Source organism: Crinia signifera, unplaced genomic scaffold (genome assembly GCF_055691185.1).
Source record: "Crinia signifera unplaced genomic scaffold, ASM5569118v1 HAP2_SCAFFOLD_427, whole genome shotgun sequence".
NCBI lineage: Eukaryota > Metazoa > Chordata > Amphibia > Anura > Myobatrachidae > Crinia > Crinia signifera.
This window is the reverse complement of record NW_028142320.1, coordinates 3783-75871: the sequence shown is the minus strand read 5'-3', so window position 1 is coordinate 75871 and position 72089 is coordinate 3783. Positions and strand designations below refer to the sequence as shown.

The 72089-nt window shown below is 49.1% G+C and overlaps 1 long non-coding RNA gene across 1 annotated transcript; it reads left to right on the top strand.

Annotated features, from left to right (window-relative positions):
* Window positions 1-22947: 22947 nt before the first annotated feature.
* LOC146055256 (uncharacterized) lies at window positions 22948-43002 on the top strand. The gene is made up of 3 exons (XR_014468558.1): window positions 22948-23044; window positions 34937-35110; window positions 42795-43002. It is a non-coding gene; the product is annotated as an uncharacterized LOC146055256 (long non-coding RNA).
* Window positions 43003-72089: the final 29087 nt, after the last annotated feature.

The following is a 72089-nucleotide window of genomic DNA, read 5'->3' as shown; positions in this document are numbered from 1 at the left end:
CAAGACATAGTTAAAAGCCTACCATCTCATCTCAAAGACACTACTGACATCATTAACACCCTCCAAACAATAGAATGGCATGACGATTACTGGCTGGCAACCAGTGACGTAACCTCTCTCTACACTATCATCAGACATAACGACGGCCTTCAAAGCACCCAACACTTTCTTGAACAGTCACAACGATTAGACAAAGACCAGATACAATTCATCATTGATTCCATAGACTTCATACTGCACCACAATTATACTTGGTTTAACGGCACTTTCTATCTCCAGACCACCGGGACCGCCATGGGATCAAAAGTGGCGCCCAGCTACGCTAATTTATTCATGGGAAAGTGGGAGGAGGACTACATTTGGGGTGATCGGAGCTGGGCGTCAAATTTGATCCTATGGCGGCGTTACATTGACGACTGCATATTCATCTGGAAAGGCACTCATGACTCACTCACGACATTTATGGACTATCTCAATCACAATGACAGAAACATACAATTCACAACACAAGCCAGTAAACAATCAGTACAATTCCTTGACCTTGAAATTTTTATTGAATCCAACACCATACATACCAAAACATATCGCAAAAATGTAGACGTTAACAGTTACATTCTGTACACAAGTGGACACCACAGACCCTGGCTGGATGGGATACCCAAGGGGCAGTTCCGCCGTATCAAGCGTAACTGCTCCAAGACACATGATTTTGAAACACAAGCACTGCAACTCAGGGAACAATTCATAGAGAAAAAATACAATCAGGACATAGTTGACAATGCCTACAGTGAAATAACAAATCTGGACAGAAGGGAGACACTCACAACCAAATCATCCAAAATACAAACAGAACCACAAGAGGTCACATTCATCACACAATATAATCAATCTTCAAGACAATTAAAAAACATACTACAAAAACACTGGCACGTATTGAGACAGGACCAACAATTACAAACACATCTGACAGATAAACCCAGACTTATCTTTAGGAAAGCCCCCGACCTAAGGCAAAAATTAGTAAAAAACCATATCAAACCTAAGGAACTCACACAGACCAGACTGACTGACAGAAAAGGATTCTTTTTCTGTGGGAAATGTGCAGGATGTAAAAACCTCACCAAGACTACTACCAAAGGGATTGACAGCTGGACATCAAGCACCACAAATGACACATACAAACTCACTCAACATCTTTCATGTGAAACCAAGGGGGTGATCTATTTATTAAGATGCCCCTGTGGGTTAGAATATGTAGGGAGGACCATCAGACCCCTCAAAAATAGAATCTATGAGCATATCAGAAACATCAAAATTGGCTATAGGAAACACAGTGTCTCCATTCACTTTCTGGAATCACACGGTTCCAACCCTAAAGGTCTGACATTCCAAGCTATCGAGTCACCCAATGTCAACTGGAGGGGCGGGGATCATGTGGATGTCCTGAATAGGAGGGAGCTATATTGGATTTTTACCCTGAAAACACTACAACCTAATGGCCTTAACATTGATTTTCACAATGGACATTTAGGATGAAAACTGCCTGTATATTTTATTATTTTACCCAAATCATCCCCAGTGTGTAGCATGAAATACACTGCTTAAATGGCCCATTACTCCACGGAGTGCACAACAGACACGCCTACTGCTGACGCAACCTGCCTATCTAATAGACTTTCACCAATCAGACCAAAGGAGGCGGGACTGAACGCCCTATTTAGCCCACTCCAAAGTCACAGACATGTATCCTTGAAAAAGGCCGAAGGCGGCCGAAACGCGTTGGAGACAGCTTCACCACTACCCACACACCCCGATCCAAGTCTCCTCCAATCTAGGAGTTGAGCACGCACAGCTCCGGCTGTCACCTTAACTCCGGGCGCACGCTCCCCAGCCGAACCCGGAAGTGAAGGCAGACGCTGTTGAGCAGTGCGCTTCTGCTGCCGGTTAATACCACACGCTCCGGCTGACTTCTGACAGAACTGCGGCGAGGGACTACAACATCGTCAACTACAGGTATCGGGTAGGAGCTGGGTGTATCACCGGGTGGTCAGGGACGCCAGCACCCGGCGACACTCACCCTCTTACTTTGACCCCTCCCCATAGACTGCGTTATTCTATCGGACATACTCTGCGAATATACACAGAAACTTCAGTACTGTGATACTTTCTCTGCCAGCCCGCACTCTCCACTGTGGTCATTCCATCTCCCAGAACTCTGTGTGTAACACGGCTGGCATCCTGCATTTACCCTCCCCTTATCATTCACTCTGTGACATTATAACAGAGGAATTGACCCCATACTACCCACCATCTAACTGCTATATCATAGCCCATCTGCCCTCCAGGGTGCATATCTTACCATCGTGCAGCATCCATTGGTGTGGCCAGACGGACTCGGAATATATTGCAGCTCACTGTATTTTTTCATTCATTTTTTACCTTATTTTATATTTGTTCTGATACATATATAGTTTGTACAGCAAATAAATCCTTAAAGGAAATTCACGTGTCATTTTCTCATTATACCCACATATATTGATACATAAGAGGTTGAGCGCTAGGTAACTACCTACTATACAACTCACGTTTAGGAGCCTGGACAACTCCAGCCCAGCAGCCCCCTCGATACAAAAGGTATTCAGCGCGAGCACTCCCCCCATCTCTACCACCACTGATGCTGTCAGGGATATACTGGGGCTAAACTTAAGCCCTGGCATTCCTTCTGTCTGTGTATGCACACAAACAGGGGGTGTGGTCACATGCCACGGCCCAATATGCGCATACCAGTCTGGCGGAACTGCTGGGAAAAGGCCTCAAGACTGTCTGAACGGTGCATCAGGCCATTGGTCCTTATGACATTTGTCAGATTGCTAGTCCTGCCTTGGTGTCAGCTAATGAGGAGGGGTCCGGTGTGTGCATCCTGGGCATAAGATGCCCATAAGATGCCATACTATGCTGACCATCAGAGCACAAGTTAATGAAATGTATAAACTATATTCTTATATTCACTATTGTGTGATATTGCCTTTGGCGTTTCCCCTGGTAAGTGAATCCATAATAAATCTGGCAGGAACCTATTTTCTACAGCAAAACGAAAATGCCCATAAAAATAAATTATAGATTTGATTGTAAATATCATAAACGTTAAGTGATTTTATTGTGGAGTAATTGTTTTTTGCACCTTTTTAAAAACACCGACCTACATACAAGCGATTTTTATAAGAAATAAACAATAGAAAGGTTGGATGAATTGACGTTATGGGTCCGATTCAATCCTGTTGTATTGTTGCAGCCTAGCCGCCCGGAGTCCGCTAAGGCATAGACGTTAGCAGGGGAGCGGTTTTATGGGCACGTTCCCCTGCTGCTGTCCGCCGGTTCCCGCCTCTCCTGGAGCCAACGGGCCGGCGAATGTGAAATTTGCCTAGGCTACTTGCTCCCTGGGTTTGCGGATGCGCATATTCACACATGTGCAAACCCCGAACATCGGGGACGAATTTGTACCTTAACGAATGGGTCTGAATCGGCTCCTACAGATAGAGCCATCCTCATCTAGCCCTTTAATAGGATTAAGTGAGTAATAGCATTACTCGGTACTTGTGTAAAATCTGGACGCCCAATGTTTTCATTGTATTGCATCGCATCGCATGCAATATAGTGGCATACAATTCATGCAATGCGATTTTTCATTGTAAAGACCAGATTTTTAATTGTATAGTCACCCATGGGTGATTCCATACCCCCACTATCCAACTACGCATGGAGTTGATTATATATAGTGTGGCGAGCGCAGCGAGCCCGAAGCGTGGCGAGCAGACGCAGAATACATGTAAAGTATTCCACGTTCACTCGCCACGCTTCGGGCTCTGTGGCTCGCTGCGTTCGCCACACTATATAAAATCATCTCCATGCGTAGTTGGATAGTGGGGGTATGGAATCACCCATGGGTGACTATACAATTAAAAATCTGGTCTTTACAATGAAAAATCGCATCGCATGCCTTAAGTAGTGGCATGCAATGAAAAATTCGGGCGCCCAGATAATACACAAGTACCCATTACTCTGCTAATCCCGTACTGTATTGTTGTATGTATTGTATTGCTGCTGAGAACAATAGGCCTTGGCTCACCATGGCTCTCCAGAGAAGGCTGGCTGGGGAGGGCTCCATCTGTGTATATGCATTAATGTGACGATGGAGAATGCCTGCAATAACTGGGGGACTGCACGGCACAGCATGTGACAAATCATAGTCCTGTTATATGGACAAGTGTTACTATAAAACATGAGAAAAGTACCAAGGCCTCCCCATTTCCAGGTGCTCGTTACATGCATCAGCTCCACTGAAAACTGGAAGGTGAAAATGTGCTCATCAAAAGTTAAAGGATCAATGTGCAGGATGATGAAGATGTGTAACAAAGAGGTGCCAACGTCAGGAGCCTATTGCACGCAGGGTAGTACAGAGCCTCGCTGGGCCCCGGTACGTTTCAGGGGGCGTGGCCATGCACCCTTAAGAGCTGCTGCTGGCAGGTAATGGGGCCCCATTGGGCCCCTCCATCAGACTGGTAATTAGTACCCCCTTTATCAGCACCACTGACTGCATGCAATAGCTATTGACCTGGTAATTGCCCACAGCATTGGAATTCCACCACTGGCAGCAGTGGCAAATGCAGGATTTTTAGAGGGGGGTTTCCAAATGTAGTCCAAAATCTCCCACTCTGCAAGGCATCGGAGTAAGTACAGGAGTCTGGGGGAGCGGTAACAGCCCTGAAAATTGGTCTTTTCGGTACTTGTTTCCTAGCACGGCGCCAACGATTTTAATTGTATCCATCTGGTCCGCAAAAATCGCGTCGCATGCAACCAAATCACATGCAATGAGATCTACCCGATTTTTACATTGGAACCAATGTAAAATGGTCCCTGAAACCTGATTTTACATTGGGCCCAAAGTAAAATGCCCCCCATAGACCCCAATTTTCATTGTATACCTACCCTGATGGGTCAAATGCCCCCCCATTGTTAACATGCTCCTGCGACCAGCTGATTTCCACTGCCGGGCTCCCCCCGGCAGTTTCTTTTACATCAGCGACCATCTCTGGTCGCTGATGTAAAGGAGAAACTGAGCAATATATTGCTCAGCCATATATTGCTCAGCCATATATGGCTGAGCAATATATGTCCCCCGTGTGTACACAGCATCAGATGGACAAAACCATGTGCACTGCAGGTGAGGCAGGTGTAAAACCCCACCCAAATCTAATTATCTCTGCACAAGTAACACCTGCCTCACCTGCAGTGCACATGGTTTTGTCCATCTAAGAAATATTTTGTCTGAAAGAGTGAACTAGAATAAGGGCCTCAGTTCCTGCTGGAGCCTGCACAAAAATAGCCCTGATTACAATGCAGTCAATGTTAAATTGCGTCGGTCGCATCGCATGCCATTATAATGGCATGCAATGGACCCGATTTTGTAATTGTCGGGAAAATGCTAAAAATAGCCCAAAATAGCCCAAAATAGCGTCGGTCGGGTCCCATCGCATACCTTAACTTAAGGTTTGCGATGGGTCACGATGGGCGCCGTGCTAGGAAACAAGTACCGTCTTTTCATAAACTGGATACTGTACTGATATTTAACAGTACAGATGGTCTATACTATAGGCTCTTTCAAACATTTAAATACAATAAGTAGTCAGAAAAGGTTAAACATGTAATAATAAATAAATACACAAACATAATAGAACCAGTGCTGCACTTTCACAATCTCACACTTCATGGTAAGGCTCCTGTCTCTTCCTCCTGGCAGCTGCTCTTCGGTCCAGTGCGATGTTTGAGGGCTCAGATCCATACATACAGTAAATGTGGTAGAAGAAGCTGGAACACTGCATGATGTGGTGGCTATATTGATCATATTATATACCAACTATTGTTGTCACAATTTAAGGCAGGGATGGGGAACCTTCGGCCCTCCAGCTGTTGTTGAACTACACATCACAGAATGCTTTTGCTGCAGTTTTAACATGGCCAATAGCAAAACATGTAGCAGTGCATGCTGGGATGTGTAGTTCAGCACAGATGGAGGGCCAAAGTCGTCCCCAGAGCCAGATTAAGGTCTAAATGGGCCTGGAGCTGAAAATTATCAGAAGGGCCTATTATGCGCAATAATAGGGGCAAGGCCGGTGCAAGGAGCGCCCTAGGAGGGGGGGTGGCACCCCGGCGCTCACCCGCTCCATGGGTGGGACAGAGGGGCGGGGGGTGAAGCATCTGGAGCTGCTTCACTCCACGGTGGGGGGGTGTTTGCTGGAGATGCGGCGCTGGCCGCAGCGTCACTCACTTCCCTGCAGGGGGGCAGGTTGGTGGGGGAGAGAGAACACTGGAGTGCGTGCGGCGGCGGGAGTTACATAGCTCCACGGGGGGGAGCTGGGTAGAGAGAGGGAGCCACTCACCTGATCCGAGGGGTAGGGGCTGCTCCAATTGGCCGCCCTCCAGTGGCAAATGCCTAGAGCTGCCTAGTGGTGGCACCGGCCCTGAATAGGGGTTGTGGCCAGCACCTAATAATGTGGGTGGCGGGACCAGTGTTCTGTTCGGGTGGTCTGCTCATGGGTGTGTCTGTATTTGTGTAACTACTTACAACTAATTATATATGCCTGGAAAAGGCAGGGGGCGGGCATAAGAAAAATGCAGGGAGATATATTGGCGGGTGCCCTCCAAAGGTGCACCCGCAGGATGCCAATGTCCTAGGATACTTGCGGGTTGAGGCAGCACTCCAGTCATAAAAAAATACTGAAAGCCGAATCTGGATAGACAACATTTCAGCACCTTTTATGTGGTCACCTAAGTTTACCACACCATGGGCCTTATTCTGATCGTAGCGGCCAAATGTGCGTACGTTCGCTATTAACGTACGCTATCCGTACGCGGCCGTTGGGGTTAAGTCCACCCACAACTCAGCCGCATTCGTACGGCCAGAAACATCGGCAAAGGGGAGTGGCGTACAATTGAGCGTACGCCAACGTACACGGACGGGCCAGCCCTTACACTCCGACAACTGGCGTACAATTGAGCGTACACCACCGTTTACGGACGTCTCTCGGCCGTCTTCCCACCGACTTCTTGCGGCTATCTGAGCGTACGCCAGCTTGCACGGACGGGTCCCTATTGTTTTCAATAGAAAATTCAGCTTATGTCACCGCTCGTGAGAGTGAGCGTACGTCCGTGTACGCTGACATACCCTTCACATATATGGACCTGCAAATCTTGCCTTTCAACTAGAAGTATGAAAATTAATTAATTGATTGAATTAATTAATGTGCAAAATAGTGGCCATGGGCTTAAAACATTGCTGAAACATCCGTTGTAGGTGTTAGATGTGGTTTATGTTTGTATTAGAGTGAACACATTGACACATGTCGACTTGTGTAGATTGAGTGTGCTACTGTGTAAAGTCTATGAAAGCACGTAGTGAATGTGTCTAACTGTTTAACAAATACCTACCTTAGCATATATAAGCAGGTCTTAAGGTGCCCATACACGTACCAATTACCCGGTACTTTTTGTGCTAAAATAGCATCGCATCCCATGCACAACACATGCACAACGATGCTATTTTAGCACAAAAAGTACCGGGTAATTGGTACGTGTATGGGCACCTTTACAAAGATTCTTACCTTAAATTAAACAAACCTTTAAATGTCGAGAAGTATAGAAAGATAAGCTTCCAATGTGTTTGAGTGATGTGTGTGGCTTGCAGGTAGTGAAATCATGGTTTGGACTTAATAGACGGCAGCATTGGTTATTACATTCAGGTGTATGTGTTTGGTAGTAATCAGCGTAAATTAGCTAACCCAGGCGCACGCTGGCATGCGGTATCTGTAGGGGTGGTTTGAGATGGCGGTTGGCGGCCGCCTGTTTTGTGTCCGAAATGAACGGTGACTTAGTCGATCGTGCGGTAGTAGCACCGCTCATTTTTGGTGCACACCCCCGTGTACGCCCATATTTACGCCCATTTTCCCTCATTATTTCGGCCGCTCCCCTCATCACGCCCCTATGCCGCCCCCCAATGCCCGTACACTCGCGTATAGGTTTTTTCGCACGTAGAGACCCGTCCGTAAGCGTTGTGGAGTGTTCGCGCCTGCGCATTAGCGAATGTACGAATGCGCAGATCATAAAAAACCCCGGGACGTACGCGTACGGCCCGGCCGCACCAACCAGAATAAGGCCCCATATACCCCTTATACAAATCATGCAACACAATAGTAACCCCCTTATACTGTACTTGCTTCTTACACATTATGCCACATGGAATGAGCCAAAATTCACACCGATTGAGCCAAAATTCACACTATGACACACAGATTAAGGCAAAATTCACATTTTGCCACATGGATTGAGCCAAAACACACACTATACCAAGCATGTCCAAACAGTGGCCATCCAGCTATTGTGAAACTACATTGTCCCAGCATTCCTTGACATAGGTTTAGCATTCCCTAATAGCAAAACTGTGGCAATGCATGATGGGACTTGTAGTTTCACAACAGCTGGAGGGCCATAGTTTGGACATGCCTGCACTATACCAAACAGATTGTGCAGTAATACACAATATGCTTCATAAATAGGGGCATTGTGCGCCAAAGGCACACATTAAAAATTTACACCATAATGCCCATTACATGTTAAGCCTCACACCATAAGAATACAAGCTTGCGGTAACTGGGGGACAGCCACCGGGCAGAAATGACAGCCATTGGCAGCCGGGCAGAGAGCAGGGGGCTGCCCGGCTTTATTCAGAGCACTGCATGTCCTGGCTATTTGAAATAATACCCCTTTCATACCAGAAAATGCAGGGATTTACCCAGGAATATGGTCCCAGGATCATGCAGGGACATTCCCGGACTGGCCTCTTTTACGCCAGCCCAGTCCCTGCATTTTCTGATGTGAGGGGAGAGAAAACCAGCCCGTCCCCCTTTAAACAACCATCTATATCTTCGGAACCAACCGACCCATTTACATGTAGGCTTCGAATGATTTTGGCCCCGTGAAACTGGGCCGTTTGGTTCCAGAGAAATCCGTCCTCAAACAACATGAACAGCCATTACATTTCAGAAATGAAAAAAAAAGGGTTTTCCATATGGGTTCATTATATCTCTAGAACCAATGAACCCATATGGACCAGGTATCAGATTGAAGGCCCAGCGATTTGGGTTTGACTGAGATCAACCTCGAGCTTCTGTGATGCCGGAGGGGGAACTGGCCGCCGTTGGAACCAGGTGGAGATCGGAATTAGCGGGTCCCATGTTATCCTATGGGGAAAACGTTCCAGGTTTGCCTGGCGGTATCTCCGGTTCCCGGGGGGCTAGCGACGCAGGGCTTGGCTCGTTGGAAAGCCCTGGTCCTCAGCTACAAAATGGGCCTATTTGGAGAGTGGGCCTGGAGCTGTAGCTCCATCAGGCCCATTGTTAATCCGGCTCTGGTCGTCCCCCCCCCCCCCTGCGTTTGCATAATCATTCATGAACACCTCCTTCATTAAAAAATGTACTAAGCTTTAAAAAGTGATAAAGTAGAGAGGTATAAACCTCCAACCAACCAGCTCCTAGCTTTCATTTTTCAAACACAGTCTGTAACATTGCATTTAAAAACTGATTGGCCGTTACATTATCACTCTTCACGTTATCAAGCTTAGTACATCTGGCAAGGTGAGGATGTCGGCTACTGTATATGACAAAAGAAACAAGCAAATGATTGATACATTTGTCTCGCAGGATTTGTTGCTAATAGAGATCTCAGTGCATTTGTGCATTCACTGTAGAGTATGGTATAAGTAAAACACCATTAACATTACAATGATGGCACCTATACAAATGTGTCAGTAACAAAATAAAATAAAAGCTAAGTTTGCATTGCTAATATATTTCACATCAGAATACCTATTACACCTATATATTATACACAGACATCATTGTCTATCATACCGTGTTTCCCCGATAATTAGACCTACCCCGATAATAAGCCCTACCCCAGATTTTGGACGCTGGTCCAAAATAAGCCCTCCCCCGAAATTAAGCCCTATCAATTTCCCCATGTAATTTTATGTACCGGTATTTGATAAGTGTAGCCCCCACTCAGCCCCCGCTGACCCCCGCTGCCCTCCTCTCGCTCACCTGCAACACCGCAGCTCCCGTTCCCAGGGATGCATTGCGGTAGGCGCGGCGTGACGTCACGCCGCGCACATCGCGCCGCTCACATCACGCAGCTGCTGCTCACCACACAGCGCCGGCACAATACCGTTACAGTACGGTTATAATGCATTTAGAGAGATCCCCTTACACAACAGGTTCGGTATGTACGTTACATTATGGATGACTGGGATGGCATTTTTTTAAAGGCGCAGTGGGGCATTTTTTTAAAGGCGTAGTGGGGCATGTAACATGTAACATGTAAAATAAGCCCTCCCCCGAAAATAAGACCTATGGTCTTTTTTGAGGAAAAAAAATAAATAAGACAGTGTCTTATTATCGGGGAAACACGGTACATAGCACACAGACATAAACCTCATTGACCGCCATATATTGAACAGAAATCAGAACCCCCCCCACCACCACTATTGTCGTCAAACATTGTCATTCACCACATTCTCCAGAGCCAGAAGATTCTTAAGCACAGAATTGTTGGTAATTCCTCATCTTTGCGGCCACAGCTTACGCCAGTTACATTAGCCGCCTTCAGAATAGCATCATTGTCCCCTTGCAGGCTCTCTTCGCTCGCCACAACTTTACTAAAGGTAATGGATGGTGGCGTGGACACGGGAGGGTGGTGTGGACCCAGGGTGGTGCGGGCTATGATACGGAAGTTCCGTAGCATAAGCTGTGGCTGTAAAGATGTATGTATTTGTGTGTGTGTGTATATATATATATATATATATATATATTGGTAGAATAAGAACAGGCGCTCCATAGTACGGGTAAAAGTTGACAATTTTATTGGTGAACAATAAAAGCACACAGAGTGGGGATAAGATCACGTACCAAGGGTGGCGGTATAGGGTACCACAGACAAATCAGCATGAGAAAATGGTGCCCAGCACCTAGTGGTTTCTGGAGCCGATTCACAAGCGTACCTTCGTTCAATTGACGTTGCTAGGCCACGCCCCAACGCGTTTCGTCATCGACTTCGTCAGAGGGCTGGCCTAGCGACCTGTATTGCAGGACTGGTCCCGGTCCCTCCGCCAAACTGACAGCGTGTGGATGCTGATACCCTGTGCTGGCAAGCTGTTAACCCCTAACCTTTATGTATGTGAGCTTTTATTTTTTTTAAGTAAAAATATTGAATTTATTGCTCATTGGTGCGCTCTTTCTCCTTACTTCTTTTGTATATATATATATATATATATATATATATATATATATATATATATATATATATATATAGCAACAAATAAGTGGCACTCGGAGGCTTGTTCAAAAGGTGAAATAACAGGAATATTTATTCCAAGTGCAGGGAAAACGTTTCGAAGCACGGTGGCCCCGTCGTCAGTTCAGGTAATGCATTACCTGAACTGACGACGGGGCCACCGTGCTCCGAAACGTTTTCCCTGCACTAGGAATAAATATTTCTGTTATTTCACCTTTTGAACAAGCCTCCGAGTGCCACTTATTTGTTGCTGTATACCACTCAAGGACACCCCTTTTGAAAGAGGGCACCGGAGCAAGCTACTGGCATCCACCTCCAGACCTGAGTGCCGGCCTCATTGTTGTATATATATATATATATATATATATATATATATATATATATATATATATATATATATTAGGGATGGCCATCGCCCATCGATGATTCAAAATCATCGATGGTTCATGGCCGATGTCGAATACTTTTGCCATCGATGGGGGAGAGCCAGATGGTTTCCCTCCATCAATGGAACAGCAAAACAATGTTTTGCTGTTTTTTGTCAAAGCGCCTGGACACGATGCATAGCTCCAACACCTGCTAAGCTCCGCCCCCTATATTTTGATTCGCCCACAGGCCAATCAATCAAACATAATGGATGACCATCAATATGTAAAAATATCGATGGTCATCCATTGCATAATTTAGCACTATCGATGGCCAGTTGCAGAATTGCCATCGATGGCAATCCCTAATAAATATATATATATATATATATAGATAGATATGTGTAGAAATATACAGTAGATAGATATGTTTGCTCCTCAGGAATGGTAGCTGTCACAACAGTGGAGAGATGGCAGAGGCAATGACAGATTAAAAAAACTGGGTCCCCATGCCCAAAAACCACCCTGCCCTTGGTGTGGTGACCCCTGAGCACTAATCTGTCACTTTTCACTGATTTCCCAAATGTGTTACTGTGTAATATCAGTGGGAAGATGATGTGAAGCATGGGACAGAGAGACCAACTGCCATTTCCAACTGCCGCCCGCATGCCACATGCCAGGTGTAAAACCTCAGTGTGCTGGCCTCTCACTGGCATTTCTTGAGCAGGAGCAGAGGTGAGCACAAGAAAAAAATACCCCCCTAGAGAGATCCAGCTTTTACAGCGAGTTTCCTCCAGGTATTATCAGTGATCAGAGAGATCAGCGCACATTAACATCTGTGTTTTCTTTTCTTTTTTTCTGTGCACCTTTGGTGCAATTTACCATCAACAATGAGCCGGAGGGAACTGGCCCAGTTATTTGGAACTGGGCCATATCCGAACACCTCCTGGCTACGATCTGGACGCCGCAGACCATCTTCAGGCGTACCATCTGCAGCAGCCCAACCAGCAGCGGCACCGTCCTCAGGAGCACCAGCAGCGGCAGCACCATCCTTGGTAGCACGGAGACCAGCAGTCATCCTTGCCCGCCTTCCATCCTACAGGAGATGCACCTTTACAGGAGGCGGCGCTGTAGAGTCCTGCACCATCTGCATCTCCCAGTTTCGGATTTGTGAGGAAGTGGCGGTCACATCCTGCAGGCATGTTTTCCACGTCTCATGCCTGACACAGTGGCTGGACGTCAACAGCATCTGCCCCCTGTGCCGCGCCCGATGCTTTGACCTGAGCAGATTTCCCCAGCGTCATCTTTAGAGGAAATCAAGAACATCATTGCCCCCAAACATCCAGGGGTGCAATCCAAGGACGTAAGTACTATTCTAACTGGTCATGTCCTTGTTGTCTTGTCTCCCCCTGTCTACCCTACTCGGGGATTAGCTACTTGCTGCTGTTGTCAGCAGAAGTCTTGAGGGATTTTACCTTTTTTACCTGAACTGACGGACTTAATTTGGCACATTAAAATTTGGCTTTCAATTTCAAATTCTTCAGTCCCTCAGCAGGATTTTGGTTTCACCTCTTGCCGAGTTCTACTTGTGTTATCCTTGCTCTCCCCCAACCCCCTATTCCCTCATGTGTCTTTATGTTGCTTCTGATTGGCCCTGAAGCTTGTCATTATTCGGCTAATTGGCATTCAATTAAACATTTTTTTTTTTGGGCAGATCATCCATTTTACTAAATTTTAATGCTTTGGGAGCTATCCACGAAGCAGTGAAAAGAGGGGAGAATTGTGATTGGTTGCTATTGGTAACATCTCTACTGGCTCCTCCCTCCATTCTTCTCACTGCTTCCCCAATAGACCCCTTTGCCACCAATCTTAGTTTAACCATATTTAAATATTTTTAATGTGTTTCAAATAAATTCCACCTTTTATTCTGCCAAATATCTGTCTCTGAGTCTTTATTTATATTATGGTTACTTATGATTGTGTGATTATATGGTATATACATGGGACACCCCTCAGATGGTGGAAGGTAATGGGCACCATACATTTCCTAATTGATTTAGTTCTAATAAATAAATAAATAACCAATGAATGGCAATCACTGTGTCTGAGTCTTTCTGTTATATAATTTTATTAATGGTATTTTATGGTTATATTATTATTTTGTGGCTGGCGTGGGGGTCAGATAGAAGATGTTAATCCTATGTCGCATAATGCATGTGCAAGGGTGATTAGCGTCAGAAAATGCAAATGGATCATAAACACAAACTGTCCAGACTCTGGGCCAGATGCACTAAGCTTCAAAAGTGATAAAATGGAGAGTGTTAAACAACCAACCAATCAGCACCTGCCTGACATGTTTTAAACACTGTCTGTGACATGTCAGGTAGGAGCTGATTGGCTGGCTTTTCATCACTCTCCATTTTATCACTTTTGAAACTTAGTGCATCTGGCCATGCGACTGACAGGAAACCGGCGTTTGGGGGGGGGGGGGGGGTGGAAACCTGCCATATTCCAGGTGTTTCTGAAAAATGCAGTTGTGCCCAGGTATTTAAGAGGAGAGTCTGTGATGTCAGCAATGACCACTGTCACAGTCCTAGATTAATGGAAGGGGGGAAATTTGAGGAAGAATTTCTTCACAGAAAGCGTAGTGGTGGTAGCGGCAAATACAGTAGTACAATGTAAACATGCTTGGGATAGGCATATTGATATCCTTACAAAAAAATAAGGATCAAATATGGTTTGAGGTAACGTGGGAAATTTACTAAGAAAAATTAGTGGGAAAAAAAATCGTATTTTCATACGAAAATACGATTTTTGGGGGGCTTATTCGTATTTTTGGCATTTACTATGCCAAAACTAGAAATTTTCGTATTCGTATTGATGGGACATTCATATTTGTATTTACAAATACGAATGAATACACCATCGATAGAATACGACAGAAATCACCATTCAAAAGAATGGTGATTCCTGATTTACTAAGCGGCTGTATTGAAAATACGACCGCTAATTAGTGTAAAACGTCCGCGAATGGCCGGGCAAAAACGGCAGGAAAACACACTTTATTTTCCTGTCGTATTTGCAGCCTTCAGTGTTAATAAAATAAGAATTAAAAAAAAAAAACAGCGTGTGGTCCCCTCCACAGCTGTAACCAGCACCAGGCTGAAAGAGCCGGGGCTGGTAATGAAAAATCAGGAAACACGACAAATAGGGGTTCCCCGATTTTTTAAAACCAGACCCAGGGCTGGTTCCCAAAATACGGGGGACAAAATGAGTAGGGGTCCCCTGTATTTTAAGAACCAGCCCCAGACCAAACCAGCCAGCAGGGTAATGTAACTGCCGGGGTACACTTATTATATAAGGTCCCGCGGCCAAAACATTCATCCCTATTGACCAGTCAGCCTGGCCAGGGGCCCTGGGGGAGTGGGTACCCCCCCAATAAAGGGGTCCCCCTCCGGGACTTACCTGACCAGGCTGAAGCCTGGTGCTGTCCCAGTGGGCATCGCGCTGATTGCAGTGTAAAAAAAGAATAAACTATTGTTTAATACTGTGGAACTATGAGTCCCAGCAAGCCTCCCCCGCAAGCTGGGACTTGGAGAACCACAGGTCCCAGCATGCGGGGCATTAAAGAGCCCGCTGGTACTTGTAATTCCACAGTATGAAAAATAGTCAAATAAATACACACTGACATATGAAAAATAAAACTTTAATACAGCCAAAGCCCACACATACTGATACTTACCTATCTTGAGCCCGTTGGTAGGTCCCGGGGCTCCATGGTCCAGGGTCTGGTGCCTTGGTTCCTGGGTCCGTGGCTGCAGAGTCCGGGATCTTGGTTCCGGGGCTGGTCCGGGGTCCGGGTCTCCAGGGCTGAACAGTCCAGGGTCCAGGATCCAAAGAAATCCATTTGGGGACCTGTGGAAGGAAATCCTACTCACCAGGTCCTCTGGCGAAGATCCCGTCTTCTTCTCTCTGCCGTAGTCCAAGTCCCGCATCACCCCGCTCGGACTGAGGAGAGAAGCAGAGAACATTCATCTTCCACGCCTCTCCTCCGAATGATTCTATTGGCCGCCTAGAGGCAAATCAGGAGCCGACTTTCTTGGCTCCAACATATCTAAAAAAGGGGCAGACTAGATTCTTATTTGCCATCACATTCTAGCTTTCTAAGGGTCACAGTTACTCACATTTGCACAGACAGCAAAAACCTCTTGAGGGTTGGGGAATTGCATATGGACTTGCGATAGAATAGCAATTAGCGATTCATACACAATTCTCTCACAATTTAGCAAAGGGTGTATTCTCTATCGGGATATGGTCATATTGTCTACAGCATTTAGGTCTACAAGCATTAGGTCTACACCACTAGGTCGACCTGCATTTAGGTCGACATGACTGAAGGTTGACATGACTAAGGTCGACAGGGTCATTAGGTCGTCACGGTCATTAGGTCGACTTTTATAAGGTCGAAAGGGTCATTAGATCGACATGGGGAAGGTCGACAGGCAAAAGGTCGACATGGGGTCATTTGACTGTTTTATGAGTCGACATGTGCCGACAGGCGGGATTTCATGCCCTACCATCCACTAGGGCGTGGTGGGAGAATCAAATAGTGTGCCCGAAGCATGGCGAGTGCAGCGAGCCATGCAAGGGGACGCGGTGCTATGTTGACTCTGTCGACGCTTGAAAAGTGAAAAAAAGTCGACTTTTTCACTGTCGACCTAATCAACCTGTCGACCTTATACCGGTCGACATAATGACCCTCTCGATCTAACACCTGTCGACCTAACACATGTCGACCTAATGACCCTGTCGACATAACCCATGTCGACCCTCAGTCAGGTCGACCTAAATGCAAGTCGACCTAATGGTGTAGACCTAATGCTTGTAGACCTATATGCAGTATGACGAATGATCCGATTCCTCTCTTTCTGCCTGGACGGTCAGGTAAGGGCCTGCGTCCTTTGTAAATATACCATGCAAATGGGTGTGGCCCAGAGGCAGATTTACCATAAGTAACCACTGCACCTGCCTAGGGCCCAGCACGTCCCAAGGGGCCCATAAAGATATCCTGGCCATCCAAAACATTCCCAGAGGAGCATTGCATGACTACTGCCTGATGTCATGGCATCACATGGACCAGCGCACACTCCCAAAGTCCCTTTAATAGGATATAAAACATATGGTGTCATCCACTGTATGTGGGAAACCAGGTTACTGTACATGTGACCCAGGTAGTCAGCTACTTCCATAAGACCTAGAGCCTGATTCAGATTTGTACTCAATGCCGATGTTCATGCAGCTGAGCATTTATAGGTAAACCCTGCATGCGCCAAGGTACTTTATCTATGGCGCCTGCAATCAGCAGCAAGATTATAGTGCTATGGATTGTTTGAGGAGGGCCTCAAACCGGTATCTTGCCTTGGGCACCGTGAGGTTTAAATCCGCCTCTGGTGTGACCAGCTGTAGGTGGGTGCAGTGGCATTGAGAGGGGGGAGCCAGTACTTATTACCCGGGCCCAGGTCTGCTGGAGGTTCCTCCTCCCCTGTTGCAGGGAGCCGGGCAGTTGGGAGAAATGAAAGGCTGCCACAGCACAGCCTCTCTCTTCTGCTCAGGACATGCTGCTCAGTGCTGTGTGCGGAGCTGGGGAGAGAGGCAGATGCTGCAGCCCTGATGCAGGCGTGATCCCTCCCTGCCACCCACCTGTAGTGCCCACTGCCTGTGCAAAACCATTTTTTTTAACAAGGTCCGGTAACCATAGCGGGGCCCATGCACCCCGTCAGTGCCCCTGGATGGGTATGACTACCCGTCACCTGGTGCAGACACATGCTTGGAGAGCTTGGGCCAGGGGATGTGTTGGCCACCTCTACTTACATCTCTTCCTTCAGTAATGTCAGGTAGTTAAACCAACATGTTTATAAATCGTGTCTGTGTAAAACCCCTCCGTGCAAAGTGACCGTACTGACATCCAACACTATAACAATGGAGATTACCATCATTTTACCAAGTCAGCGTAATGGCATATGTGTTTTGTTATTTTTTTTTAACCCTTTGAGACCAACATCTCATGTGTTCAAAATATCTGCTAAAATTGCCAGGTTTGTTATATCAATTCAAATAACAAAAGTGTAAAAACAGATTATATTTCCTATATAAGGTAACATTGCCAGTCGTTATGATGATGTTTGCTTGGCAATTTTCACACCTATTTTGACAAATTCATTGGCACTCAAAGGGTTAAAGCACCACAAAGCCATTCCCCAATGAAATGCAATACAGTAAGGGGCTTGTTTTCTATAACCACAAAAGGCCTGAAGCAGCGGCATCTCATATGTACCACCCTGCGCATGTTGTCCAAGTCAGACATATACATCTCTATGGATCTGTGGCCAATATGGGCTGTGCACAACTGAACTTCATCTCCTCGTGTGGCTACATGGGGGACACTGGATGGCCACGGGGCATTTGCACATAGAGTATAAATCAGGTTGGCATGCAAATGCATACACAGCTGTGATTATCTAGTTTATGTAACCACCAATCATCACAGGAGAAGCTGCCATCCAAGAAAGAAGACAGACACCCGTGGAGCCATCTCAAGTCACTATTGAGGAACATCAACTCCTAGGGTTAACCTATGGCCCTTCAGTCTGGGCGACGCAGTGGTGAGGCTGGTGACATGGTTCTCTGCATGCAATATAGCAGCTAACGAGGTAATGGGCAAGTACTAAGGGGATGTACTAAAGCCGTGTACACACGGTAGCGATATGGGCTATAATCGCTGGAAATATGGTCGCTGGTGACCATATTGCCAGTGATGGGAGTGTGCCCCTGCTATAAATCGCTCCCGTTTTCAGCCCCATTCTAATCGCTGGTCGCAGGAGTTTACTGGACTGGGAAGCACATCGCCTTAGGTTTACGTTTCAGGGTAAGTCAGAGGAGGACTGCTTGCTGGCGTTTGTTTGGGATCATTTCTGCCGGGGTAGGTCCAGGGCAGCCATGGGTGCCGCTTTGGCGGGAATTGCGTTGCATGCATGTTTGCGGGGAATGCAAGATCCTACTAGATCCTTTGTGCTTAGTAAGGCCGTGCGAGGTTGGGCTAAAGAGCGCCCCCCCCCAAGGCTGATACGCGCAGGCCCATAGATTTACACTTACTGGGTAGTTTAATAGGGGCGTTGTCAGAAATCGCTGACTCCCCTTTTGAGTCTAGTCTATTTGGGTTAGCCTTCTCCGTGGCCTTCTTTGGCGCTTTCAGGATCAGCGAGCTGGTTGCAGCCAGTAGGGCTTCTGCGAGCACAGGAATGCTGTTCACGCATGTAGTATTGACAGAGAGTGCTCTTAAGTGCAAAATTCCTCGGTCTAAGACCGATCAGCTAGGCTGAGGGAAGTGGGTCACCATGCAGGCTCATTCGGAGCCAAGGTTGTGCCCCGTGGCTTTGGCCACCATTTACGTGGCTGCTAGACCTCAGGGCGGGCCCCAATGGCTGTTGCATAGTGACGGGACTCCGCTTTCCAAGTTTCAGTTTGGAGCGGTATTTAAGCGTTGCTTGCACCATCTAGGTCTGAGGGAGGGCGAGTATGGTACGCACTCCTTCCGCATTGGGGCAGCCACATGCGCAGCGGCCAGCGGGCTTCCTGACTCTTCCATTCAAGCAATGGGTCCATGGAAATCCGCTGCATTTAAGACTTATATAAGGTTAGATAAGATTTAGTTGTAGTGCGCCTTCTGCGCTGACCCAAAAACGTTGTTTACCCGCTGGTTTTGGAACAGCTAGTGTTCCGGAATCAGGGGTGTGAAGGACTTTCTTGCTTTTTTTACCTCTGTGGGTCCTCAGTAATTTCAATTCGGCCCACCTCCCCCTTCCGGGACACACGAGAGGTTTTTATCAAGTTTTCGACTTCACTTGGGTCCATTGTTACTAACTTACCGTATTTGCCGGTGTATAAGACGACCCCCCAACATTTCCACTCAAAATGTAGAGTTTGTTATATACTCGCCATATAAGACTACCCCCTCTTTCGCACACCTCCTTGTCACTAGCAGCTGTCTGGTCCCTTGAGTGGTGGGTTTTGCTGGGGCAGGACAAACCTATCAGGGCAGGTTTGTCCTGCCCCAGCATAACCCACCACATAAAGTTTTAATACCCCCTCATCTGCAGCTTCCCTGCAGTGATGCCGCTGTCCTCATTAAAGGGTACCTCGGTATTCATTAAAGGGTACCTCTCCTCGCCCCCCCCCCCTTCTTATGCATAGGTACCGTACCTTAATAATAAAAGATAGAAGTACGGTATTTGTCTGCATCAGTGTTTTCTTCAGCCTAACGGCCTGTCTGATTGCGCATTTGATGTCGGCGGCAGGCTCGGGTGTTTTCGGCAGGGCTCGGGGGTACTCGTGTGCCTGAGCGCTCCCGAGTCCTCCCGAGCCCCGCCGAAAACACCCGAGCCTGCCGCCGACATCAAATGTGCAATCTGACAGGCCGTTAGGCTGAAGAAAACACCGATGCAGACAAATACCGTACTTCTATCTTTTATTATTAAGGTACGGTACGTATGCATAAGAAGGGGGGGGCCGAGGAGAGGTACCCTTTAGTGAATATATGCCGTACCCGGCGTATAAGACAACCCCCCACTAGAGGGAAAATTTTTATGGGCTAAAAAGTCGTCTTATACGCCGGAATATACGGTACTTGCTGTACTAATCTTTGTAATGTATAATTTCTGATGCTAGGACCTTTTTCTTTCAGCTTCCCCTTCAATACCCCCAGGACAGATGTGGGTAGTGGGACATTCATTTGTATTTTGGGCCGAACGGCACCCTTTAGCTAGGAGAGCTTCTGAATTGTCCGGTGGGTTTGGGGTCAGGGGTCTTAAGTGGTCCGGTCTATTGCCCTTATTACTGAGTGAGGAGAGGGCTTGGGGTCGCCCCGCCATAATAGCTATTCACCTGGGTGGGAACGATTTGTGCCAGACGAAGGGCATGGCCATCATATTAGCAATCAAGGCAGACCTCCTCGAGGTTATGCGCCTTTGGCCGTCGGTCCACATAGTTTGGTCCACATAGTTTGGTCGGATATCGTCCCCCGTACAGTTTGGCGTGGTTCCATTAATGTCTCCGCGGTTGACAAAGCTAGGAAGAAGGTGAACTTTGCAGTGTCGAAATTTGTTTTAAGTAAGGGGGGATCAGCAGTTCGCCACCCCTTGCTCGTGAGATCTAGTACCCAGCACTTTGCCAACGATGGGGTCCACCTATCTAATTTGGGTTTAGGGGTATTGTTGGGGGATATTTTTTCCTGTTTAACTTAAGTTAGCGGACACCTAGGTCAGTTTTCGTTCGGGTGGCATGCGGCGGCTCTTCGAGACTATTTTAGTTTGTCTCTTAGAGCCTGGCGGTGGCGGTAGGGCGTCATGGTCCAGCGGTCACTTGTGGCATGAGAGGGCGCTGGGAGGCACTGCCCCCTGGAAAGACGGCAGGGTGTCCTGCCTTTGCGGGGGGGGGGGGCGCGGTGGGCACTCCGTCAGCGGAGTGTCCACACAGGCCAGAGCGGGGGTGGTGAGACTTCCCAGCGTTAGGTTGTGCCTTAGTCAGATGGGCCGTCTCAGTCGTTCCCATATTTAATATCAATCAGTTGGGGCGTTTAAGTCGCCGCAAGCCAAATAAATGTATAGACGCCTTAAGGGAGTATCCCTCTGTGAGTCATGCTATGCCTCTAAGCAGGGAACCAGTGTGAGCCATTCACCTTTACCTCAGTCTCCATTACAGTCCCCAGAGGCTTTGCAGGCTATTCTGGCTAACCTCACAGCCGAGCTAGCGGCATCAAAGCAGGATAGGGAGGTTTTTCAGTCCCAATTGACTCAAATCTCCTCCACAGTGGATTCACTGCAGCAGTCTGTGACTGCCTCAGTACAGGTTAGGCCATCCTCTCCGGGAACCGGGAAGAGTAAGGCTACTTCAGTGGTTTTTGTCCCAGATGATGATAACCAACTGGACCCTGACTACATAGACGAACCTTATCAGAATGTACCTGCTGATGATCTAGATGATCAGGATGCTCAAGGCATTGAGGGGGACATTTACCAAAATGGATTCGTAGAAAAAAGGTGTATTCGTAGGGAGAAATACACCTTTTTTTTACGAATTTGTATTTTCGGGATTTACAATCCCAAAAATACAACAATTCGTATTCCTAAAGATGGAACATTCGTATTTGTATTTACAAATACGAATGTCTACACCATCGATAGGATACGACAGAAATCACCATTCAAAAGAATGGTGGTTTCTGATTTACTAAGCAGCCGTATGGATAATACGGCTGCTTAGTGGTGTAAAACAGGCACGCAAATACGACAGGAAAATAGAACACCATTTTCCTGTTCTATTTGCTTTAAGCCTGCACGGATCAGTCAGATCCGTGCAGGCTGCGGTGTAAAAAAAATAGAAAAATTAAATAAATAAAAAAAAAAACTGGTGTGGGGTCCCCCCCACAGCCAAAACCAGCACCAGGCTGAAGGAGCCGGGGCCGGTAATTAAAAATCAGGGAACCCGACAAATAGGGGATCCCCGATTTTTAACAACCAGCCCCAGGCTCCAGGTCCGGGGCTGGTTCCCAAAATACGGGGGACAAAATGACTAGGGGTCCCCCGTATTTCAAGAACCAGTCCCAGGCACAACCAGCACGCAGGGTAATGTCACAGCCGGGGGACACTTATAATATAAGGTCCCGCGGCCAAAACATTAACCCCCTGACCGGTCAGCCTGGCCAGGGGCCCTGGGGGAGTGGGGACCCCCCCAATGAAGGGGTCCCCCCCCCTCCAGGACTTACCTGACCAGGCTGAAGCCTGGTACTGTCCCCGATGCCCCTGGGCGGTGGGCATCGGGCTGATTATGGTGTAAAAAAAAGACTAATCTATTGTTTTTTACTGTGGCACTACAAGTGCCAGCAAGCCTCCCCAGCAAGCTGGGACTTGGAGAACCACAAGTCCCAGCCTGCTGGGCATTAAAGGGCCCGCTGGCACTTGTAGTTCCACAGTTAAAAAAATAGTACACAAAACACACTGACACACTTTTAAAAAAAAACTTTAATACATACAAAGCCCACACATACTAATACTTACCTATCTTCTTTCCGTAGGTAGCCCTGGTCCTGTGTCGTCGTCTTCTGGTCCTGTGTCGTCTTCTGCCTCCATGTCGACCGTCGCTGTCGCCGTCCGGATCCGACGAAATCCATTTGGGAAGCTGTGGAAGGAAACCATACTCACCTGTCCCAGCGCGACGTAGTCCAGGTAAGTGTCTTGGCAAAAAAACAAACCGACAGCCCGAATCCAGACCGGACAGGGAGACGCACGGTACTCTGTGTACATCGTGAGGCTCCGCCTCCCGAATGCCGCTATTGGCCGCCTTGCGGCCTAGCGGCTCCTGATTGGCCGCTAGGCCGCAAGGCGGCCAATAGCGGCATTCGGGAGGCGGAGCCGCACAATGTTAACCCCTTCCCGCCGCAGCCTGTTTTTGCCTTCCTGACAGAGCCCTTTTTTTCAAATCTGACAGGTATCACTTAAGTGGGGATAACTTTTTTTTGCTTTTACTTATCCCAGTGATTTTGAGATTGTTTTCTCGTGACACATTGTACTTCAAGTTAGTGGTAAATTTGGGTCGATACAGTCTGTGTTTTTTTGTGAAAAATACCAAAATGTCGTAAAAAAATGGAAAATTTAGCAATTTTCAAAATGTTAAATTTTCTGCTTGTGAGACAAATAATCATACCACTCAAAATAGTTAATAACTAACATAGACCATATGTCTACTTTATGTTTCCATCATTATTTCAACATCCTTTTAATTTTTTTGGACACTAGGAGGCTTAAAATATGAATAGCAAATTCTCAAATTTTCAAGAAAATGTCAAACACTGATTTTTTTAGGGACCAGTTCAGTTCTGATGTGACTTTGAGGGACTTGTATGTGAGACACCCCCATAATTGATGCCATTTCAAAAACTGCACCCCTCACAGTATTCAAAACAGCATTTTGGAAGTTTGTTAACCCTTTAGGTGTTTCACAGGAATTAAAACAAAGTGTAGGTGAAATTTCAAAATTTCATTTTTTTTGCAGATTTGCAATTTTAATACATTTTTCTAAGGAACACAGTAGATTTTACTAGAGAAATGTGACTAAAAATTGATTCCCCCAATTCTTTTGTTTTCATAAATATCCTATATGTGGCCCTAGTGTGCACGTTGACCAAACCACAGGCTTCATAATAGAAGGAGCACCTACTTGATTTTGGAGCCTCCTTTTTATGAGATTATTTTTTAGGCACCATAAGATGCTAAAAGTTAGGAACCCCCCCACAAGTGACCCCATTTTGCAAACTACACCCCTCAGGGAATTCATCTAGGGGTATAGTGTACATTTCAAACCCCCAGGGGTTTCACCAATTTTGATACAACTGGGCTGTGCAAATGAAAAATTACATTTTTTACACAAAAAATGCCGTTCTGGCTCAAAATTTTTCATTTTCACAAAGAATGAAGGAGACAAAGCACCCCAAAATCTGTGCCCCAATTTCTCCCGAGTACGGCAATGCTTCATGTGTGACCAAAAAATGGCAGGACTCAGAAGGGAAGGAGTGATATTTGGATTTTGCAGCACAGATTCTGGTGGAATGTTGGTGGGTGCTATGTCGCATTAGCAAGACCCCCAAAGCACCAATACAGTGGAACCCCCCCACAAGTGACCCCATTTTGCAAACTACACCCCTCAGGGAATTCATCTAGGGGTATAGTGTACATTTCAAACCCCCAGGGGTTTCACCAATTTTGATACAACTGGGCTGTGCAAATGAAAAATTACATTTTTTTACACAAAAATGCAGTTCTGGCTCAAAATTTTTCATTTTCATAAGGTATGAAGGAGAAAAAGCACCCCAAAATCTGTGCCTCAATTTCTCCCGAGTACGGCAATGCCTCACATGTGACCAAAAAATACCAGTTGGGTGCATGGCAGGACTCAGAAGGGAAGGAGTGATTTTTGGATTTTGCGGCTCAGATTCTGGTGGAATGAATGGTGGGTGCTATATGGCATTAGCAAGACCCCCGAAGCACGGTGAAATGATGAACCTAATAATCCATAGATGTGTGGTATATTTTAAAACACTCCTTTATACATAGGCCGGGTTTGTCGGGGCAAGTGTCACACTGGAAAATAGTTTGCTTTCTTATTCCCTTTTTATAGCAAACTTTGCACCTTTTTTGTGTCCTGCCCTTTTTTCCAGTGGAGGGGATTTCATCAGGAAAATGCTGCCCTGGTACAATACGGGGGCCAGTACTAGAAGTACTGGGGCCCTCTGCCTGCTGGTTCCCAAATATTAGGCCCTTTATGACTTCCTCTTGAAAGTGCATAAATGTCCCCCTCTGGCTGGTAGAACGGAATAGCACGTAAGCGTTATACAGTGCCATCTGGATGATATACACGGCCAGCTTCTTGTACCAGATTTTTGTTTTCCGCAGGGCACTGTACGGCTTCAGTACCTGATCTGAAAGATCCACTCCGCCCATGTACTTATTGTAATCCAGGATACAATTAGGTTTTGAGGTGTGGGTACTGGTACCTCGTACAGGGACGGAGGTGGTACTGTCTCCGTGAATTGTTGTCAGTATAAGGACATCCCTCTTGTCCTTATATTTGACCAACAACATATTTTCGGTGCATATTCCCCTGCTTTCACCCCTTCTCAGTACTTGGGCAATGTGCGTTTTTGGGAGGCCTCTTTGGTTCTTGCGCACAGTACCGCAAGCTGCTGTACCTCTTGAACCAAGGGCCTTAAACAGGGGGATGCTAGTGTAAAAGTTATCCACATAGAGGTGATAACCTTTATCCAGGAAGGGGTGCACTAAATCCCAGACAATTTTTCCACTAACACCTACGAGGGAGGGGGGGCATTCTGGCGGTTCAATTCTTGAATCCTTCCCTTCATATACCCTAAACCTGTGGGTGTACCCTGAGGTGCTTTCACACAGCTTATACATTTTTATGCCATACCTTGCCCTCTTACTGGGAAGGTACTGGCGGAATTTAACCCTTCCTTTAAAATGTATAAGGGACTCGTCTATGCAAATGAATTTATCTGGGATGTACATCTCTGCAAATTTGGCACTGAAATGATCAATGACCGGCCTGACTTTGAATAGCCGGTCAAAGGTGGGATCATCTCTGGGTGGGCACTGTGCATTATCGTTGTAATGCAAAAATTTAAGGATTAACTCAAAACGAGTCCGGGTCATGGCCATACGGTAAAGTGGGGTGCTGTACAGAACATCTGTACTCCAATATTGCCTAATTTCTGGCTTTTTTACTATGCCCATATGAAACACCAGACCCCAAAACGTCATCATCTCTACTGCATCTACAGGGGTCCACCTAGCAAATGATGACGTGGGGTTTTGAGCAATAAACTGCTGGGCATATAAATTAGTTTGGTCCACCATTAAATTTATAAAATCATCAGAGAAAAATAATTTGAAAAAGTCAATTTCTCTGAGACCTGTGGAATCAAATTGGATTCCTGGGATGGCCAAAAACTCAGGAACCTGGGGCTCAAAATTGTCTGGTGGTGGGGTCCATACGAGATCAATTATTGGGGGGGGGGTTCTCAGCTGCTCTACGGGGGCGTCTTTGAGGGGGTCCCTCATCACTAGAGGAGGAAGAGGAGCTTAAGATGAATCCTTCAAATTCCCCGCTTGCATCACTGGCTGTGTCAGAGTCAGAGGCAAGCATGGCATATGCCTCCTCCGCTGAATACATTCTTCTGGATGACTGGGATGACATTTGGGATGACATTTGGGATGCCATTTTTATTGTTGTGTTTCTGGTAGTGAAATGTTTCAACACGTGTATAGTGTAGGGGGGGTACAAACTTTATTTCAACACGGGGGGTATGTAGTGTGTAGTGTGTATGTAGTGCAGAAAAAAAAATACTTTATACAGGAATTTGATCCCAATAAAAAAAAAATGAAGGGGTTAAAAAAAAAAAAAAAGGTCCTGCGCCAAAAATTGAGCACAGATGTTGGTCAGTAACGTCCGTCACTGAACAGCGCTCAAAGGCAACAGGAATTTGATCCAAAAAAAAAAAAAATAGATCAACCCTGTGCCGAAAAAGCTGATCAGTGATGTACGTCACTGATCAGCGCACAGTGGCCACAGGACACCCACAAAATCACAGTGTGTGTAAAAAAAAAATTAAAAAAAGACCCCACAGCACCCTCCAAAAAAAAAAAAAGGTGATCACTGATGCGACACTGATTACCAGTGAGGGGCAGCAGGTGCACAACCTTTGGTGCAACTGACAGTGCAACTGGCAGCAACTGACAGGTATATATAAAAAAAAAAACCTGCACCCCCAAAAAGTTGCTGATCAGCACAGATATACTGATCAGCACAAAAGGGGGGGCAGCAGACACAAAATATAGCACTCTCTATCACTCTCTGTCACTATCTCTCTCTATCTCTCTATCTCTCACTATCTATCACTCTATGACACTGCAGCAGCAGCACTGACAGATATATATATAAAAAAAACTCTGCACCCCCAAAAAGTTGCTGATCAGCACAGATATACTGATCAGCACAAAAGGGGGGGCAGCAGACACAAAATATAGCACTCTCGATCACTCTCTGTCACTATCTCTCTCTATCTCTCACTATCTATCACTCTATGACACTGCAGCAGCAGCACTGACAGGTATATATATAAAAAAAAACTCTGCACCCCCAAAAAGTTGCTGATCAGTTAATTTATACTGATCAGCACAAAAGGGGGGGCAGCAGTCAGTTGCACACGCAGCACAGCTGTATATATATAACCCAGCACCCCCCAAAAGTTGCTGATCAGCACAGATATACTGATCAGCACAACAGGGGGGGGGGGGGGCAGCAGACACAAAATATAGCACTCTCTGTCACTATCTCTCTCTATCTCTCTCTATCTCTCTCTATCTCTCTATCTATAACTCTATCACACTGCAGCAGCACAACACAGGAAGTCACAAGAAGTCACAAGATCCAGGAAGCATCCAGCACGCTACAAGCAGTGATCAGGTAAGTATTTGCATAGATCAGGTCAGTATATCACGGCAGATAGGCACGGTGACCGCACTGCACGCAATTCCAGACCGGAATGGCGTCTGCAGTGCAGTCACCGTTAGTTTAAATCACCCTCCATGGCTGTGATTGGTCCGTCGGTCCGACGGACCAATCACGGCCTTTGGGGGCGGGTGGGGTGAGGTGGGGTGACACCAGTGTCACCCTTACACCCCGTGGTGATTGGTGCTGTACTTTACAGCACCAATCACCACCGATCACTGTGTCACCGGCGAACGTTATTCGCCGGTACACAGAAAACGCTGTAATTGGCTGTTCACATATGAACAGCCAATCACAGCGATCGCCGACGGGGGAGAGGCATCGCCGCCCCCCCTGGACATGCTGGGACATGTCTGCTGTCAGGGACAGCAGACATCTCCAAACTGTCACCGCGTCTATAGACGCGGTGACAGTTTAAAGCCATGACGTACATTTATGCCATGCGTCGGGAAGTACATCCCGGCCATGACGTAAATGTACGTCAAATGTCGGGAAGGGGTTAACATCGTGCGACTCTCAGTCCGGCCTGGATTCGGGGTGTTCGGTTTGTTTTTTTTGCCAAGACACTTACCTGGACTACGTCGCGCTGGGACAGGTGAGTATGGTTTCCTTCCACAGCTTCCCAAATGGATTTCGTCGGATCCGGACGGCGACAGCGACGGTCGACATGGAGGCAGAAGACGACACAGGACCAGAAGACGACGACACAGGACCAGGGCTACCTACGGAAAGAAGATAGGTAAGTATTAGTATGTGTGGGCTTTGTATGTATTAAAGTTTTATTTTAAAAGTGTGTCAGTGTGTTTTGTGTACTATTTTTTTAACTGTGGAACTACAAGTGCCAGCGGGCCCTTTAATGCCCAGCAGGCTGGGACTTGTGGTTCTCCAAGTCCCAGCTTGCTGGGGAGGCTTGCTGGCACTTGTAGTGCCACAGTAAAAAACAATAGATTAGTCTTTTTTTTACACCATAATCAGCCCGATGCCCACCGCCCAGGGGCATCGGGGACAGTACCAGGCTTCAGCCTAGTCAGGTAAGTCCTGGAGGGGGGGGACCCCTTCATTGGGGGGGTCCCCACTCCCCCAGGGCCCCTGGCCAGGCTGACCGGTCAGGGGGTTAATGTTTTGGCCACGGGACCTTATATTATAAGTGTCCCCCGGCTGTGACATTACCCTGCTGGCTGGTTGTGCCTGGGACTGGTTCTTGAAATACGGGGGACCCCTAGTCATTTTGTCCCCCGTATTTTGGGAACCAGCCCCGGACCTGGAGCCTGGGGCTGGTTGTTAAAAATCGGGGATCCCCTATTTGTCGGGTTCCCTGATTTTTAATTACCGGCCCCGGCTCCTTCAGCCTGGTGCTGGTTTCGGCTGTGGGGGGGGACCCCACGCCATTTTTTTTTTTATTTATTTAATTTTTCTATTTTTTTACACCGCAGCCTGCACGGATCTGACTGATCCGTGCAGACTGCTACAAATAATTCGTATTAGCAGCCGTATATACGAATTCCTACGACATCGGTGGGTTACAAAGCAGTCGTATCTGACTGCTTTGTAAATGACCCTCCGGAACACGACTTTGCATACGACTGAAACAGTCGTATGCAGTCGTAGGGAAAATACTAATACGAAAAACTCGGTTTTTCATATTAGTAAATTTCCCCCTGAGGGTCTCATAAGAGAGATCAGATCTACTCTTAATATTGCTGACTCGCCTATCCCGCCTCAGGTATCCATTTTTGGCAGGGTTCAGAAACAACCAATAACTTTTCCAGACTCTGAGGAATTATATAACCCCTTAGTAAAAGTCTGGAAGACACCTGATAAGAAGTTTCAGATGTCTAAAAGATTCCATTCCTTATACCCATTTTCGGCCGAGTCTAGAGCTAGATGGGAGACTCCTCCCACTCCGGACGCCTCATTGTCACGTTTATCAAAGAAAACCACCCTCCCCATTCCGGGAGCGGTATCGCTTAAAGAAGCACCAGATAAACGTCTTGATAGTGCTCTCAAAAATATTTACACTACCGCAGGTGTCATCTTACGTCCAGCTCTCGCCTCCTCATGGGTAGCCAGGGCAATGGAGACATGGGCCGCTGATTTGATCAGGGGCCTGGAACAGGATACTCCCAAGGAGGAATTGCTACCCTTGGCAGAATGTATCAGGGACGCTTCTACCTATGTTGGGGAAGCAGCCTCTGATGTTTCCACATTAGCAGCAAAGGTTTCAGCTTCTGCCGTCCTGGCTAGACGCACTGTGTGGCTACGCTCTTGGCAAGCCGAGCCAGAAATTAAAAAAGCGGTGGAAGCCCTCCCCTTCTCAGGAGATATGCTTTTCGGGCCAGAATTGGACAAGCTCATTTCCCAGGCCACGGGGGGGAAGTCAACCTTTTTGCCCTCTTTGGCTCCTGCACCGAAGAGGCAATTTGTAAGTCCTTCCTTTCGCTCCTTTTGGGGTAATGCGGGCTTCAGGGGGAGAGCCAGATGAGGGTTTCTCAACCTTCAGAGGCCGCCGAGGCAGAGGGGCCAGAGCCCCCCAGACCACTGCCAATCTCTCTCTCAACCCAAAGACCACAGACAAGCCAGTGGCATGACGGCCTACCGGCTCACTTGGGGGAACCCAAGGTGGGCGCCAGATTGTTACTGTTCGCGGAGGAATGGAGGTCTCATTGCACCGACGCGTGGGTTCTCCAGATTGTCTCCCAGGGGTACAAACTGGAATTTGCCACACAACCTCCAAACAGGTTCTTCCCAATAGGTCGCCCTCCATCAGTAGAGGCAGGTTTGAGCCTATTCGGGGCCATACAAACCCTGCTCGAGTCGGGAGTAATTATCCCGGTGCCAGCCCATCAGCAGTGCACGGAATACTATTCAAGCATTTTCGTGGTCCCAAAGCCAGACGGATCTGCCCGACCTATTCTAAATCTGAAGCCCCTGAACGAATTTGTTCTCTACCACAGATTCAAGATGGAATCGATTCGGTCAGTTATTGCATCCCTGGAGAAAGGAGAATTTCTCCTGTCTCTAGATATAAAGGACGCGTACCTGCACGTCCCAATCTGGGGACCTCATCAGCGATTCTTGAGATTCGTACTGCAGGATCGTCATTTCCAGTTCAGGGGACTACCCTTCGGACTTTCTTCCGCTCCTCGGGTTTTTACAAAAATAATGGCATGCATGACCAAGGCTCTTCGTCTGCAGGGGATAACTATTATCCCCTACTTAGACGACCTCCTCCTCAAAGCTCCAACTCGGGAAAAGCTGATGGCAGATGCCATGACAACTTGCAGGTTTTTAGTAAAAAATGGGTGGGTTGTGAACTTCAAAAAATCACAACTCAACCCATCACAACGCCTACAATTTCTGGGCCTCATATTGGACACAGTAGAGGAAAGGATTTTCCTACCACCGGACAAGATCATAGCTCTACAAGCAAAGGTCAGACAGGTTCTGCATCAGAAAAGACTCTCAGCACATCTGTGCACTCAACTCTTGGGTCTGATGGTAGCTGCGTTCGAGGCGGTCCCTTACGGTCGCTTCCATTCTCGGACTTTCCAAGAGAATCTACTATCACAATGTTCGGGCTCACACCTTCAAATTCACAAGCGTATCATCTTGTTTCAGAAGGCTCGCTCATCCCTGCTTTGGTGGCTTCACACCCCAAACCTGCTTCAAGGACGCAGTTTCAACCCTTGCACATGGACAGTCGTCACAACAGACGCCAGTCTCAAGGGCTGGGGAGCAGTCGCCCTAGGCCACAGGTTCCAAGGACGCTGGTCGCTGCAGGAGACAAAGCTTCCAATCAATATCTTAAAACTAAGAGCAATCAGACTAACTTTACTACAGGCTCACAACCTGCTCCAAGGTCTACAGATCAGGATACAATCAGACAACGTGACCGCGGTCGCATATATAAATCGACAAGGGGGCACCAGGAGCAGGGCAGCCATGCGAGAGGTCTGTCCCATATTAGAATGGGCAGAAGCCCACTCCAAGGCCTTTTCAGCAATATTTATTCCGGGAGTAGAGAATTGTCAGGCGGACTATCTAAGCCGCCAAACGTTCCTTCCAGGGGAGTGGTCTCTTCACCCGGAGGTCTTCCATCAACTGACGCTTCGGTGGGGGACCCCCGACATAGACCTGATGGCCTCCAGATTGAATCATCAGGTTCCTCTCTACTGTGCCAGGTCCCTGGATCCAGGAGCGGTGGCAGTTGACGCCCTATCAATACCATGGCACTACCAACTGGTATACATATTTCCACCTTTCCCGTTGCTTCCAAGAGTTCTGAAGAAACTGAAAAGAGAAACAACAACAGCCATCTTAATTGCCCTGAACTGGCCGAGGAGGGCATGGTACTCGGATCTAAAACTAATGTCAATAGACAACCCGTGGCTCCTACCTCAAAGAGAAGACTTGCTTCTCCAAGGACCATTCACCTTCCAAAACTTACGGCTTCTGCATTTAACGGCATGGTTGTTGAGGCCGAATTGCTGAAACGCAGAGGTATCCCATCCAGGGTTATTCCAACAATGCTCCATGCTAGGAAGAGTGTGACTTCGGCCCATTACCACAGGATTTGGAAGTCCTACATTTCCTGGTGCGAAAGGCTCGGCTATCCTAAGGCGGTGTTTAGCCTACCTAGGTTACTAGAATTTCTCCAGGAAGGACTGGACAAAGGTCTTCGTTTAGCCTCTCTGAAGGTGCAACTGGCGGCGCTATCTGTCTTCTTTCACCGCAGGGTAGCGGTCATTCCAGAGATACAAAGTTTTTAAAGGGGGTGTTGAGGCTTCAACCTCCCTTCAGATCACCCACTGAACCCTGGGACTTATCAGTGGTTTTGCGATACTTGCAATCAGACCTTTTTGAACCGTTAGACTCGGTACATCTAAAATATGTCACCTGGAAGACTGTTATGCTAGTTGCATTAGCTTCAGCGCGTCGTGTTTTGGAACTAGGGGCCTTATCATGTCGGCCCCCTTTCTTACAGTTCTACACTGACAGGGCGGAATTAAGGACTAATAGTTCTTTTCTCCCTAAGGTGGTTTCTTCTTTTCATCTTAACCAGCCGATTATCATTCCAGCTTTCACTGAAGACTCTGCTTCCCTAGATGCTGTAAGGGCATTGCGAATATACTTGGAAAAAACGTCAGCATTGCGGAAGACTGATAGTCTTTTTATTCTCTATTGTCATGAACGCAGGGGATGGCCTGCGTCCAAAAGAACATTGGCTCGTTGGATGTGCCTCACCATTAAAGAGGCCTACAGACATGCAAACAGGAATTACGGCTCATTACGGCTCATTCGACAAGGTCGGTTAGCACATCATGGGCCCTGGCAAGAGGGGTTTCCCTCTCTCAGGTGTGCAGAGCTGCGACCTGGGCAAGTGCGAACACCTTTGCCCGGTTTTATAAATTCGACGCCTTTGCCAAGGCTGAAACGTCCTTTGGCAGGGCTGTTCTGGGGGAATCTCAGCGCTCTCCCACCCGGGAGTAGTGCTTTGGTATTCTTCCCATACGTCATGACTCTGCAGTGTCCCCTGCTGGCCGAGGGAGAAATAAGGAATTTGGTACTCACCGATAATTCCCTTTCTCCAAGGCAGCTGGGGACACTGCACGCCCTCGCAGCGCTGTTTTCCTGCCAGGTTATATAGGTTACTACCATGTTCCTACAAGTTGGTCCTTCCTCAGGAAGACTCAGTTTACCATGAGTGTATCATTCATGTTGTTGTTATGTTGGGTGATTCTGTTATCTATACCTTACTTACTAACTCATATCGTTCATTTGATTAAATATTACATGTTTTATGTTGTATATCCTCCTCCTTCTAGTTCTTCTTGCCTTTGTTTCTCTTCCTCTCTCTTCCTCTCTCGGTCACAGTTTTACTAAGACTGGGGCTTGGTGGGGATAGAGGGGGGAGGAGCCAGCCACTTCAAAAGCATCTTAAAGTGCCAACTCCACAGCACCAACACTATGCCATACATCATGACTCTGCAGTGTCCCCTGCTGCCTTGGAGAAAGGGAATTATCGGTGAGTACCAAATTCCTTATTTTTTACGAATTTGTATTTTCGGGATTTACAATCCCGAAAATACAACAATTCGTATTCCTAAAGATGGAACATTCGTATTTGTATTTACAAATACGAATGTCTACACCATCAATAGGATACGACAGAAATCACCATTCAAAAGAATGGTGGTTCCTGATGTACTAAGCAGCCGTACTGATAATACGGCTGCTAAGTGGTGTAAAACACCCATGCAAATACGACAGGAAAATACACCTTGATTTCCCTGTCGTATTTGCTTTAAGCCTGCACGGATCAGTCAGATCTGTGCAGGCTTCAGTAAAAAAAAAAAAAATTAAAAAAAAAAAACGGAGTGGGGTCCCCCCCACAGCCATAACCAGCACCAGGCTGAAGGAGCCGGGGCCGGTAATTAAAAATCAGGGAACCCGACAAATAGGGGTTCCCCGATTTTTAACAACCAGCCCCAGGCTCCAGGTCCGGGGCTGGTTCCCAAAATACGGGGGACAAAATGACTAGGGGTCCCCCGTATTTTAAGAACCAGCCCCAGGCCAAACCAGCCAGCAGGGTAATGTCACAGCCGGGGGACACTTATTATATAAGGTCCCGCGGCCAAAACATTAACCCTACCGACCAGTCAGCCTGGCCAGGGGCCCTGGGGGAGTGGGGACCCCCCCCAATGAAGTGGTCCCCCCCCTCCAGGACTTACCTGACCAGGCTGAAGCCTGGTGCTGTCCTCGATGCCCCTGGGCGGTGGGCATCAAGCTGATAAATGGTGTAAAAAAAAGATTAAACTATTGTCTAATACTGGGGCACTATGAGTCCCAGCAAGCCTCCCCCGCAAGCTGGGACTTGGAGAACCACAAGTCCCAGCCTGCGGGGCATTAAAGGGCCCGCTGGGTAGTGCCACAGTATTAAAAATAGTACAATAAAACACACTGACACACACTTAAAATAAAACTTTAATACATACAAAGCCCACACATACTAATACTTACCTATCTTCTTTCCGTAGGTAGCCCTGGTCCTGTGTCGTCTTCTGGTCCTGTGTCGGCGGTCTTCTGGATCCATGTCAACGTCCTTCTTCAAGTCGACGTCGCTGTCGGCGATGGCGTCCGGATCCGACGAAATCCATGTGGAAGCTGTGGAAGGAAACCATACTCACCTGTCCCGGGGCGACGTAGTCCAGGTAAGGGTCTTGGCAAAAAAACAAACCGACACGCGAAACCAGCCCGGACAGTAGGAGCCGCACAGTGTTTGTGTACATCGTGCGGCTCCGCCTCCCGAATGCCGCTATTTGCCGCCTTGCGGCCTAGCGGCTCCTGATTGGCCGCCATTGTTCTGAGGCTGCTGCTGAAGCCAGACTGACCAGTTTCCGAGTGGTCTCCATAAACATGGCCGCCGGCCTCCTGCACTGAGGACATGTCTAGTGCAGGAGGCCACTACAGAGACTCTTTGGCATGTATTCAATGCCGGTGCGAGCGGCCGGCGAGGGGGTTAAACTGCGAGGATCGCAGAAAACCAGAGATCCTCGCAGTTTAACCCCCGCGCCGGCCGCTCGCACAATGCAACGTTCCGGGGGAATCCTCGCCGTCACAGAACGGCGAGGATTCCCCTAAACTGCAAGAGCCGCAGCTAGTGCAGCAAACTCACTGTAATTAGCCTCGATTCTCGCAGCTTTTGGAGGCACATACGCAAATTCCCCCTCGCTCAAAAAACGGAGTGAGGGGGAATTTGCGTATGAGGGGGGTTAGTTGAATACTGACAGGGTGAGCGGTTCTGCTCGCAGTCACCGCTCGCCCACGGCATTGAATATATGCCTGTATGTTCCACCTACTTCCTGCCTGTGCGTTTCTTTCTTCCCTATGCTGCAGCCTGCCTCACTAGTGTCTGGCATCAAGGTAAGAGGGAGTGGGACTGTACAGGCTGAGCAGCCTGTAAGGTTCAGTTATTATACAGGGGGGAGCAGCCTGTGGGGGTCCAGTTATTATTTTAAGGGGGAGCAGCCTGTGGGGGTCCAGTTAATTTTATAAGTGGGAGCAGCCTGTGGGGGTCCCATTATTAATATACAGGGGGAGCAGCCTGTAGGGGGTCCCATTATTATTATTATACAAGGGGAGCAGCCTGTGGGGGTCCTGTTATTATTATTATTAATATAATACAGGGGGAGCAGCCTATGGGGTCATGTTATACAGGGGGAGCAGCCTGTTGTGTCCTGTTATTATACAGGGGGAGCAGACTGTGGGGGTCCTGTTATTATTACACAGGGGGAGCAGCCTGTGGGGGCCCTGTTATTATTATACAGGGGGAGCAGCCTGTGGGGGTCCCGTTATTTTTATACAGGGGGAGCAGCCTGTGGGGGTCCCTTTATATACAGGGGGAGCAGCCTGTGGGGGTCCCGTTATTGTTGTTATTATTATAATAATACAGGGGGAGCTGCCTGTGGGGTCATGTTACACAGGGGGATCAGCCTGTTGTGTCCTGTTATTATAAAGGGGGAGCAGCCTGTGATGTAATTTTATTATACAGGGGGAGCAGCCTGTGGGGGTCCCGTTATTATACAGGGGGAGCAGCCTGTGGGGGTCCCGTTATTATTATACAGGGGGAGCAGCCTGTGGGGGTCCCGTTATTATTATACAGGGGGAGCAGCCTGTGGGGTCCTGTTATTATACAGGGGTAGAAGTCTGTGGGGTCCTGTTATGATTATAAGACAGGGGGAGCAGCCTGTTGTGTCCTATTATACAGGGGGAGCAGCCTGTGGTGTACTTTTATTATACAGGAGTAGCAGCCTGTGGGGGTCCCATTATTATACAGGCGGAGCAGCCTGTGGGGGTACTATTATTATACAGGGGAGCAGCCTGTGTTGTCCTGTTATTATTATAAGACGGGGAGTAGCCTGTGGTGTCCTGATATTATACAGGGGGAGCAGCCTCTGTTGTCCTGTTATTATTATAAGACGGGGAGTAGCCTGTGGTGTCCTGATATTATACAGGGGGAGCAGCCTCTGTTGTCCTATTATTATTATAAGACGGGGAGTAGCCTGTGGTGTCCTGATATTATACAGGGGGAGCAGCCTCTGTTGTCCTGTTATTATTATAAGACGGGGAGTAGCCTGTGGTGTCCTGATATTATACAGGGGGAGCAGCCTCTGTTGTCCTGTTATTATTATAAGATGGGGAGTAGCCTGTGGTGTCCTGATATTATACAGGGGAGCAGCCTGTGGTGTCCTATTATTGTTTTTGTTGTTTTATTAATACATATTTTTAAACCGCAAAACCTATAAACTCCCCATCGGGTATCCCCCAGGTCCACACTTTCAACTTCACCATAACTTCAACTTAAACCTTAACAACTAACTTATCTAATAAAAAAGACACAGGCACAAGTGCTGGCGTTTCAAAATGAATGTCAAATTTATTTGACAATTAACTAAACTATATATATAATGGTGGCGGCACCAAAGAATGGTCACTATAGGAAAGTGGGGTTAAAGATGTCTACCATACACACCATCGCTGGTGATCACTCTCCCCGGTCATCCACTCATGCTAGTGGTGACCATCCCCCGGGCAGAAGCATGGCCGATGACCATAGATGTCAGGGGAGAGCGACACCCCACTATCTACACACAAACATCAAGATCTTACAAGGATGACCGTTCTTTACCGCCACAGCTAGGCCCTAAGCCGCAGCACCGCCACCAACTAGCAAAACGCTCAGCACTGTGTATCTAACCAGCTAAAAACATTGCCCAAAAACAGAGCCACGCCCTCCGGGCTAAAAATAAACACCATCGCTTCTATACAGCGCACTCCGCTGAAAGTCGATGGCGTCATGGCGAATAACACCCCCGCCGTTGGTCAGCAGATACTTCTCAACTGCAGCGTTCACCTTCTTCCGTGAACGCTCCAGGCGGGGGCAGGAAACAGCATTTCTCCACACAATCCTAGAGATTGGCCTCCAGCGCCCGCCCCAAGACGTGACAAAATTGGTTCTTGGTGAGCGGAGACCCATCCTCATGCATCAGCCATGCGCCGGGTAGGTCCGGGCACACCTGAGCGAAGGCCGAGACCAACGTCACAGGGCATGCCCTTTCCACCGTGCACGGGAGCAAGGACAGCCACCGCCCCCTCCCAGCCTGGTCCATCTTAGAACGTCGCAGGTGACATAGCACCGAGTCAGATTGGACCACCAGATCGTCCACAGCCAGAGGTGAGGGCGTCCGTTTCGACAGGGCCACCAACTCCCCAATCCTGAAGGCTCCATGATAGGCCATCACGTACGCTGTGCGGAACAAAAGGACCTCATAATAAGGCCAGCAAATGTCCCCCAGGGCGTCCAGCAATGCTGGAAGCAACGACATATCAATAGGGCTCCTGCAGTCTGGGAGAGCAGGCGTAGCCCTTCGCCAACCCCGCAACGCCCTGGACACCAAGAATGACCGGGACGGGTCCGCCCTACCCTGCAGCGAGGAGAAAAAAGACACCCCTGCCAAAGTCCTGCACACGGAGGCGACAGAGCGACCAGCGGAGTATGAACTCCAAACAAAGGCCGCCATGGCCGCTTCAGGTGTCTTACCTGCCTGTGAGGCGGACAGTCGGAACTGCTCCCACTCCTGCCATCCTGCCTGATAGCAATGGAGCGTCCATGGTGCGATAGCCCGCATGGCTAGCCCCTCCATTCCGGCCTGATCATCTGCCAAATATAAGAGGGACAGTGTTCACCAACAGGAGCTGCCTCAGGCGCCAGGGCCCGGAACTTATCCAAGTCGGCCCTGGACAATGCGTCTGCCACAGAGTTCTCCACTCCGGGAACATGTTGTGCCACAAACTGAATGTTAAACAGTAGGCATTTTAGCACTAGACGCGCAAGCAGGCGAACCACCGGCATGGAGACTGAACCCTGCTGGTTAACCACGTGTACCACTCCCAAGTTGTCGCACCAAAATACTATACTAGAGTCGCGGAGCCTGTCTGCCCACAGCTCCAGGGCGACTATAATGGGAAACAACTCTAGCAGCAACTCTAGCAGCAACAGGTCCCTCCGCCACCCATTCCACGGGCCATGGGGCGGCGCACCATGAGCCGTGCAAGAAGGCTCCGAAACCCACCCCGCCCGCTGCATCGGTATACAATTGTAACTGTGCATTGGTGCGGGGGCTCGCTGGCCAAATGAGGACCCTGTTAAAGTGCTCCAGGAAGGAAAGCCAAATGCGTAAGTCCCTTTTAATCTCGGCGGGCAGCCGAACATAGTGGAGGGGGTGCCTGACCCCCGCCATGGACCTCTCCAGCTTCCTACAAAACACCCTACCCATGGGTATGACCCTGCAGGCAAAGTGTAGAAACCCAAGGAGTGACTGGAGCTGGCGCAACTGGAGTTTTCCCGTGGCCAATGCCAGGCTGACTGCCCCTCGAAGCCTAGCCAGCTTGTCGAGGGGAAGGCGGCAGCAGGCTGCAACTGTATCGATTTCGATGCCCAAGAAGGACAGGCACGATACCGGCCCCTCCTTCTTGTCCACCACTATGGGGACCCCAAAATGTTGAAAAAGATCCTGCAGGTATGACAGAATAAAACCGCACCGCTGGGATCCGGCTGGGCCCACGCACAGGAAATCATCTAAGTAGTGGGCCACACCTGACTCGCCTGAACCTGACACCACGCACCAATGCAAGAAACTGCTAAAGCGTTCAAAATATGCGCAAGAAATCGAGCAGCCCATCGGCAAACACCTGTCCACGTAGAAACCCGTGGGGAGGCGAAAGCCCATGAACCGAAACGATTCCGGGTGCAGTGGGAGCAGGCGGAAGGCCGATTCGATGTCAACCTTAGCCAGCAGAGCCCCGCGGCCATGGCTGCGCACTATATCAAGCGCCTGTTTGAAGGACTGATACCGCACGCGGCACAAGTCCTCAGGGATGGCATAGTTAACCGAGGTACCCGGGGGGTGCGACAAGTGTTGGATAAGCCGGAATTTGACGCTGGCCTTCTTAGGGACCACCCCTACTGGGGAGAGCACCAAGTTCTCGATAGGGGGCGACGGGAAAGGACCCACCATTCTACCCAAACTCACCTCCTTGGCCACTTTTTCTAAAACAACCCCGGGCATTTGTATCTCGGATTTTAAATTCCGAGGGGCATGGGCTACGATGTTCCCCTGTACGGGGAGGCGGAAGCCCAGACGGAAGACGGACTCTAGGAATTCGGCCTCCCCCCTACACGGGTACCGACTCAGCCAGCTGGCTAAGCGGTCGACCCGTACAGGAGAAGGGGTCTTAGTGAGGTGTACCCCCGGCTGCTGCAGCCTGGGGGGCCCCCCCTTGCTTTCCTTTCCTGCAATCTTTGAAGGGATGATTGCCCCAGCATTTGGAGCAAGCATGCTTGAACTTGCAGGTAGCCCCAAGGGCACAACCCGCTCCGTTGAAGGCGAAGCAACGCCCTCCGCGAAAGGGGGGCTGGGTTTTGCGTGGGGCAGGGGTGGAGACCTGCGTGGCAACCGGAGCGGCGGAGGGCTTCGGTCCCATCCAAATCTCCACGTCCTTACACCCGAAAGCCATGATGTTCAAACCTGACTGCTTGCGCCGGAAGTTCTCATCATAGGAGTGCCATGATGAGTCGGCCTCAGAAAGGAACATTTCATGAATCATGTGCATGTAACGCACCATGTTCATGTGTTCCTGCGGTCTTGTTTCAAGGTAACAAGCCGCGAACATAAACATGCCCGCCTGCCACCGGTGATAGGTGCAGTAGGCCTCCTCCCCGATACCACCGCGCCGCTTGGCTGCGCGATATTCCTTTTCGGCCTGTGCTGTCATGGAGAAGAAACTAACGTACTTCCCCTCGTTGATTCTTTCCTGCACGCTGCGCCGCAAACCCCTAAGGACAGCAGTGTTCTCGCATTGGACAACTTGACCCCTAGGAAAGAGCGGGGACCCTGAGCTACCACTGGAACTGGAGTGTCGATGCCGACGCCGCCTGCGAGATCTTCGGCCGCCCTCCCCCCCCGGACGTTCCCGAGTCGGACCCGCCCGAAGAGGAGGAAGTATGCACCCTACGCTGTTTTCGCTTAGCAGCTGACCCACCTGAAGTGCCTCCCGCTGGCACAAGGCTCATCTGAGCAGAAGTATCCACCGTCCCCACTGGAGATGCGACGACCGCCATAGCTGTGAGGGGAGTAGAACCACCGGAAGATGTGGAAGGACCCGCCACCACTGGCTGAGATGGGGTAGGCATCCCGGAAGGGGCATTAGTGGGCTGACTAATAGCGGGCGCCTGACCACCCTGCGGGGGAACCTGACTCATCAGGCTGGACAGCAGGGTCATAAACTGCTGCACCCCCCCATCCGCTGCGGGTAAGGGGGTAGTGGCTGCTGGTACGGCTGCAGAAGTGGCTGGTGCGGACGCAGACCGCAGGGGAAACAGCCTGGACCGTCTGAGGATCTGTCGCCTGGCTATGTGTAAAGGGGACATACCCCTGGGGGCCCTCAAGTGTGTGTCTGCAGGCCCAGCCGGGCCTAATTGCCCCCCAGTGATCGGGCTATGTACTTGTCCTGCGCCCCTGGAGCGCCCCCGTCCTCTGGCCTGCCTGGGAGTATTGGGGGAGGGGACTCCAGAGGGGAGACCCCTCTGCTGTAAGCGGCGAGCCAGCACAGGAATGCTGGAGGGTGGCATGTCCAGTTGAAGGACAACACCCCTTGTTACCGGGCCCTGAATAGCACCCTGCCTGCCCTGACCCCGCGACCTTCCAGTGCGAGCCCGGCTGGAAGCCCGCGATGCGGCACCGCCGGCGTCATTTCCGGCCATGTGTGTGTGATCTGCGGGGCGGCGGTGGCCTAGCCCTCTACCCCTAGTCAGTGAGCCACGGGCTGTACCCACGCCCGACCCCCCCGTAAGTCTGGAAGGCGCCGCGCGCCCACCGCGGCCTGTGCCTCCGCCGGATTCACTTCCGGCTACTTCATTGTGTGCCGCGGGGCGGCGGGGGCCTAGCCCGCCACCCCGAGTCAAAGCGCCACGGCCTCTACCCCCGCCCGACCCCCCCCGGACGTCTGTAGGGCGCCGCGGCCTGCATGCGCTCCACCCGAGGCCCGGCGCCGGACCGCGTCATCAGCCGGCGCCGCGTCTGGAGATGCGGTCGGCTCGGGAGCCGCAGGGCCGCGTCGCGCACGCCTCCGGTCCCCACTGGAACCACCAGGGATGCCGCCGCTAGACCCCGCAGCCCCCCCAGCCAGGTATGCAGCATCTGCCAGGTGGGCGGGCGCGATACCCTGCGCGGACGGGGCATTTTAGCTAAAGGGGCTAAACTGAATGGAAAGAATGAGAGTAAAAGGGGGTGAAGGGAGAGTGAGGGAGAGAGACAGCCTATAAAGAGGAGGATTGATGAGAAAGAGAAACAGAAGTTAGATTTAGTAAGCACGTGTACTACCCAGTCAGCTGCAGCAACAGGTCTTGCCTTCTCAGCAGCTTTTCGGACAGAGGAAGCTTCACATGCTAGCATGTGACTTTTCTTACCCTGTCTATACCCTCCCACTGCTCTGATAGGCCTTATGCATATCCTGATTTACATATCAGCTGACCTTCCAAGTGTAACCTGAGGAACCCATCAGGGGTTTATGCTCTCTCATTGCTTACTCAGCATTCGTGGTTCTAATTTAACGATGCGCTGTTACTTATGGGCCAGTGCTCTGGACTTGCCCCCAGGCTAAAAGTTGCCAGCCAGCCTCTGCTTATTATCAATGTTCTTTATAGATTATTCTTTATCATTCATGTATATATATATATATATATATATATATATTGAATAGTGGAGCGAAATTCTTTATTCTCGCACCCGATTGTTCTGTTTGTATATGATGTGCCCACTCTGACTTTTCTTACAGACTTTTGTTTGCACCCGAAGGGACCGAGGATTTCATACAGCAGGGAGCAGTGGTCCTAGAAATAAAGTGGGGTCCTCGTGCAAATATACTCAAAGTGACATACTTGGAGTATACAGCTGGTCCCGTATATATCCATTGGTGTTATTTGTCTGCAACTACTATGCACCTGTAATTAGAGATGAGCACGTACAGATCCTAGAGATCCGAACACCCCCCGAACTTACCTGTTCCGAAGCATTCACAAGCTGTTCGCGTCCATCCCACCGATAATAAAAAAACGAAAACAAGGCCAAAACGTCATCATCCTCCCGCATCGGATTCTCACGAGACCGGATCTCTATAAGTCCCGGCTTCCAGCGTCATCTTCGCTTGGCACGGATGTTTCCATACTGTCTGCAGAGAGGGGAGGGGGACAAACTACACATGGGCATGCTATGGGGGCTGCAGGTGGGGGACAAACTAAAGGGGGAACTAACAGGCTGCCTAACTTTATGGGGGCTTGTGAAAACAAAAGGGGAAACTACTGAGTAGTTGTACCCTGTACTGGCAGGGTACAACTACTAAGGGGAACTACTGTAATGGACTCACTAGGGGGGAGATACATCGCTGCCCGGCCGCAGTGATTCTAGCACATATGTATTAACATATGCGGCTAGCATCGCAGTGCAGTGACGGAGGTACTATTATGGAGCATTACTAAGGGGGGCTGCTGTATAGGACTTCTGTGGGGGGAAAACTAAGGGTCTCCCCCCATTTTTTATTAAAATAAAAAAGGGGTTTTTTTAACCTGCAAGGGTTGTCAAGTGTGCCATATCAATCCATCTGTGCTGTGCTGCCCAGTATCTCATTATTCCAGGGGAGCTACAGTACCACACATTTTTTAGGGCTGCTAAGTGTGCCATATCATACCAGACGTGTTGTATCATTCCAGGGGTCAGTCAAGTGTGCTGTATATTTCTTGGGGTCAGCCAAGTGTGTTATATAATTTCTGGGGTGAGCGAAGTGTGTACTATAATTTCTGGGGTGCTGATAAACCTGGGGAGCTGTCATTTTTATTAAAAGAATAAAAGGTACTTGTGTATTATCACGGCGCCCCCGATATGTGATCGCGCGATTTTTCATCGCATCGCATGCCATACACCCGATGCACTGTGATGCGATGCGATTTCAGCCCCCTATGCGACCAAATGGGTGCTTACAATGTTAAATGCACCCCCCCAGTATAAACGTGAACCCAAAGCATGGCGAGCGCAGCGAGCCCGCGAGGGGTGGAGGTACGCATCCTCCGACCTTTTCATACCCCCACTATCCACGTCGGCGTGGAGTTGATTTTATAAAGTGTGGCGAGCCCGAAGCGTGGCGAGCACTGCCGCGATGCCACGCCCCCATTTTTCGCTGCTGTGGGGCATGCCCGGCAGCTCTATGAGCTGCTGGCCAGCCCCCCTGCCTGCAAGAATAGATGCTGTGCACATGCGCACAGCGTCTATTCACAGACTACGGGGGACTCCCAACTGCCCCCCCCCCACCGCCGCGGGACACTGCCGGCGGCGGGAGGGACGTGGGAATGTCCCAAAATATCTGGATGTTCCCGCGATAAGCGGGACAGTTGGGAGGTATGCTACCTGCGTTATATCAGTCCAGGGGTGATGCTAAGTGTGCCATATCAGTCCAGGGGTGATGCTAAGTGTGCCATATCAGTCCAGGGGTGATGCTAAGTGTGTCATATCAGTCCAGGTGTGATGCTAAGTGTGCCATATCAGTCCAGGGGTGATGCTAAGTGTATCATGTCAGTCCAGGGGTGATGCCTTCTGTGCCGTATCAGTCCAGGGGTGATGCTACCTTTGCCGTATCAGTCCAGGGGTGATGCTACCTGTGCCATAACAGTCCAGGGGTGATGCTACCTGTGCCGTATCAGTCCAGGGGTGATGCTAAGTGTGCCATATCAGTCCAGGGGTGATGCTAAGTGTGTCATATCAGTCCAGGGGTGATGCTAAGTGTGCCATATCAGTCCAGGGGTGATGCTAAATGTGCTGTATCAGTCCAGGGGTGATGCTATCTGTGCCGTATCAGTCCAGGGGTGATGCTAAGTGTGCCATATCAGTCCAGGGGTGATGCTACCTGTGCCGTATCAGTCCAGGGGTGATGCTACCTGTGCCGTATCAGTCCAGGGGTGATGCTAAGTGTGTCATGTCAGTCCAGTTTTTGTGCCGCCCACTTGTGTCGCTTTGCATAGTCATCCAGCTACCTCGGTGCAAACTTTTGGCATAAAAACATTATTGTGAGGTGTTCAGGATTTATTGTGAGGTGTTCAGGATAGACTGGAAATGGGTGGAAATTAATGATATTGAGGTTAATAATAGCATAGGAGGCAAAAAATCTGTGATTTTAGTGATTTTTATGGTTTTTGGCAAATAAATACAGATCCAAAACACGAAGGGGTGGCTGCTTCTGCTGCTGCTGCTGCTGCTCTTCTCCTCACTAGTGACTGGGCTGAGCCTCGAGGCTGGGCAGGGCTCCTCCAGTGCACACAGTGTGCAACATGTGACTTCCTGTTAGATCAGGAAGCTAGGGATGGCCATCGTTGCCATTGCCATCGATGGTTGCCATCGATGGCAATTCTGCAACAGGCCATCGATAGTGCTAAACTATGCAATGGATGACCATCGATAATTTTACATATCGATGGTCATCCATTGTGTTTGATTGATTGGCCTGTGGGCCAATCAAAACACGGGGGCAGGGCTTCGCGGGTGCCTGGGGCGGAGCTATGCTCCGTGTCCCGACACTTTAAAAAAAAAAAAACATCGTTTTGCTGTTCCATCGATGGAGGGAAACCATCTGGTTCTCCCCCATCGATGGCAAAAGTATTCGACATCGGCCATGAACCATCGATGATTTGAATCATCGATGGTCGATGGCCATCCCTACAGGAAGCTGGGGCCGGGGACTAACGCTGCCTGAAATATCTGACAGGACAGGGCAGCACAGAGGAGAGGAGAGGGAAGGAGCAGGTGAGGGGATCCTGCTGCTGGTGCTGCTGCCTGTCATACAGTATGACAGGCGCAGGCTAAGGCACACAGCATTATTACTAGAGCGCACCTGACCTTCCGCTGCGCCTCTGCTGTATTCCTCCTGTGGTGTCCACTGTCAGGTCCTCCGCGAATTGTGTGGGTGGCGCTACACCCGCGAGTGGGTGGAGCCATGTTCAGCTATCGGCCTCACATGCGGCCGGCCTCCCGGGAAAGTTCCCGGTGACTTAAATGGCCAATCCGCCCCTGTTGGCAGCCACCAGCACTGGTTTTGCCTGTTACCTTGTCCATTAATAATATGAATTGATCCTAGCCCACCAACCCAAGGCACCCCTGCAAGTGTCCTGAGGCACCCCTGGGTGCCTAGGTACACAGTTTGGGAACCACTGGTCTAAGTGATAAAATCATAGCAATTATCGGAGATGAATTCATTGGGTGTATTCAATGCCGTGGACGAGTGGTGACAGCGAGCAGGGCTGTCTGCTTGTTGTCACCGCTCGCCTGGTCAGTATTTAACTGACACCCCCCGCACGCATACACTGATGTACTACTAGAAAAACACATTTATCTATTGCCATCTGTATAATTCCTCAGGTACACGCACAGTATGTATACAGCAATATGATCTAACACTAACACCAGTGACAGAAATGACCAACCTAAAAGGTAGATATTGCCGCATTTATACAGCTTCATAATCAGGAACGAATACCCTTTAATGTTGTCACCATGGATGTGGGCCCCGAAGACTCGCAGCCCAGTGGTCTGGTCTGAATTAGGCCATATGTTACATGCTGTTTTGAAAAATGACAGGCGCTGATTGGTTGGTGCTTTATCACTCTCCATTTTATCACTTTCCAAACTAAAGGTGCATACACACGGGGAGGTATATTGCTCAGTGTCTCCTTTTCATCAGCGACCAGAGATGGTCGCTAATGAAAAGGAACCTCTGCCGGGGGAGCCGCAGAGGTAATCAACTGGTCGCAGCAGCAAACTCCTGCGACCAGCGATTAGAATGGGGCTGAAAATGGGAGCGATTTATAGCAGGGGCACTCTCCCATCACTAGCAATATGGTCACCAGCGACCATATTTCCAGCGATTATAGCCCATATCGCTACCGTGTGTACACGGCTTTATCACATCCCCTTAGTACTTGCCCATTGACATATTTTAGATGTACCGAGTCTAACGGTTCAAAAAGGTCTGATTGCAAGTATCGCAAAACCACTGATAAGTCCCAGGGTTCAGTGGGTGATCTGAAGGGAGGTTGAAGCCTCAACACCCCCTTTAAAAACTTTGTATCTCTGGAATGACCGCTACCCTGCGGTGAAAGAAGACAGATAGCGCCGCCAGTTGCACCTTCAGAGAGGCTAAACGAAGACCTTTGTCCAGTCCTTCCTGGAGAAATTCTAGTAACGTAGGTAGGCTAAACACCGCCTTAGGATAGCCGAGCCTTTCGCACCAGGAAATGTAGGACTTCCAAATCCTGTGGTAATGGGCCGAAGTCACACTCTTCCTAGCATGGAGCATTGTTGGAATAACCCTGGATGGGATACCTCTGCGTTTCAGCAATTCGGCCTCAACAACCATGCCGTTAAATGCAGAAGCCGTAAGTTTTGGAAGGTGAATGGTCCTTGGAGAAGCAAGTCTTCTCTTTGAGGTAGGAGCCACGGGTTGTCTATTGACATTAGTTTTAGATCCGAGTACCATGCCCTCCTCGGCCAGTTCAGGGCAATTAAGATGGCTGTTGTTGTTTCTCTTTTCAGTTTCTTCAGAACTCTTGGAAGCAACGGGAAAGGTGGAAATATGTATACCAGTTGGTAGTGCCATGGTATTGATAGGGCGTCAACTGCCACCGCTCCTGGATCCAGGGACCTGGCACAGTAGAGAGGAACCTGATGATTCAATCTGGAGGCCATCAGGTCTATGTCGGGGGTCCCCCACCGAAGCGTCAGTTGATGGAAGACCTCCGGGTGAAGAGACCACTCCCCTGGAAGGAACGTTTGGCGGCTTAGATAGTCCGCCTGACAATTCTCTACTCCCGGAATAAATATTGCTGAAAAGGCCTTGGAGTGGGCTTCTGCCCATTCTAATATGGGACAGACCTCTCGCATGGCTGCCCTGCTCCTGGTGCCCCCTTGTCGATTTATATATGCGACCGCGGTCACGTTGTCTGATTGTATCCTGATCTGTAGACCTTGGAGCAGGTTGTGAGCCTGTAGTAAAGTTAGTCTGATTGCTCTTAGTTTTAAGATATTGATTGGAAGCTTTGTCTCCTGCAGCGACCAGCGTCCTTGGAACCTGTGGCCTAGGGCGACTGCTCCCCAGCCCTTGAGACTGGCGTCTGTTGTGACGACTGTCCATGTGCAAGGGTTGAAACTGCGTCCTTGAAGCAGGTTTGGGGTGTGAAGCCACCAAAGCAGGGATGAGCGAGCCTTCTGAAACAAGATGATACGCTTGTGAATTTGAAGGTGTGAGCCCGAACATTGTGATAGTAGATTCTCTTGGAAAGTCCGAGAATGGAAGCGACCGTAAGGGACCGCCTCGAACGCAGCTACCATCAGACCCAAGAGTTGAGTGCACAGATGTGCTGAGAGTCTTTTCTGATGCAGAACCTGTCTGACCTTTGCTTGTAGAGCTATGATCTTGTCCGGTGGTAGGAAAATCCTTTCCTCTACTGTGTCCAATATGAGGCCCAGAAATTGTAGGTGTTGTGATGGGTTGAGTTGTGATTTTTTGAAGTTCACAACCCACCCATTTTTTACTAAAAACCTGCAAGTTGTCATGGCATCTGCCATCAGCTTTTCCCGAGTTGGAGCTTTGAGGAGGAGGTCGTCTAAGTAGGGGATAATAGTTATCCCCTGCAGACGAAGAGCCTTGGTCATGCATGCCATTATTTTTGTAAAAACCCGAGGAGCGGAAGAAAGTCCGAAGGGTAGTCCCCTGAACTGGAAATGACGATCCTGCAGTACGAATCTCAAGAATCGCTGATGAGGTCCCCAGATTGGGACGTGCAGGTACGCGTCCTTTATATCTAGAGACAGGAGAAATTCTCCTTTCTCCAGGGATGCAATAACTGACCGAATCGATTCCATCTTGAATCTGTGGTAGAGAACAAATTCGTTCAGGGGCTTCAGATTTAGAATAGGTCGGGCAGATCCGTCTGGCTTTGGGACCACGAAAATGCTTGAATAGTATTCCGTGCACTGCTGATGGGCTGGCACCGGGATAATTACTCCCGACTCGAGCAGGGTTTGTATGGCCCCGAATAGGCTCAAACCTGCCTCTACTGATGGAGGGCGACCTATTGGGAAGAACCTGTTTGGAGGTTGTGTGGCAAATTCCAGTTTGTACCCCTGGGAGACAATCTGGAGAACCCACGCGTCGGTGCAATGAGACCTCCATTCCACCGCGAACAGTAACAATCTGGCGCCCACCTTGGGTTCCCCCAAGTGAGCCGGTAGGCCGTCATGCCACTGGCTTGTCTGTGGTCTTTGGGTTGAGAGAGAGATTGGCAGTGGTCTGGGGGGCTCTGGCCCCTCTGCCTCGGCGGCCTCTGAAGGTTGAGAAACCCTCATCTGGCTCTCCCCCTGAAGCCCGCATTACCCCAAAAGGAGCGAAAGGAAGGACTTACAAATTGCCTCTTCGGTGCAGGAGCCAAAGAGGGCAAAAAGGTCGACTTCCCCCCCGTGGCCTGGGAAATGAGCTTGTCCAATTCTGGCCCGAAAAGCATATCTCCTGAGAAGGGGAGGGCTTCCACCGCTTTTTTAATTTCTGGCTCGGCTTGCCAAGAGCGTAGCCACACAGTGCATCTAGCCAGGACGGCAGAAGCTGAAACCTTTGCTGCTAATGTGGAAACATCAGAGGCTGCTTCCCCAACATAGGTAGAAGCGTCCCTGATACATTCTGCCAAGGGTAGCAATTCCTCCTTGGGAGTATCCTGTTCCAGGCCCCTGATCAAATCAGCGGCCCATGTCTCCATTGCCCTGGCTACCCATGAGGAGACGAGAGCTGGACGTAAGATGACACCTGCGGTAGTGTAAATATTTTTGAGAGCACTATCAAGACGTTTATCTGGTGCTTCTTTAAGCGATACCGCTCCCGGAATGGGGAGGGTGGTTTTCTTTGATAAACGTGACAATGAGGCGTCCGGAGTGGGAGGAGTCTCCCATCTAGCTCTAGACTCGGCCGAAAATGGGTATAAGGAATGAAATCTTTTAGACATCTGAAACTTCTTATCAGGTGTCTTCCAGACTTTTACTAAGGGGTTATATAATTCCTCAGAGTCTGGAAAAGTTATTGGTTGTTTCTGAACCCTGCCAAAAATGGATACCTGAGGCGGGATAGGCGAGTCAGCAATATTAAGAGTAGATCTGATCTCTCTTATGAGACCCTCAGGGGGAAATTTACTAATATGAAAAACCGAGTTTTTCGTATTAGTATTTTCCCTACGACTGCATACGACTGTTTCAGTCGTATGCAAAGTCGTGTTCCGGAGGGTCATTTACAAAGCAGTCAGATACGACTGCTTTGTAACCCACCGATGTCGTAGGAATTCGTATATACGGCTGCTAATACGAATTATTTGTAGCAGTCTGCACGGATCAGTCAGATCCGTGCAGGCTGCGGTGTAAAAAAATAGAAAAATTAAATAAATTTTAAAAAAAAATGGCGTGGGGTCCCCCCCACAGCCGAAACCAGCACCAGGCTGAAGGAGCCGGGGCCGGTAATTAAAAATCAGGGAACCCGACAAATAGGGGATCCCCGATTTTTAACAACCAGCCCCAGGCTCCAGGTCCGGGGCTGGTTCCCAAAATACGGGGGACAAAATGACTAGGGGTCCCCCGTATTTCAAGAACCAGTCCCAGGCACAACCAGCCAGCAGGGTAATGTCACAGCCGGGGGACACTTATAATATAAGGTCCCGTGGCCAAAACATTAACCCCCTGACCGGTCAGCCTGGCCAGGGGCCCTGGGGGAGTGGGGACTCCCCCAATGAAGGGGTCCCCCCCCCTCCAGGACTTACCTGACTAGGCTGAAGCCTGGTACTGTCCCCGATGCCCCTGGGCGGTGGGCATCGGGCTGATTATGGTGTAAAAAAAAGACTAATCTATTGTTTTTTACTGTGGCACTACAAGTGCCAGCAAGCCTCCCCAGCAAGCTGGGACTTGGAGAACCACAAGTCCCAGCCTGCTGGGCATTAAAGGGCCCGCTGGCACTTGTAGTTCCACAGTTAAAAAAATAGTACACAAAACACACTGACACACTTTTAAAATAAAACTTTAATACATACAAAGCCCACACATACTAATACTTACCTAACTTCTTTCCGTAGGTAGCCCTGGTCCTGTGTCGTCGTCTTCTGGTCCTGTGTCGTCTTCTGCCTCCATGTCGACCGTCGCTGTCGCCGTCCGGATCCGACGAAATCCATTTGGGAAGCTGTGGAAGGAAACCATACTCACCTGTCCCAGCGCGACGTAGTCCAGGTAAGTGTCTTGGCAAAAAAAACAAACCGAACACCCCGAATCCAGGCCGGACTGAGAGTCGCACGATGTTAACCCCTTCCCGACATTTGACGTACATTTACGTCATGGCCGGGATGTACTTCCCGACGCATGGCATAAATGTACGTCATGGCTTTAAACTGTCACCGCGTCTATAGACGCGGTGACAGTTTGGAGATGTCTGCTGTCCCTGACAGCAGACATGTCCCAGCATGTCCAGGGGGGGCGGCGATGCCTCCCCCCCGTCGGCGATCGCTGTGATTGGCTGTTCAAATGTGAACAGCCAATTACAGCGTTTTCTGTGTACCGGCGAATAACGTTCGCCGGTGACACAGGGATTGGTGGTGATTGGTGCTGTAAAGTACAGCACCAATCACCACGGGGTGTAAGGGTGACACTGGTGTCACCCCACCTCACCCCACCCGCCCCCAAAGGCCGTGATTGGTCCGTCGGACCGACGGACCAATCACAGCCATAGAGGGTGATTTAAACTAACGGTGACTGCACTGCAGACGCCATTCCGGTCTGGAATTGCGTGCAGTGCGGTCACCGTGCCTATCTGCCGTGACATACTGACCTGATCCTTGCAAATACTTACGTGATCACTGCTTGTAGCGTGCTGGATGCTTCCTGGATCTTGTGACTTCTTGTGACTTCCTGTGTTGTGCTGCTGCAGTGTGATAGAGTTATAGATAGAGAGATAGAGAGAGATAGAGAGAGATAGAGAGAGATAGTGACAGAGAGTGCTATATTTTGTGTCTGCTGCCCCCCCCTGTTGTGCTGATCAGTATATCTGTGCTGATCAGCAACTTTTTGGGGGTGCTGGGTTATATATATACAGCTGTGCTGCGTGTGCAACTGACTGCTGCCCCCCCTTTTGTGCTGATCAGTATAAATTAACTGATCAGCAACTTTTTGGGGGTGCAGAGTTTTTTTTTTATATATATACCTGTCAGTGCTGCTGCTGCAGTGTCATAGAGTGATAGATAGTGAGAGATAGAGAGATAGAGAGAGATAGTGACAGAGAGTGATAGAGAGTGCTATATTTTGTGTCTGCTGCCCCCCCTTTTGTGCTGATCAGTATATCTGTGCTGATCAGCAACTTTTTGGGGGTGCAGAGTTTTTTTTTTTATATATATACCTGTCAGTGCTGCTGCTGCAGTGTCATAGAGTGATAGATAGTGAGAGATAGAGAGATAGAGAGAGATAGTGACAGAGAGTGATAGAGAGTGCTATATTTTGTGTCTGCTGCCCCCCCTTTTGTGCTGATCAGTATATCTGTGCTGATCAGCAACTTTTTGGGGGTGCAGGTTTTTTTTTTATATATATACCTGTCAGTTGCTGCCAGTTGCACTGTCAGTTGCACCAAAGGTTGTGCACCTGCTGCCCCTCACTGGTAATCAGTGTCGCATCTGTGATCACCTTTTTTTTTTTTTGAGGGTGCTGTGGGGTCTTTTTTTAATTTTTTTTTACACACACTGTGATTTTGTGGGTGTCCTGTGGCCACTGTGCGCTGATCAGTGACGTACATCACTGATCAGCTTTTTCGGCACAGGGTTGATCTATTTTTTTTTTTTTTGATCAAATTCCTGTTGCCTTTGAGCGCTGTTCAGTGACGGACGTTATTGACCAACATCTGTGCTCAATTTTTGGCGCAGGACCTTTTTTTTTTTTTTAACCCCTTCATTTTTTTTTATTGGGATCAATTTCCTGTATAAAGTATTTTTTTTCTGCACTACATACACACTACACACTACATACCCCCCGTGTTGAAATAAAGTTTGTACCCCCCCTACACTATACACGTGTTGAAACATTTCACTACCAGAAACACAAAAATAAAAATGTCATCCCAAATGTCATCCCAAATGTCATCCCAGTCATCCAGAAGAATGTATTCAGCGGAGGAGGCATATGCCATGCTTGCCTCTGACTCTGACACAGCCAGTGATGCAAGCGGGGAATTTGAAGGATTCATCTTAAGCTCCTCTTCCTCCTCTAGTGATGAGGGACCCCCTCAAAGACGCCCCCGTAGAGCAGCTGAGAACCCCCCCCCCCCAATAATTGATCTCGTATGGACCCCACCACCAGACAATTTTGAGCCCCAGGTTCCTGAGTTTTTGGCCATCCCAGGAATCCAATTTGATTCCACAGGTCTCAGAGAAATTGACTTTTTCAAATTATTTTTCTCTGATGATTTTATAAATTTAATGGTGGACCAAACTAATTTATATGCCCAGCAGTTTATTGCTCAAAACCCCACGTCATCATTTGCTAGGTGGACCCCTGTAGATGCAGTAGAGATGATGACGTTTTGGGGTCTGGTGTTTCATATGGGCATAGTAAAAAAGCCAGAAATTAGGCAATATTGGAGTACAGATGTTCTGTACAGCACCCCACTTTACCGTATGGCCATGACCCGGACTCGTTTTGAGTTACTCCTTAAATTTTTGCATTACAACGATAATGCACAGTGCCCACCCAGAGATGATCCCACCTTTGACCGGCTATTCAAAGTCAGGCCGGTCATTGATCATTTCAGTGCCAAATTTGCAGAGATGTACATCCCAGATAAATTCATTTGCATAGACGAGTCCCTTATACATTTTAAAGGAAGGGTTAAATTCCGCCAGTACCTTCCCAGTAAGAGGGCAAGGTATGGCAAAAAAAGGAAAAAGCTGTGTGAAAGCACCTCAGGGTACACCCACAGGTTTAGGGTATATGAAGGGAAGGATTCAAGAATTGAACCGCCAGAATGCCCCCCCTCCCTCGTAGGTGTTAGTGGAAAAATTGTCTGGGATTTAGTGCACCCCTTCCTGGATAAAGGTTATCACCTCTATGTGGATAACTTTTACACTAGCATCCCCCTGTTTAAGGCCCTTGGTTCAAGAGGTACAGCAGCTTGCGGTACTGTGCGCAAGAACCAAAGAGGCCTCCCAAAAACGCACATTGCCCAAGTACTGAGAAGGGGTGAAAGCAGGGGAATATGCACCGAAAATATGTTGTTGGTCAAATATAAGGACAAGAGGGATGTCCTTATACTGACAACAATTCACGGAGACAGTACCACCTCCGTCCCTGTACGAGGTACCAGTACCCACACCTCAAAACCTAATTGTATACTGGATTACAATAAGTACATGGGCGGAGTGGATCTTTCAGATCAGGTACTGAAGCCGTACAGTGCCCTGCGGAAAACAAAAATCTGGTACAAGAAGCTGGCCGTGTATATCATCCAGATGGCACTGTATAACGCTTACGTGCTATTCCGTTCTACCAGCCAGAGGGGGACATTTATGCACTTTCAAGAGGAAGTCATAAAGGGCCTAATATTTGGGAACCAGCAGGCAGAGGGCCCCAGTACTTCTAGTACTGGCCCCCGTATTGTACCAGGGCAGCATTTTCCTGATGAAATCCCCTCCACTGGAAAAAAGGGCAGGACACAAAAAAGGTGCAAAGTTTGCTATAAAAAGGGAATAAGAAAGCAAACTATTTTCCAGTGTGACACTTGCCCCGACAAACCCGGCCTATGTATAAAGGAGTGTTTTAAAATATACCACACATCTATGGATTATTAGGTTCATCATTTCACCGTGCTTCGGGGGTCTTGCTAATGCCACATAGCACCCACCATTCATTCCACCAGAATCTGAGCCGCAAAATCCAAAAATCACTCCTTCCCTTCTGAGTCCTGCCATGCACCCAACTGGTATTTTTTGGTCACATGTGAGGCATTGCCGTACTCGGAAGAAATTGGGGCACAGATTTTGGGGTGCTTTTTCTCCTTCATACCTTATGAAAATGAAAAATTTTGAGCCAGAACTGCATTTTTGTGTAAAAAAATGTAATTTTTCATTTGCACAGCCCAGTTGTATCAAAATTGGTGAAACCCCTGGGGGTTTGAAATGTACACTATACCCCTAGATGAATTCCCTGAGGGGTGTAGTTTGCAAAATGGGGTCACTTGTGGGGGGGTTCCACTGTATTGGTGCTTTGGGGGTCTTGCTAATGCGACATAGCACCCACCAACATTCCACCAGAATCTGTGCTGCAAAATCCAAATATCACTCCTTCCCTTCTGAGTCCTGCCATTTTTTGGTCACACATGAAGCATTGCCGTACTCGGGAGAAATTGGGGCACAGATTTTGGGGTGCTTTGTCTCCTTCATTCCTTGTGAAAATGAAAAATTTTGAGCCAGAACTGCATTTTTGTGTAAAAAATTTAATTATTCATTTTCACTGCCACGTTGCACCACAATTGGTGAAACCCCTGGGGGTTTGAAATGTACATTATACCCCTAGATGAATTCCCAGAGGGGTGTAGTTTGCAAAATGGGGTCACTTGTGGGGGGCTTCCACTGTATTGGTGCTTCGGGGGTCTTGCTAATGCGACATAGCACCCACCAAAATTCCACCAGAATCTGAGTTGCAAAATCCAAAAATCACTCCTTCCCTTCTGAGTCCTGCCATGCACCCAACTGGTATTTTTTGGTCACATGTGAGGCATTGCCATACTCGGGAGAAATTGGTGCACAGATTTTGGGGTGCTTTTTCGGTACTTATGTAGTATCTGGGCTGCCGATTTTTTGATTGTATGCCTTAAGTTAAGGCATACAATCAGATGCGATGCGATGCGATATCGCATCGCATCGCATCGCATCGCATCCGATATCGGATGCGATGACCCGATTTTTCCATAGGAATCAATGTTAAAATGATTCCTATGGAAAAATGGGTCCTTTTCATACCCCTACTATCCAAGTGGGCATGGAGTTGGATATAAACCTGTGGCGAGCGTAGCGAGCCACCGAGCCCGAAGCGTGGCGAGCGAAGCGAGCCCCGCGAGGGGACGGTATTCGTCCCCTCGCGGGGCTCGCTTCGCTCGCCACGCTTCGGGCTCGGTGGCTCGCTACGCTCGCCACAGGTTTATATCCAACTCCATGCCCACTTGGATAGTAGGGGTATGAAAAGGACCCATTTTTCCCATTGAATTCCATGTTAAAATGGACTCAGTCCATTTTAACATTGATTCCTATGGAAAAATCGGGTCATCGCATCGCATCGCATCGCATCGAATCGCATGGTCGCATGCGATGCGATGCGATCTCCCGATCCGACCCGATTTAGAAATCGGCAGCCCAGATACTACATAAGTACCGCTTTTTCTCCTTCATACCTTATGAAAATGAAAAATTTTGAGCCAGAACTGCATTTTTGTGTAAAAAAATGTAATTTTTCATTTGCACAGCCCAGTTGTATCAAAATTGGTGAAACCCCTGGGGGTTTGAAATGTACACTATACCCCTAGATGAATTCCCTGAGGGGTGTAGTTTGCAAAATGGGGTCACTTGTGGGGGGCTTCCACTGTATTGGTGCTTTGGGGGTCTTGCTAATGCGACATAGCACCCACCAACATTCCACCAGAATCTGAGCTGCAAAATCCAAAAATCACTCCTTCCCTTCTGAGTCCTGCCATGCACCCAAATGGTATTTTTTGGTCACATGTGAGGCATTGTCGTACTCGGGAGAAATTGGGGCACAGATTTTGGGGTGCTTTGTCTCCTTCATTCCTTGTGAAAATGACAAATTTGGAGCCAGAACTGCATTTTTGTGTAAAAAATGTAATTTTTCATTTGCACAGCCCAGTTGTATCAAAATTGGTGAAACCCCTGGGGGTTTGAAATGTACACTATACCCCTAGATGAATTCCCTGAGGGGTGTAGTTTGCAAAATGGGGTCACTTGTGGGGGGGTTCCACTGTATTGGTGCTTCGGGGGTCTTGCTAATGCGACATAGCACCCACCAACATTCCACCAGAATCTGAGCTGCAAAATCCAAAAATCACTCCTTCCCTTCTGAGTCCTGCCATGCACCCAAATGGTATTTTTTGGTCACATGTGAGGCATTGCCGTACTCGGGAGAAATTGGGGCACAGATTTTGGGGTGCTTTGTCTCCTTCATTCCTTGTGAAAATGAAAAATTTGGAGCCAGAACTGCATTTTTGTGTGAAAAAATTTATTTTTCATTTTCACTGCCCAGTTTTACCACAATTGGTGAAACCCCTGGGGGTTTGAAATGTACACTATACCCCTAGATGAATTCCCTGAGGGGTGTAGTTTGCAAAATGGGGTCACTTGTGGGGGGGTTCCTAACTTTTAGCATCTTATGGTGCCTAGAAACCTACATGGTGCCTAAAAAATAATCTCATAAAAAGGAGGCTCCAAAATCAAGTAGATGCTCCTTCTATTATGAAGTCTGTGGTTTGGTCAACGTGCACACTAGGGCCACATATAGGATATTTATGAAAACAAAAGAATTGGGGGAATCAATTTTTAGTCACATTTCTCTAGTAAAATCTACTGTGTTCCTTAGAAAAATGTATTAAAATTGCAAATCTGCAAAAAAAATGAAATTTTGAAATCTCACCTACACTTTGTTTTAATTCCTGTGAAACACCTAAAGGGTTAACAAACTTCCAAAATTCTGTTTTGAATACTGTGAGGGGTGCAGTTTTTGAAATGGCATCATTTATGGGGGTGTCTCACATACAAGTCCCTCAAAGTCACATCAGAACTGAACTGGTCCCTAAAAAAATCAGTGTTTGACATTTTCTTGAAAATTTGAGAATTTGCTATTCATATTTTAAGCCTCCTAGTGTCCAAAAAAATTAAAAGGATGTTGAAATAATGATGGAAACATAAAGTAGACATATGGTCTATGTTAGTTATTAACTATTTTGAGTGGTATGATTATTTGTCTCACAAGCAGAAAATTTAACATTTTGAAAATTGCTAAATTTTCCATTTTTTTACGACATTTTGGTATTTTTCACAAAAAAACACAGACTGTATCGACCCAAATTTACCACTAACTTGAAGTACAATGTGTCACGAGAAAACAATCTCAAAATCACTGGGATAAGTAAAAGCAAAAAAAAGTTATCCCCACTTAAGTGATACCTGTCAGATTTGAAAAAAAGGGCTCTGTCAGGAAGGCAAAAACAGGCTGCGGCGGGAAGGGGTTAACATCGTGCGGCTCCGCCTCCCGAATGCCGCTATTGGCCGCCTTGCGGCCTAGCGGCCAATCAGGAGCCGCTAGGCCGCAAGGCGGCCAATAGCGGCATTCGGGAGGCGGAGCCGCACGATGTACACAGTGTACCGTGCGTCTCCCTGTCCGGTCTGGATTCGGGCTGTCGGTTTGTTTTTTTGCCAAGACACTTACCTGGACTACGTCGCGCTGGGACAGGTGAGTATGGTTTCCTTCCACAGCTTCCCAAATGGATTTCGTCGGATCCGGACGGCGACAGCGACGGTCGACATGGAGGCAGAAGACGACACAGGACCAGAAGACGACGACACAGGACCAGGGCTACCTACGGAAAGAAGATAGGTAAGTATTAGTATGTGTGGGCTTTGTATGTATTAAAGTTTTTTTTTAAAAGTGTGTCAGTGTGTTTTGTGTACTATTTTTTTAACTGTGGAACTACAAGTGCCAGCGGGCCCTTTAATGCCCAGCAGGCTGGGACTTGTGGTTCTCCAAGTCCCAGCTTGCTGGGGAGGCTTGCTGGCACTTGTAGTGCCACAGTAAAAAACAATAGATTAGTCTTTTTTTTACACCATAATCAGCCCGATGCCCACCGCCCAGGGGCATCGGGGACAGTACCAGGCTTCAGCCTGGTCAGGTAAGTCCTGGAGGGGGGGGGACCCCTTCATTGGGGGGGTCCCCACTCCCCCAGGGCCCCTGGCCAGGCTGACCGGTCAGGGGGTTAATGTTTTGGCCGCGGGACCTTATATTATAAGTGTCCCCCGGCTGTGACATTACCCTGCGTGCTGGTTGTGCCTGGGACTGGTTCTTGAAATACGGGGGACCCCTAGTCATTTTGTCCCCCGTATTTTGGGAACCAGCCCCGGACCTGGAGCCTGGGGCTGGTTGTTAAAAATCGTGGATCCCCTATTTGTCGGGTTCCCTGATTTTTAATTACCGGCCCCGGCTCCTTCAGCCTGGTGCTGGTTTTGGCTGTGGGGGGGACCCCACGCCGTTTTTTTTTTAAATTTATTTAATTTTTCTATTTTTTTACACCGCAGCCTGCACGGATCTGACTGATCCGTGTAGACTTAAAGCAAATAGAACAGGAAAATGGTGTTCTATTTTCCTGTCGTATTTGCGTGCCTGTTTTACACCACTAAGCAGCCGTATTATCCATACGGCTGCTTAGTAAATCAGAAACCACCATTCTTTTGAATGGTGATTTCTGTCGTATCCTATCGATGGTGTAGACCATGGGTCCTCAAACTGCGGCCCTCCAGATGTTGTGAAACTACAAATCCCAGCATGCCTTGCCACAGTTTTACAATGGAGTGTTAAAACTGTGGCAAGGCATGTTGGGATTTGTAGTTTCACAACATCTGGAGGGCCGCAGTTTGAGGACCCATGGTGTAGACATTCGTATTTGTAAATACAAATACGAATGTTCCATCTTTAGGAATACGAATTGTTGTATTTTTGGGATTGTAAATCCCGAAAATACAAATTCGTAAAAAAAAGGTGTATTTCTCCCTACGAATACACCTTTTTTCTACGAATCCATTTTGGTAAATGTCCCCCTCAATGCCTTGAGCATCCTGATCATCTAGATCATCAGCAGGTACATTCTGATAAGGTTCGTCTATGTAGTCAGGGTCCAGTTGGTTATCATCATCTGGGACAAAAACCACTGAAGTAGCCTTCCTCTTCCCGGTTCCCGGAGAGGATGGCCTAACCTGTACTGAGGCAGTCACAGACTGCTGCAGTGAATCCACTGTGGAGGAGATTTGAGTCAATTGGGACTGAAAAACCTCCCTATCCTGCTTTGATGCCGCTAGCTCGGCTGTGAGGTTAGCCAGAATAGCCTGCAAAGCCTCTGGGGACTGTAATGGAGACTGAGGTAAAGGTGAATGGCTCACACTGGTTCCCTGCTTAGAGGCATAGCATGACTCACAGAGGGATACTCCCTTAAGGCGTCTATACATTTATTTGGCTTGCGGCGACTTAAACGCCCCAACTGATTGATATTAAATATGGGAACGACTGAGACGGCCCATCTGACTAAGGCACAACCTAACGCTGGGAAGTCTCACCACCCCCGCTCTGGCCGGTGTGGACACTCCGCTGACGGAGTGCCCACCGCGCCCCCCCCCCCCGCAAAGGCAGGACACCCTGCCGTCTTTCCAGGGGGCAGTGCCTCCCAGCGCCCTCTCATGCCACAAGTGACCGCTGGACTATGACGCCCTACCGCCACCGCCAGGCTCTAAGAGACAAACTAAAATAGTCTCGAAGAGCCGCCGCATGCCACCCGAACGAAAACTGACCTAGGTGTCCGCTAACTTAAGTTAAACAGGAAAAAATATCCCCCAACAATACCCCTAAACCCAAATTAGATAGGTGGACCCCATCGTTGGCAAAGTGCTGGGTACTAGATCTCACGAGCAAGGGGTGGCGAACTGCTGATCCCCCCTTACTTAAACAAATTTCGACACTGCAAAGTTCACCTTCTTCCTAGCTTTGTCAACCGCGGAGACATTAATGGAACCACGCCAAACTGTACGGGGGACGATATCCGACCAAACTATGTGGACCAAACTATGTGGACCGACGGCCAAAGGCGCATAACCTCGAGGAGGTCCGCCTTGATTGCTAATATGATGGCCATGCCCTTCGTCTGGCACAAATCGTTCCCACCCAGGTGAATAGCTATTATGGCGGGGCGACCCCAAGCCCTCTCCTCACTCAGTAATAAGGGCAATAGACCGGACCACTTAAGACCCCTGACCCCAAACCCACCGGACAATTCAGAAGCTCTCCTAGCTAAAGGGTGCCGTTTGGCCCAAAATACAAATGAATGTCCCACTACCCACATCTGTCCTGGGGGTATTGAAGGGGAAGCTGAAAGAAAAAGGTCCTAGCATCAGAAATTATACATTACAAAGATTAGTACAGCAAGTACCGTATATTCCGGCGTATAAGACGACTTTTTAGCCCATAAAAATTTTCCCTCTAGTGGGGGGTCGTCTTATACGCCGGGCACGGCATATATTCACTAAAGGGTACCTCTCCTCGGCCCCCCCCCCTTCTTATGCATACGTACCGTACCTTAATAATAAAAGATAGAAGTACGGTATTTGTCTGCATCGGTGTTTTCTTCAGCCTAACGGCCTGTCAGATTGCACATTTGATGTCGGCGGCAGGCTCGGGTGTTTTCGGCGGGGCTCGGGAGGACTTGGGAGCGCTCAGGCACACGAGTACCCCCGAGCCCCGCCGAAAACACCCGAGCCTGCCGCCGACATCAAATGCGCAATCAGACAGGCCGTTAGGCTGAAGAAAACATGACAGGGTATTGTCTAATCGCTGTGCCCAATTATCCCCCCACAAATGACATAACTCTCTTGTTGGATAAAATTGGCCACAGCAGCCATCTTTATTGAAACAATACAAAATTAACAATAATCAAAAACATTCCCCACGGAAGGTGGTCCCCGAGGCCCTCAATAAATCAATCCACACCTCTAAGCACTTCCAGGAGTTGTTACCCCCAGCCGATAGCGATTGGCTCGAGGGCACCAATTGTCAACACCCAGTGCTCATTAATTAGCCTCACCCAGGGGAGTCCAGCCCCCTCATGGGGCCCTCCCCGCCGCATAATTAAGCCTCAATGCCACCAACCTCGAGGACCCCCCTCCGACACCAAGCACGGGGTTAAGCCCTTGACCCCGGGCGACCCCCCCACATCCGGAACGCTGTTTCTATCCCTTCCTGTAGTCCCAAGGACCAAACATCGATCCCTACAGCGTTCAAATGCACACCGTCTCCTCTCCAAAAAGCACCGGCACCAGACTCAAGTTCCCTGTGCCTCACCACCACCGCGCCGTTTCTAGCCATAAAACGCCCAATTGCCCTGTTGACTTTTATCCGTGCCTTATTGATCTTGTCAGCCGACCTTGCATCCCTCCAGTAACGGCGCGGCACAATATCCGACCAAACTGTGATCACCTCTGGAAACATTGCCCATAAACGTAGGAGATCAAACTTGATATCCCGTATCAACTCCCTAAATGGTCTGCTCCCAAGGTCATTCCCTCCCACGTGCAACACTAATATGTCGGGAGCCCTATCGAGCCGAACAAAACGGTGAAATTCCTGTAACATTCCACTCCATACCATACCGCGCTTCCCCAGCCATCGAACCACTGCCTCCTCTCTATCCAAACCTAGCTGGCGGCCGTTCGGTCTGACATCAGCCCGCAAAGCTCCCCAAAAGACATATGAATGTCCTAAACTCCAAATCAGGCACGGGGGATGCCCTAAAATTAGAAAGAACACAATCAGCCTCAACAATCCCCTAAACGAACATATGAACGAAAACGAGACGATTCCCATCGCCCAATGCGCTTAATCAGCTCATCTCCCAAACCCATCCTAGCAGCCTCAGTTGCGGCCCCGATGCGGAAAGAGTGACCCGCGTATTCCTCCCCCTTGAGGCCCAACGTCCGCAGGACTGCTCTAAACACGCTTGTGAACTGGAACCGTGATAAAAAGGACCCATTCGCATGCATCAGCAAAGGATCCCTTTCTCTGCCCACTCTGACTTCCTTAAATATCCTCAGCCGTGCTACCGGGCACATATCTGAGCCCGGTACAGAGAAGAGAACTACCTTCTTCCCCCTCCCTAATTGATCCGTCTTAGACCTCCTCACCACTAGCTCCACCCTATCCGAGTATAAATCCACATCCTCCCCTAACAAACCTCCCGGCCTGGAGACGCTTGGACTCACGAGTTCACCAATCCGCAGAGCCCCGAAGAAGGCAAGCGAAAAGGCTACCCCGAACAATCTTTCCTCGAAATTGGAACTACAGACCTCACCCAACTTCCTGCCCATATTCTGCAACAACTGGAAGGACACCGGCCTTCTCTGATCCTGTACTACATGTCCTTTTCTCCAGCCTTTTAAAGCCTGCGCAATCAGGAAATTCTTTGTGACATCAGGCCTCCCACCTGCACGAAACCCAAAAGCTAAGCCCGCCATACAGCGCGTGATCTTAGCCACTGACCAACCAATCTCCTTACAATGGCCTATGTATAGCAAGACAGCCAACTCGTCATCATCCTCTTTCAAACCTACTACCTCACGCCATTCTAACCAGCTCCGCCATTCCTGGTTGTATGCCGACCATGTATTTGGGGCCAAGGATTCCCTGATGAGCTGATCGACTACCCGTCCAGCAGAGCCCAGAGCCGACTCGGGAACCCGGTCCCCTCCCTGTCCGCCTCTGGCGCCAACTCCCGGAATCGTTCCCACTGTGAACGAGATAAAGAATCCGCAATGCCGTTAGAGACACCGGGAACGTGCCTAGCCACAACCCACAAATTCAAAGCCAGACATTCCAATACCCACTGCTGCAAAATAGTAACCACCGGAGGTGAAGATGCCGACAATTGATTAATAGCCATGACCACCCCCAAATTATCGCAGTAAAAACAAATCTTCCTATCGCGGAACAGCTCACCCCAAACAACAACTGCAACCAAATTAGGAAACAATTCCAACAATGCTAAATTTTTAACCAAGCCTCTCTGCACCCAAGACTCCGGCCACCGGCCCACACACCAATGTCCCTGGCAATAAGCCCCAAAACCGCCACTCCCAGCGGCGTCTGTGAAAAGGTCTAGCTCTGTAGCCACGCACGTGTCTGACATCCACAACGCCCTGCCATTAAAGGTTTCCAGAAAAGATGCCCACACCCGCAAGTCCCCTTTCAACTCACTACCTAATCTGACAAAATGATGAGGAAGAACCACCCCTGCTGTCGCTGCTGCCAGCCTCCTGCTGAAAATGCGGCCCATCGGCATAATGCGACACGCAAAATTCAACTTACCCAGCAAGGACTGTAATTCCCTCAATCTGATTTTCTTCAACAGCAACGCCCTCCCTACCTCGGCCTTCAAACCCAGTAACTTTTCTTCAGGCAAGCGACACTCCATATTCACAGTATCAATGACAATACCCAAAAAACTGATCACAGTCGCAGGGCCCTCCGTCTTTCCCGGAGCAAGCGGGACCCCAAAGTCTGCCGACACCCTTTCAACAGTCCTCAACAATAAATCACATACACCGGTCCCCCCGGGACCAATACATAAAAAATCATCTAGGTAATGAATAACTGAACTGCACCCAGAGACATCCTTAACCACCCACTCCAAAAAGGAACTAAAGGCCTCAAAATAAGCACACGACAAGGAGCACCCCATCGGTAAACAACGATCAACAAAAAACTCCCCATCCCAACAACATCCCAACAAGCGCAAACTGGTTGGATGAACAGGCAGCAACCGGAATGCCGATTCAATATCAGTCTTTGCCAACATGGCCCCTTTCCCAAACCGATTCACCCACTTAACGGCCGCATCAAAGGATGTATAAACCACCGAGCAGATGTCGGGGTCAATGCCATCATTGACCGACGCCCCTTTTGGGAAGGATAAATGGTGTATCAGCCGAAACTTGTTCGCCTCCTTTTTTGGCACCACCCCCAATGGAGAGACTATCAAATCTGGCCACGGTGCCGCCCTAAACGGTCCAGCCATACGACCCAGCTGCACCTCCTTAAACAGTTTTTCCTGCACCACTTCAGGATGCTCCCTAGCAGACTTCAAATTCCTCCTAAAACTTCCTGACACCTGCACGTCAGAAGGTATCTTAAAACCTTCCCTAAACCCCTCCTCCAACAAGGCGGCTGTCCGCTGGTCAGGATACCTACGCAGATAACCCAGCATCCTTTCCAGCCGAACTGGTGTCGCCCCCTTTTGAACTACTGTCTCGGGACTTCCCTCTGAAGCATTTATTTGCCCCATGGTTCCCTCCACATGATGAACATTCATGCTTGAATTTGCATTTTGCTCCAAACCGGCATGACCCATCGTTGAAGGCAAAGCAGAGTCCCTTCTGCATGGCCGTCCCGCTTGTGGCCTCTCTCGGCCCCCCCCCATCCCCACGAAAGGGCTGCCCACTTTTTATGGGGGCCGTTACCTTTAACCATAAAGCAATATCCTTATGATCCCAACGAATGTTGGGGCGAACCGCCTTCCTCTGCCTAAACTGCTCATCATACCTGAGCCAGGCCATGCCCCCGTACATACGGTATGCCTCTCCTATCGCATCCATGTAACAGAATAAGCCTGAACAATTGTCAGGTGCCTTCTCCCCAATCACACTAGCTAAAATAGCAAATGCCTGTAACCAATTTGTGAATGACCGCGGTATCAGCCGATACCGCCGCCGTTCCTCCTCCTCCTTTTTCTCCTCCTTGCGGGGCCTATCCAGGTTAAAACGCTCTAAGGGTAGTAATGAAAATATATCCACATATTCCCCTTTCCAAATCTTCTCCCTCACCTCCTGCTTCAGGTGGGCCCCCAATGGCCCCTCAAAACATACATACACCTCCCCTTTCGCAGTGTCACTAAGCCTCCCACTCTCATCCTGCGTCACCACACTGCCCCCTTCAGCCCCTGCCCTGCTGCTGCTTTGCTCCCCGCCGGATACCAGCACCACGCTGCTCCCCGGCACCCCACTGCTAACCGGCACCCCACTGCTAACCGGCACCCCACTGCTAACAGGCACACTATTACTGACCGGCACACTAATGCTAGCTGGTGTGCCCGAATTCTGCGGTGCCCATGCTGCCGCCGGGGACGGCCCCGCCCCCTGCCGCAAACCCACCAGCCAATCTGCAAAACCACTCAATAATTCGGTAAAGCCCCTACTCATTTCCCCCTGGGGGGCTAACCCTCCCCCCCCTGACTTTGTGCTAAAGCATTAATAGACATAGAGACAGACTCACCAGGCTGCCTGGGGGCTGTGAACCCAGCAGCCGCAGGTCCAGTGTCCTGACGGGTCCCAGATGAAGAAGGACCAGGTATCTCTCCATCGTCTGCTGACGCTGCCATCTCTCTTCTCCTGTCCTCCCGACCTTCAGGTATAGCACCAGCCGGCGTGACCGTGTTGGAGGCGGAGCCAGCTGTGCGTCTCTCGCTCCGTGTACCAGGCCTGCGGTCCGCAGCCTGTACTTCTGCCCCCCTGGCACGACTCACCCCGCGCTGGGCAGCGGCATGCCCCGCATGCCCCGCCGCTCCAGGTCCAGACCCACGTGACGCCGGATCTTCTTGCACGTGGGGGGGGTTCCCCCCGCGCGGAGGGTTCCGCCTGCATGTTGGATTCCTCCCAGACCTGGTCCTGCGGGCGGAAGGTGCCCGGCCCGCAGCCTGGCCTGGAGGGTCCCTGACGGGGCTCCTAGAACGGCGCTGAACCCTGGGGGACACGGATGGGCTGAAGCGCTCCGGAGGCCTGGACCTCCGAGGCCGTGCGCCCGCTGGAGCAGCCTCCTGTGTTGCTGCTCCCAGTCCCCCCAGCAGACCTGACATCTGCTGCTGCAGCCACTCTGTCCCTCTGGTGCCTGCTGCCTCCCTGAGGGCAGCCAGTGCTGCAGATACCTCAGCATCAGCGTTTGGGGAAGCCATGGGAGATGCAGTGCTGCTTAGCTGTTCAGAAAAATCTCCCAGTGACCCCTATTTCCTGCCTGCACTCTGCTTATATACCCTTACTACACCCCGTTAAGCCCCTCCCCTGGGGCTTACACCCCTTCTATGACTGTCCAGCTAGTCAGCTCCCTACAAACCCTGTCAGGGGAGCCTACCCCCAGGCTTTGCCTCCAGTCCGGCTCCTACACTGATGCAGACAAATACCGTACTTTTATTATTAAGGTACGGTACCTATGCATAAGAAGGGGGGGGGGGCGAGGAGAGGTACCCTTTAATGAATACCGAGGTACCCTTTAATGAGGACAGCGGCATCACTGCAGGGAAGCTGCAGATGAGGGGGTATTAAAACTTTATGTGGTGGGTTATGCTGGGGCAGGACAAACCTGCCCTGATAGGTTTGTCCTGCCCCAGCAAAACCCACCACTCAAGGGACCAGACAGCTGCTAGTGACAGGGAGGTGTGCGAAAGAGGGGGTAGTCTTATATGGCGAGTATATAACAAACTCTACATTTTGAGTGGAAATGTTGGGGGGTCGTCTTATACGCCTAGTCGTCTTATACACCGGCAAATACGGTAAGTTAGTAACAATGGACCCAAGTGAAGTCGAAAACTTGATAAAAACCTCTCGTGTGTCCCGGAAGGGGGAGGTGGGCCGAATTGAAATTACTGAGGACCCACGGAGGTAAAAAAAGCAAGAAAGTCCTTCACACCCCTGATTCCGGAACACTAGCTGTTCCAAAACCAGCGGGTAAACAACGTTTTTGGGTCAGCGCAGAAGGCGCACTACAACTAAATCTTATCTAACCTTATATAAGTCTTAAATGCAGCGGATTTCCATGGACCCATTGCTTGAATGGAAGAGTCAGGAAGCCCGCTGGCCGCTGCGCATGTGGCTGCCCCAATGCGGAAGGAGTGCGTACCATACTCGCCCTCCCTCAGACCTAGATGGTGCAAGCAACGCTTAAATACCGCTCCAAACTGAAACTTGGAAAGCGGAGTCCCGTCACTATGCAACAGCCATTGGGGCCCGCCCTGAGGTCTAGCAGCCACGTAAATGGTGGCCAAAGCCACGGGGCACAACCTTGGCTCCGAATGAGCCTGCATGGTGACCCACTTCCCTCAGCCTAGCTGATCGGTCTTAGACCGAGGAATTTTGCACTTAAGAGCACTCTCTGTCAATACTACATGCGTGAACAGCATTCCTGTGCTCGCAGAAGCCCTACTGGCTGCAACCAGCTCGCTGATCCTGAAAGCGCCAAAGAAGGCCACGGAGAAGGCTAACCCAAATAGACTAGACTCAAAAGGGGAGTCAGCGATTTCTGACAACGCCCCTATTAAACTACCCAGTAAGTGTAAATCTATGGGCCTGCGCGTATCAGCCTTGGGGGGGGCGCTCTTTAGCCCAACCTCGCACGGCCTTACTAAGCACAAAGGATCTAGTAGGATCTTGCATTCCCCGCAAACGTGCATGAAACGCAATTCCCGCCAAAGCGGCACCCATGGCTGCCCTGGACCTACCCCGGCAGAAATGATCCCAAACAAACGCCAGCAAGCAGTCCTCCTCTGACTTACCCTGAAACGTAAACCTAAGGCGATGTGCTTCCCAGTCCAGTAAACTCCTGCGACCAGCGATTAGAATGGGGCTGAAAACGGGAGCGATTTATAGCAGGGGCACACTCCCATCACTGGCAATATGGTCACCAGCGACCATATTTCCAGCGATTATAGCCCATATCGCTACCGTGTGTACACGGCTTTAGTACATCCCCTTAGTACTTGCCCATTACCTCGTTAGCTGCTATATTGCATGCAGAGAACCATGTCACCAGCCTCACCACTGCGTCGCCCAGACTGAAGGGCCATAGGTTAACCCTAGGAGTTGATGTTCCTCAATAGTGACTTGAGATGGCTCCACGGGTGTCTGTCTTCTTTCTTGGATGGCAGCTTCTCCTGTGATGATTGGTGGTTACATAAACTAGATAATCACAGCTGTGTATGCATTTGCATGCCAACCTGATTTATACTCTATGTGCAAATGCCCCGTTGCCATCCAGTGTCCCCCATGTAGCCACACGAGGAGATGAAGTTCAGTTGTGCACAGCCCATATTGGCCACAGATCCATAGAGATGTATATGTCTGACTTGGACAACATGCGCAGGGTGGTACATATGAGATGCCGCTGCTTCAGGCCTTTTGTGGTTATAGAAAACAAGCCCCTTACTGGATTGCATTTCATTGGGGAATGGCTTTGTGGTGCTTTAACCCTTTGAGTGCCAATGAATTTGTCAAAATAGGTGTGAAAATTGCCAAGCAAACATCATCATAACGACTGGCAATGTTACCTTATATAGGAAATATAATCTGTTTTTACACTTTTGTTATTTGAATTGATATAACAAACCTGGCAATTTTAGCAGATATTTTGAACACATGAGATGTTGGTCTCAAAGGGTTAAAAAAAAATAACAAAACACATATGCCATTACGCTGACTTGGTAAAATGATGGTAATCTCCATTGTTATAGTGTTGGATGTCAGTACGGTCACTTTGCACGGAGGGGTTTTACACAGACACGATTTATAAACATGTTGGTTTAACTACCTGACATTACTGAAGGAAGAGATGTAAGTAGAGGTGGCCAACACATCCCCTGGCCCAAGCTCTCCAAGCATGTGTCTGCACCAGGTGACGGGTAGTCATACCCATCCAGGGGCACTGACGGGGTGCATGGGCCCTGCTATGGTTACCGGACCTTGCTAAAAAAAAATGGTTTTGCACAGGCAGTGGGCACTACAGGTGGGTGGCAGGGAGGGATCACGCCTGCATCAGGGCTGCAGCATCTGCCTCTCTCCCCAGCTCCGCACACAGCACTGAGCAGCATGTCCTGAGCAGAAGAGAGAGGCTGTGCTGTGGCAGCCTTTCATTTCTCCCAACTGCCCGGCTCCCTGCAACAGGGGAGGAGGAACCTCCAGCAGACCTGGGCCCGGGTAATAAGTACTGGCTCCCCCCTCTCAATGCCACTGCACCCACCTACAGCTGGTCACACCAGAGGCGGATTTAAACCTCACGGTGCCCAAGGCAAGATACCGGTTTGAGGCCCTCCTCAAACAATCCATAGCACTATAATCTTGCTGCTGATTGCAGGCGCCATAGATAAAGTACCTTGGCGCATGCAGGGTTTACCTATAAATGCTCAGCTGCATGAACATCGGCATTGAGTACAAATCTGAATCAGGCTCTAGGTCTTAGCTGACTACCTGGGTCACATGTACAGTAACCTGGTTTCCCACATACAGTGGATGACACCATATGTTTTATATCCTATTAAAGGGACTTTGGGAGTGTGCGCTGGTCCATGTGATGCCATGACATCAGGCAGTAGTCATGCAATGCTCCTCTGGGAATGTTTTGGATGGCCAGGATATCTTTATGGGCCCCTTGGGACGTGCTGGGCCCTAGGCAGGTGCAGTGGTTACTTATGGTAAATCTGCCTCTGGGCCACACCCATTTGCATGGTATATTTACAAAGGACGCAGGCCCTTACCTGACCGTCCAGGCAGAAAGAGAGGAATCGGATCATTCGTCATACTGCATATAGGTCTACAAGCATTAGGTCTACACCATTAGGTCGACTTGCATTTAGGTCGACCTGACTGAAGGTCGACATGGGTTATGTCGACAGGGTCATTAGGTCGACATGTGTTAGGTCGACAGGTGTTAGATCGAGAGGGTCATTATGTCGACCGGTATAAGGTCGACAGGTTGATTAGGTCGACAGTGAAAAAGTCGACTTTTTTTCACTTTTCAAGCGTCGACAGAGTCAACATAGCACCGCGTCCCCTTGCATGGCTCGCTGCACTCGCCATGCTTCGGGCACACTATTTGATTCTCCCACCACGCCCTAGTGGATGGTAGGGCATGAAATCCCGCCTGTCGGCACATGTCGACTCATAAAACAGTCAAATGACCCCATGTCGACCTTTTGCCTGTCGACCTTCCCCATGTCGATCTAATGACCCTTTCGACCTTATAAAAGTCGACCTAATGACCGTGACGACCTAATGACCCTGTCGACCTTAGTCATGTCAACCTTCAGTCATGTCGACCTAATGCTTGTAGACCTAAATGCTGTAGACAATATGACCATATCCCGATAGAGAATACACCCTTTGCTAAATTGTGAGAGAATTGTGTATGAATCGCTAATTGCTATTCTATCGCAAGTCCATATGCAATTCCCCAACCCTCAAGAGGTTTTTGCTGTCTGTGCAAATGTGAGTAACTGTGACCCTTAGAAAGCTAGAATGTGATGGCAGATAAGAATCTAGTCTGCCCCTTTTTTAGATATGTTGGAGCCAAGAAAGTCGGCTCCTGATTTGCCTCTAGGCGGCCAATAGAATCATTCGGAGGAGAGGCGTGGAAGATGAATGTTCTCTGCTTCTCTCCTCAGTCCGAGCGGGGTGATGCGGGACTTGGACTACGGCAGAGAGAAGAAGACGGGATCTTCGCCAGAGGACCTGGTGAGTAGGATTTCCTTCCACAGGTCCCCAAATGGATTTCTTTGGATCCTGGACCCTGGACTGTTCAGCCCTGGAGACCCGGACCCCGGACCAGCCCCGGAACCAAGATCCCGGACTCTGCAGCCACGGACCCAGGAACCAAGGCACCAGACCCTGGACCATGGAGCCCCGGGACCTACCAACGGGCTCAAGATAGGTAAGTATCAGTATGTGTGGGCTTTGGCTGTATTAAAGTTTTATTTTTCATATGTCAGTGTGTATTTATTTGACTATTTTTCATACTGTGGAATTACAAGTACCAGCGGGCTCTTTAATGCCCCGCATGCTGGGACCTGTGGTTCTCCAAGTCCCAGCTTGCGGGGGAGGCTTGCTGGGACTCATAGTTCCACAGTATTAAACAATAGTTTATTCTTTTTTTACACTGCAATCAGCGCGATGCCCACTGGGACAGCACCAGGCTTCAGCCTGGTCAGGTAAGTCCCGGAGGGGGACCCCTTTATTGGGGGGGTACCCACTCCCCCAGGGCCCCTGGCCAGGCTGACTGGTCAATAGGGATGAATGTTTTGGCCGCGGGACCTTATATAATAAGTGTACCCCGGCTGTGACATTACCCTGCTGGCTGGTTTGGTCTGGGGCTGGTTCTTAAAATACAGGGGACCCCTACTCATTTT